The sequence below is a fragment of the Mytilus trossulus genome, chromosome 1 (genome assembly GCF_036588685.1).
Source record: "Mytilus trossulus isolate FHL-02 chromosome 1, PNRI_Mtr1.1.1.hap1, whole genome shotgun sequence".
NCBI classification, from domain to species: Eukaryota; Metazoa; Mollusca; class Bivalvia; order Mytilida; family Mytilidae; genus Mytilus; species Mytilus trossulus.
Genome location: NC_086373.1, coordinates 71857232 through 71929320, shown reverse-complemented (window position 1 = coordinate 71929320; position 72089 = coordinate 71857232). Strand labels below are relative to the sequence as shown.

The window sequence follows — 72089 nt, the reverse complement described above, 5'->3', positions numbered from 1 at the left end:
CTCCGATGCGGAGAAATAACAGATATCAAATTCGAACATTTTGAACCTTTTAATTTATGTATAGCAGACATTTCATTCACAGACAATATTGCTAACCTGCACTTGAAACAGTCCAAAACTGATCCATTCCGTAAGGGTATAAATATTCAGTTACACAAAATTAATAGTCATATTTGCCCTAATCGTGTTTTGAAAAGATATTTAGAGATCAGGAAAACGCTTTTCAAAACACTGACCCTCTTTTTGTATCGATTGACAATTTAGCTATGGAAAGCAATTTCTTTATAACAAAAATCAGACATGTTCTAGAGTTATGCGGTAATAATCCTAAAAACTTTTCAGGTTATTCATTTAGAATAGGTGCTGACACCGCAGCTGGTAAAGCTAACATAGAAGATCACATGATTAAAACGTTAGGTCGTTGGTCTTCAGATTGCTATGTGCGTTATATTCAAACTCAACTAATCTCTATAAAGCATGCACATCAGCAGCTTGCTGAATCTATTAATCATATATTATACTATATATTATAGTATAGTCAATTTCGAATTTATTGACAGTAAAACTGCATGCTTGCTTAATATGTATATTTTGTTTCTTTAATTTAGCTTATTATTGTGTTATTCGTTGACTTATTGAAGGTGGTCCCTGGGGGACTCCTTATTCTAAACATTTGGGGGTCACTCAGACTCATCTGATTTTTAATCATTATTTCGTCAGAATTTCTTGACACCTTTTCAAATATTTCACTTATCATTCATATGTTTCATTCATTTTCCAAGCATTTTTCATTTAACATCTCCAACCTCAACTCAACACCTTAACAATTGTAACCCACCGTCACGCGGGGGCTGGTCAACTACCACACATGGGCTGTCAATTGAAGCTTTGCTTTATCATTCTTTTGTCAGTTGTGTTGTTCAAGTTGAGCGTAGTGGATGGTCAGCTGGTGTTCTTTCCACGAAGGAATCGCTTCCTGACAAAGTCCTGGAGCAAATTTATTCGTCAGATAGTTGGGTGATTTCCCAAGGCCAAACAATTGGATATGTTTTATGTTTAGTACAGGAAATAAGTTTTCATTTAATCTTGTGTAATTTTCATAATAAAATATACTACATTTAAACCTTTTCGTTTAGTAGCAATGGTTCCATGAGAAAGTTATTAGTGGATCTACATATACTGACACTGCACTAAGATAATATTCACCAAACAGGAACCTTTAACACATTTGAGCTCAGATTTTTATCAGATGTTAAAGTGCAAAACAGTAAAGCTAATGAGCATATCGACACACAATAATTTCACAGTTCGATGTCTTGCGAACATTCTCATACTAACTGATTGATTGATAAAGGGGTTAAATGAATATTAAACGGTCTGCAGTGTCACAGATCATATGGTGCTATTACACGTGTAAAGCAACTGCATAACATGAGACTTAAGGTTAAAGCGATATTGAAACCAGCATCACAGTTGGATACAACATTTAATATAGTAAATTGTACATGATTTCACTTCGACTATTGAACTATAATAAGATACACAGATTATCATGTTGGGAACTCGTGTCATTTTTGGATATAAAGTTATATATATAAACATGTTCTTGGATTAATTTGCACTTCTCAAATTGAAACCACAATTTGTTTTGTCCTAGAATCATCAAATTTGGCAATAATGTATCTCTGGGGATAAATAACACAATACAAACAAAAAAGTGATGTGGCTCGCACGGTTCGGCAACTGGAGTGAAAACAGTGACAAAATCTCGTAGGATATTTTTTCTCCCATAGGATATTTAAAAATCCTACAGGATTTTATGAAATCCTATAGGATAAGGTCTTAATCCCGTAGGATATTTTGATCTATTTATCCTATAGGAAAATTTATCTCCTATGTGATTAAATCAATATCCTATGGGATTCAAAATCCTGTAGCATTTTCAAAAAAAGTAAATCCGATAGGATATTTTTTTATCCTATAGGTTTATCATGAATGACTTTCTGGGGTTTCGTGTTGCTTTGTATTTAACAAACAGATGTTTGCCGTAAAAAATGGATAACACAGTAAATATTTCTTCCGAGGGGAGACTTCATTCTATAACAAGAAATATGGCTCTGATAATGATCAGTCTTAGTTAGAAAAAAAACCACAAAACATATTGAATCACTTTTAATAACAAAAAAAATGTTGTGTTTTTTCTTAAAACAAATTGAACATAACATGTGATAACAGTATTCTATATATCTGTCTGGGATAGAGAAAGATAATTTTAAACTTGTTATTTCAAATAAGGGTATGTTAGAACTGGAAACTCATTTAGCCTTGCAAACGGACCGTCATAGAAGTTGTGCAAGTATTATTGATGCACAAAGGAAGTGATATTTTCTATACACTTTTACTCGGTTTAAATGTCTCCGTTCTGATCAGACTTGACTGCGAAAATGAAGATACCGCATGGCGAACACCATAGAGACGCTTAATCAAGGATTTTACTGCCGGTCGAGAGAAAAGCAGTGATGATTGATATTTATTACCATGTCATCATAAAGGGGGGGGGGGGGTATGAACAAATTAGTATTCCTACGTTACAGCTGAACTTTTATAATATTCTTAATATCTTAAAAGATATGAAAAGATGTCTTGACACATGGAAAAATGTTTTGAGACATGAAAAATGTTTTGAGACATGGCAAAATATCTGAGACATGGAAAAATGTCTTAAGACATTCAGTTTTGGTTCGTTATATAAATACATTTTTCTGCATGGTTAATTATATAACTACCGTTGATAATGGCCATGTCTTTAGACATATTGTCAATATATTAAGATATTAAATAAACTGCAAATGTATTGTAAAACTACCTCACTTCATTGTTAACTGTCTTTTAACTGTTGTCATTATGTTCAAAGAATGAGTAACTCGTTTATAAAAAAAATCGGATATGTAAAGCTCCAAACATTTCTAGCATATAAGACATATCTTTGCATTGCTAAAACCCATATAATCTGCGTCAGGTTTGGATATTTTAGAACTTTACTAGCGTCTCTATGGTGTTTAGGTAATACTGTTTTATTGCATAGATTTCAAGATTGTTATAATTTTATAAACAGAAGGGATGGATATGATTAATTCTACATCGTAATCATACTGATGAAGGATATATGATATCAGAAATATTTTATATTTGTTGATTTTATGAGTTTTTTTGTGATGGTGTATCCTTTTATACTTGTTATATAAGATATATATAAAATACCCAAAATCAATTTAAATTAAGAAAGAACAAGGCATATAATGTCATATATTTTAGACTAAGATCGACGTCTATTCCTTAAATGACATTTGTTTATTTTTTCTGTATGATAAACGTCTTATCTTTTTGTCAAGAGGCTTACAGAAACTATAAATGTTGTCTTAATTTTGTATCAAAATAAAAGGACAAACATCAGATAATCACATTAAGACAATCTATGACACAATATTAATATTACATGTACACAACAACTAATAGTTTGGTTAAATAACGTTCTTTTTACCAGTCTACATTGATATTTTAAGGAAAATATGTCTTTTCATTTAAACAATACATTTGGGTATACGTTGTACGACAATGAAACACCAATTTGAGGACCATGATAAAAGTAAGCCATCTAGAGTGCAATCAACAGACTTGAACAATAGAAAAAATAAAAACGTACGCCCAATAGTTGAAAAGTATTATGATTCGGTCTTATATTATTCAACAACATTTTGAGTAATGAGTTGAACCCATCCGTTAATAGAGATGTGACATCTCTGCAACAAGTCTACAATCTGGTATATCTATGACCCATGTTCTTAGCATATCCACATGTACCCATTAATATGAAAATAAAAAAAACTCATCATAGATACTAGGACTAAATTTGTATTTACACCAGACGCGCGTTTCGTCTACATAAGACTAATCAGTGACGCTCGAATCCAAAAAAGTTTAAAAGGATGAAGCTATCCCCTTCCCCTCATCTAGTGAATATAAGCTACGTTAAAATTGAGAAAGGTAAAGGGAAATATGTCAAAGCGACAACAACCCGACCATAGACCAGACAACAGCCGAAGGCCACCAATGGGTCTTCAACGTAATGTATATACAAGGATTTCGATATATGTTTTTTTACTCAAAGATTGCTTCAAAAATAATTATTATTAGATTACATAAACTGTGTGCTAAAAGTTAGAATATCAGTATTTTTTACGCTTCAATAAGAAATACATATGATTTATAATCAACATCATACATGAGCGTAACATTAAATTTAAAATAAACTGATACCTTCTGTTGTTGTCTGCTCTATGGTCGAGTTGTTGCCTCTTTGACACATTCCCCATTTCTATTCTCAATTTTATGTTACCAGTCTATGTCTGATAACTGGATTTAACAGATGTTGCCAGTTATATTTAAATTGATTTAACCATCCAGTTTTCCCCGAAATCGAAAGTGACCTACCGAATAAAACTGACCACCGTGTTTTCTTGAATAAGCAGCCCGACGAGTGCCACATGTTAAACCAGGTCTGCTTACTCTTCCAGAGCACATGAAATCACATCTGGTTTTTGTTGGGTTTCGTGTTGCTTTGTCTTTAGGTTTTTGATGTGTTTTGTATACCGTTGTTTGTCTGGTGGTCTTTTCTTGTTTGCAATAGCGATTCAAGGATATGAATATCCTTTTAAGACCTTCCGCCTCTTTTTGGACGACGAAGTCCTTTAGACTAAATTATAAAGGAAAAGTAAAGGATTATAACTGAGGAAAACATAAATTGAATTTTTCATGTGCATAGACATGTTTTCTCTCATTCCATCAAAACAGAAAATAAGCATAGCTGAGAGGGTCATAGCGCAGATTAGTTCCCCGAGAAAACATGATCAACCGCGGCGAAGCCAAAGATGACAATGCTTTTTTGAGAGGTACCAATCTGCTCTATCATCCTCTCAGCTATGTGTTATTTAATTTATTATACTGAATGCCCTATCATTATTGTCTTTTACAGATGAACTCTATTTAAAAATATTTTCTATGACGTCAAGAACATAAAATCATTACGGGTAATAGAAGTGAAGCAAGATTTTTATATTTTTTATATTGACAGTCAGTTAATAGAATATGAGCCAAAACGTAGAACGTTTAAGCATTTAAGAACTTGATGTAAATTCGATCCATTATCCTTTAAATTATTGATTTTTTGATTGGTCTAGCTATAGACGAGAGAGGGTGATATTCAAAATAATTGTCACTGGTTTAGCCATGTGATAGAGCAAATTAACACCCTTATATAAGCCAATCATTTTAACGTTAAGTATATCAATATAGAATAATCTGTTTTTCATTCAACTCCAAAACATCTTTTAATCATAGATATGTTTTTTTGCAATAGAAATAACTTTTGGAAAATATACTATACCATTTCACATCAAAGTTCAAATCGAATGTATTACCATAAATCATTGATAATCAATCAAATTACGTTATACTAGATGCAAGATCGAATGAGTTTCTGTAGTAGTCATTGTTTAACAAATGTTTAAATAGCTCTAGCTCTGATGAACTATTACCGACCATAAAAAGATTGTGTGATTTCCAATGATCATGAGTTAGTGATGATTTTACAAGGGGTAATGAACTTTAAATGGTGTTTAATACTGCTTGTATTTAAGATGTAATTCCTTCGTGTCATGCTCTATGCTCATTGTAACATGGGTAGGCATTATATTTGTCGATATTTTATACTGAGCGTTACAAATACAGTATTTTTATAGGTTGAAGTGTACGAAAATACCGTAAAAATGTTTGGCTTTTCCCGTTTCCTCCCCAAGGAGTCTGTGCATTACATTTCATATTTTATAAGTTTAAAAACTACGAGCAGGGTAAATATATGTTGTTTTATAAGAAAATATAATAAAAGTTTATGCTAGCTGCTTAAATGTATAGATTTAAAAGGATAGCGATGGAAATAACATTAGTATACACAGAAAGTTCGTGCACATGTGTCAAACATATGTTGGATGCTCATTAGAACACGGCTTACAAAGCGTAATTAGGACGTAATATTAAAAATGCAATTATTAATATTAAAGAATAATCAGTTTAAACCATCAACACACATTCAATTTAAGTCTTATCATAATTCAATGTTTGCAGGTGGCTAAACATATTTCTTGTATAATCATCATCGAACATTTCCCAAAATTTGACTTTGACGTATTGTATTGTTATAGTACTGTTGCAATACGCTTGCGGTGTTAGTAGAATGGGGATTTGGATCCAAAAACAGGTTCCTTGATCTAAGCAACTCGTCAGTTATAACATTCCATGCTCCTATTTTCTTTAACAATTTTTCCGAAAATTCATTGATGTTGGGCATATTTCCGATCATAAGCTGATACAAATGTTTCGGAATCTGAACTTGAGATGCCCAGTGTACATTTGGGCATGATTTAATCAGAAGCAAAAAAATCCGAAAAAGATTTCAGTTGATGATTGCAAGATTTTTTCGTTACATTTTTTAAATGAAGGTATGCAGAGAGTATACGTTCTCTTGGTTCTATAAAAAACTCTGCTTTGGTACATGCTTGATCAAAATAACATTTTAACAAAATTCTCATGGTTGATTTCTGCTAAAAGCGTTAATCGAACGTCTTAAAATTGTGAGCAGCAAGTCCTGTGATATTAAGTGCTTGTACATACTGAAACAAATTTTTCCAATATGTTCCACCTGATTTAGAATACCAAACGAAGATAAGTTTGTATTCTGGTACAACTATCGGTGACAATTCAAGTTTACTTTTGATTTGTAATATGTCCTCGTAGAGGAATACAGGTGTCGGATTTGAATTGTATTTAATAATGATTCGAAAACAGTCAAACGGTAAACAAATGGCAATAAATATTACACATGCAGCAAAATTAAAAAAAAACAGTAAAATTTCTCAAAGGGCATGATACTTTTACAGCGTTAATAATTATCTTATAACAGTTATTAAATTCACACAGGCTTTAGACTGTTTGATTACAACTTGAAAATATAGATACAAAGGCAACATATCAAGAACTTAAAAAATAAAACTGCTCATGCATTTCAGTATTGTAATTTAAATCGTTCATAAACTTTTACTCGTCTAACAAGTTTTACTTAACATGCTGGAATATCTAGTTTTATGGTCATGAGGACATAAACATGTGGGTTCAGTAAAGCTGTAAAATATTGAAGCAACCATAATTTATTGGAAACGTAAATTTATTTTGAGCATGAAAACCAATGTTGCGACTTTCCATACTCAGAGTGACGATTAATACGTGCAGCGTTTTTTTTTTGTTTCGAAGAAAGATTAACTGAATGAAATCATCGAAAAAGTTTAGTCTTTTTATAAATTATCATGAAATAAATTAAATGTAATTGAATTATGACAATCATACAGTGTGCTAATATCATCATGCCCATCAGTTTGGTGAATTTGATATTGTTGATGAAATGGTAACTAGGATATATAAAAAAAATGAAAGGAACAATTCCCCTTTAAATACTTCCAATAATTTAGAGATAGCATAACATCAATCATTGACTATGACTAAAGAATATTTGACTGAATCACTACTTATGTAAAGTCCTGAATTGATGTGTAAGGAGAAGTTGTTTATCTGTAAGAGTGTACTTTTATGATAATTTTATCCGACAAGTGATAAATGATCATTGGAAATACATACTTGACTGTCCAAGATTGTCGTTGAGGAATTTTATGCACAAAACCAAAATATTCTTTTTCAAGCTACGTTAAGCGAATAGAGTATATCATGTCGGGGCATTTTAAAGTTGACTATGCGGTGTGGGATTTGTTCATTGTTGAAGGCCGTACGATGACCTATAGTTCTGAATTTCTGTCTCATTTGGTCTCTTGAGGCGAGTTGTCTCATTGGCAATCATACCACATCGTCTTTTTTTTTTTATATCAAAAGATATAATATCATTAACTAAACAGTTGTATCGATTGACTTTTAACATAGCACATACACAATCAGTTGAGGTTGTCTGCTCTTCATAAGGCACTTTCAAACCAAATGTGGTTATAATCTAACAAATGGGTAAGAGAATAAGATTTAAAAAAAATCTCTATTTTCTGTTGCATGAATTACAAACTTTAAGTTGACTTCAAAAACGGTAATTTAACAATAAAGCAATGTTGTTTCAGTAGCCTCTTCTCGATGTCCTTGTCGACACAATATTTCTGTGGCTGAACACCTAAACAGACAATGGCAGGCAAAGTTTCATTTGAAAACAAAATTCCGAAATGTTTGTTGACCTCTCAAATTATTCAAATTTGAATCATCATTCTTTTGACATGATGCATCTATACGTAGACAATATTGGTGCATCGCAATATGCAAAGTAAACGAAAAAACAATGCAACTTTTTTCCCGGATAATTTTTTTTAAAGGGTTGCAATGTGGCGTCGAACAACAGGTTGACGTCTCATGCAATGAATAGATATGATAATAATAGTATGGTAATTCCATACATACTCATATTGCTTACTTGTTAATTGTGTACCGAATCCGAGCAATGGAGTGTGTAATGTTTACACATTCATGTATGATAGTACACAATAATTTGCTCTATTATGAACAATACATTATAAAATTAATATAACAAGATCACCCAACTCATTTTTTAATTTATACCCACGATAGTTAAATGTATGTGTGCCTCCGAATGCTCAATCTTATTTGTATGAATGAAATGAAACCACGAATGAACGTCGACAAACAAATTTCAATACATAGATTGGTGCCTTTACCAGTGTACTTGATACCAATTATAAAATCCACTTGAGTGGACCACCGAAGAGCCGTTTAATAAATGGGAGATTCTTACACAACTGGACAGTGTAATTCTATATCTTCAATATTTAAATGGCAACTTGTTAAACTGGCAATCTCTGGATCCCGTATCAATCAACAAAACATGATAATCAAACATTTACATACGTACAAAGGTTTACGTATATACCAAATTAAAGTATGGGCCTTGCCGCACTATGTATAGCTGTATAGTCTGATTTTAACTTATAAATGCAAATTACCATCAACCCGAAGCAATACAAAAACTTTAATTGATTTGTCTGCACCATGGTCATACGGACACAGCTTTGGAAACCTTTCTGACATAAATTAATATAGCATACGAACAATTGAGAGAATATAAGCAACCATTTTTAAGTCAATGGCATACAATTGATTGCCGTCAGATAGAACAAGAAAAACACAAACCGTAACGCAGTAATGAATACTGGGACATCAACATCATAACATTATTAAAGTGAAGTATGCAAACAAGACGCAGGACAATATTAAGGCGAAAGTCAAGTATAATCAAAATCTGTGCCGACCGCTGTGTTTATTTCCGGAACGATTTAAGAAAAATACTTTTAGTCGATGACGCGTAAGAACTTGATATTGATATATGGTACATGTATGAGTGCCAATGAACAATTTTTAAAGTACACGGTTATAAGTCAAAGTACGTTCTTCAACACGGAGCCTTGGCACACACAAAAAATCAAGTTAAAAATGTGCCAAAATAGACATGTGTTAAACGATTCAAACGTGAAAACGGTTCGTGTAACACTCATAAATTAAAACTTATAAAATTATATATATTTAAAGTTTAAAATATGAAAATTCCAAGTTTGATTTTTTTTGGGAAATTTTAAAAAATAATTAGAATCTCAGTATTCATGGTATTGTTTACAAATTTGATAGTTTAGATATTTGATTAAACTTTGAAATTACTAAGCTTAACGTGCAATTTTGAATATTTCGCTTTTTAAAAGTCTGATTTGATTACATTTTTTATTTAGATATCAAAAATATAAAAGGGGCAAAAAGAGGGATATCTGTAAAGTGCAAAACTGAATGAACGTGGAACGAATCAAAACAAAAGAAAAGAAACGAAACAAAATGAATGAACATTTACTGTTATTTAAAAGTTGATGTTTAAATGAAACCATAGGCACACAGTTGTTAGCCGTACAAAATGGGTAATACAGTAAATATTTCTTGAAAGTGGTGACTTCATTTCGAAACAAGAAATACGGCTCTGATAAAGATCCCTCTAAGACTTCTTACTATCAACAATCATGTCACCAGGTGAAATCATTGAATGTGATTTTTGAAAGATCATCAAAGTTACCATTTTATCAACTCTTTCCGTTGCTATAAATTGATACTGAGTTTATAAAAAAAAAGTGATTGAGGACAGTCTTATTTTTCAGAATAAACAGAATATTGATACGCATACCCAGACACATTTTGAAACGGGAGAATAAGAACTCCCTTATTTATTGGTGTTCCTTAAATAAAGATGGTAATGCGTTATACTCAAACTTAAATTGTAGACGGAAATATTATTTTTGAACAAACACCAATATGTTGGACTTAGTTTTACCAGTAGGTGTTTTGTATTCGACTTATATGGACTTGCACGAAAAACACTTACAGACGCTCGAAAATGTTACAACAGTTGGCAGTTGTGGACCAAGACACGCAATTAAAATCAACCAATAAAAATCAAACTTGCAGATATTTTGTCACGAAATGAAGTAAAACCTATACAGTCAATTATTATGTTTTATTAAGAGTTCACATTTAATGAATCTTTCAAGATTTCCATAGTACATGAGAGCAACATGGTTTTTATCTGGTGCTGTTTCTATCTATATATGGCACATCTATGAAGATAAAGAGGCAATTTGTTTTTCAGTCAGTCCGTCGGTCCTGATTCGATTTTGGTGAAGTTAGTTTAGATTTTAAACTTAATATACATGTTCCTTATAATGGGGTCTTTCTTAAATGAATACCAAAAATATATTTTACCCCATTTTCATGGTTAACTGTGCATGGAAAATGACAGTGCCAGTAATATAGATATATAGAGAGAGACTGCTTTGTGTGGAGCGTTTCTCTCAGTTTTGGTTTCTGTCTTGCATTTGTTTCAGTTTAATCGACGTATGACTATTGAACAGCGAAAACACTACTATTGCCTTCTTTTTGTTATTATGTTTTATTCTTTTCTTTTGTGGATAGTTATCTCATTGGCAATCATACCACATCTTCTTTTTTTATATTTTATATTGTTTTATTGATGTTTATACAGAGATTGCTGTGTGCGTAGTGTTTCTCTCGTTTTTGGGTTGTGACCCGGATTTGTTTCAGTTAAATCAATAAATGACCTTTGCATAGTGGTATAATACTACTGTCCTTATAAGTATGCTCTTTACAATTGTATTTTATTTGTACCTTTAATCATTTTGATTCGAGCGTCACTGCTAAGTCTTGGCATATAAAAACATATATTTATAAGCCTGGTACCTTTGTTAATTATTTGTCTGTTTGTGTTCCACTTCTACAAGGTTAACACATTAAAGTGTTTATTAAGTGTTTCAGGGAAAAAAATTGTATAATGTGTTAATCAATTTATTATTAACACCAGTGTTAGAGATTTACATTTTAACACCAGTGTTAGAGATTAACATTTTAACATGGTAATTAAGGGTTTCCAGAAGTGTTACAATATTATCACTTATTTTTACATTGTGTTTTTTGTCAAAGAAAATATTGTCTTTTTTCTAAAACGAAAATCAGGGAAAAGTACTAAGGCTTAATACAAACATTTGTAGTTCCACAAATATTACAAGAGAGTAATAGATCCTACTTTATGTTTCCTGGTATGTGTCTTCTAGCTTTTATATTACTCGTGATCGGATGACTTTTGGCGCGACTTGGTATTTAGAAATCCAACAATCGGTTTTTAGATTTATTTACTTCAAGGCATTCCTGGTGCTGGTGAGTCCTTGCGTGAGATTAAGATATAAAGAGATTCACAGTGTTGTTACTATTTTGTTTACCCTTGTATGTATATTTACTTTTGTTTACGGCATTGTCAAATTAATTATTTACTATGTTCTACACCTTTTTTTTGTTGATGTCTTTGCTAGATTATATTTTGTCTGCTTGCTTTTATTAGTCCATAGATTTTTGTGTGTGTAATGTATGTGTACATTGTTTTTTTTTTATCCTGGACCTCAGTTATGATCACATTGCCAACATAACTATATAACTATAAAAGCATGTCATACAAGTAGACGTTTTAGCTAGCTTGACAACCAGGTTCACCAAACCAATTATTTCTCTCCCGGGACCCACCTGCACCAGGCAAGCCTAGAAACTGCCTGATCCAATTCAGGAATATGGCATTAGTTTTTCACTTGTTCTTATTGTTACGTTGGTTGATAAAATTTGATTTTGTAAGTTTAATCGAATTTCACTTTTTGATTTAATAGTGAAGTCCGTTATTTTTGTTATTTTTATGTCTCTGGCATTTATAAATGTAAAAAAAGAACTCTGTTTAATAAAAGAAAGTTTAATAAGAGCATCAAATAAGATAAATAAGATAAATTCTACACAATTTTTCAAAAGTGAAAATTCAACATAAACTAATATGGCAAAATAACGGTGGCATTACACTTATGATGTACATACATGGTAAAAGGTGCGTGTGTAACTCAACTTTAACCTTGTATGTACTGTTATTTATTAAAATGTCATGCTATTTAAGTGAAATATTACAAATGAGAAATATTCTGAATGGATTGAGTCTCAGAAACACATTTTTGAAATAGGACTATTCCATGCATATTAGTAGATATAGAAAGCCATACTTAGTGTTTTGGAAAGATTTTTACTCACTTTTTCTCCTAATTTCTGACATTTTGTAATAAAAGACAACTTTTTCCTAATACTTTGATGAATATACAGGTTCAATGTTCAAGTCGATGGAAATTTGGTTTCGTGTTAGCAATTATTAATTCGTTTCTTTAGTTACTGATTACAACCTTTTATTATTTCTATGAATGCAACCCGTTAAAGAAATGCCGCTTTAAATACAAAAGTCGAAGTTCACGCACTGGTTATGTGTAAGCCGAGTAAGCGTTAATAAAATTATCTGTTATATTATTTAACTAACGGATTATTATATTGTATACTTCTCTCGTGATCGATACAGTCTATATATGTTGGTTCATTGTGGTTTTCTTATCTTAACCCACTTTGTAAAGTTACACTTGTTCTACATTCATGTCGGTCAACATTTAATAAGCTATTATTAAATTAATGGAACCTACAATTTGTACAGTGTTTTGTATAAAAGTTCAATCTCTGGTCAGACATCTTATAACGGGTACTCAAGTCGATCTCTTGGGGTACAATTACAGACAATAGTACGTTTAAATGGTGTCATTGATACACTCACTGACCTTTAAATAAAAGGTAAACGAATGTCTTATCACATTTCTTCTGTCGCTCTATCTAAATATTTGAGATCTTCCCAAAGGAAGTGTTTATTTTATTTTACATTTTATTTGAACCAATGTATATAATATAATCAGGAAAGGAAAGGTAACAAGCGATCATTACATGTGTAATTCGGTTGTACCGAAAAATATATATATATGTATAAACAACAATTAAAAAATACTAAACAATGAAGTGAGGTAGTTCTACTGTATATTAATTTAATATCTTAGTATATCGACTATATGTCTCAAGACATGTCTATTGTCAAAGGTGTATTTATAATCAACCATGCAAAAAACAAATGCTGTATATAATAAACAAACTTTTAAATGTTTACAGACATTTGTCCATGTCTCAAGACATGATGTCCTGTCTCAAGACATTTTGTCATGTCTAAAGACATTTTGACATGTCTCAAAACATCTTTTCATGTCTCAAGACATTAAAGTAATACTAAAAAGGATCAGCTGTAACGTTGGAATACAAATTGTGTATACCCCTCTAGGACGACATGGTAATAGATAATAATCATCACTGCTTTTCTTTCTACCTTTATTTTATGTTGATCCTATCAGCACGAATGGTTAAACTCAGTAACTTAAAAATATAATTGCAACACGTCCATTAGCACTGCACAGAGGTTTGAAATGTATGCATTATACCTTTTGGTTTAAATTTTAGGATCTCAATTTTAGGCGTATTATACATTTTGACTCCAGTGCTTTACACTTTTAAACATGGTTGATTTTGTCTACATCATGGAGACATACTTAAAATGCCGTCCAATACTATGGTGAAGTATTTTTATTTGGCGTATTATATTTGAAATTATTGGTAATTGTGTTTTCTGAATGTATTCTAAAATTGAAGATATAAATAAAAGCAGTCAAATGACGTTTCTAGTATGGTAAGAACAAATAAAAACTGTAACGAATAAACTCTATTCTTGGTCATGTATCATAATATAATTGTTTCTGATTCTGAAAAAAAGTACTAATATAAAAACAAGTGTGTTTGACAAATTGAAAAAAGTCATGTCATTTAGAAAAGATTTTTTTTGTGAAGATAAGAAGATTAGATAAGAAGGAAAATGGTATTTTGATGTAATGTTTATGACATTTTTGATGGGTTTTTTTTCTACTAAGGTTCATAGTTGATTTATATCAGCAATTTTTGTTGGAACTTTGAAACATTTAGCTGAGCAAGGTAGAAAAGCGGTATTTGCCTTGAAACCAAAAGCATCATACTTATATATGAAGGTTTCCAGAGTATTCAAACTTGTTTGACAAAGAAATAAGTATTATTTTATGGTATGGTAGTAAGACATCGGCTTTCATAATGCTTCAAATATTGCAAAAGTTCAGTTAATAATTTACACAAATATATTGGACATCAATCACTGTTACACACATGCATTGTTGTATTGGCTTGGAAGATAGCCTATGACATATTTTAGGATCTATACATTACTTTTACCAATAACTATTTTCTTATATTGACTAATGGAAAAAGGTTGATTATGAAGCCTTGGTCATTTTGATAAATCATTAGTCTTAATGCCACATATTAAGCTTTGAAGGATTAAAATTACATAAAACTCAAGATTGAAAAAAAAACCAACCACTATATAGGTGACAGTATATGATGCGGAAGGGTTAGATGATCCGATTCTACTTGTAGCACCTACTCCCTAGGCTTATTTTACTACGCATTTATCTACATAAGCAAGTCAGGAATATGATAGTTATTTCCAATTATTTGATGTATTTGAGCTTTGGAATTTACCACATGATAAAGACATTTTATTTTTATTTTAAATGTATGTCGTTTTTCTTTTTTGTTATTTTTTTAGCTCACCTGGCCCGAAGGGCCAAGTGAGCTTTTCTCATCACTTGGCGTCCGGCGTCCGTCGTCGTCCGTCGTCGTCCTGCGTCCGTCGTCGTCCGTCGTCGTCCTGCGTCCGTCGTCGTTAACTTTTACAAAAATCTTCTCCTCTGAAACTGCTGAGCCAAATTAATCCAAACTTGGCCATAATCATCATTGGGGTATCTAGTTTAAAAATTGTGTGGCGTGACCCCGCCAACCAACCAAGATGGCCGCCACGGCTAAAAATAGAACATAGGGGTAAAATGCAGTTTTTGGCTTATAACTCAAAAACCAAAGCATTTAGAGCAAATCTGACGTGGGGTAAAAATGTTTATCAGGTCAAGATCTAACTGCCCTGAAATTTTGAGATGAATCGGACAACCTGTTGTTGGGTTGCTGCCCCTGAATTGGTAATTTTAGGGAAATTTTGCTGTTTTTTGTTATTATCTTGAATATTATTATAGATAGAGATAAACTGTAAACAGCAATAATGTTCAGCAAAGTAAGATCTACAAATAAGTTAACATAACCAAAATGGTCAGTTGACCACTTTAGGAGTTATTGTCCTTTATAGTCAATTTTTAACCATTTTTCGTAAATCTTGGTAATCTTTTACAAAAATCTTCTCCTCTGAAACTACCAGGCCAAATTTAAACAAACTTGGCCGCAATCATCATTGGGGTATCTAGTTTAAAAATTGTGTGGCGTGACCCGGCCAACCAACAAAGATGGCCGCCATGGCTAAAAATAGAACATAGGGGTAAAATGCAGTTTTTTGCTTATAACTCAAAAACCAAAGCATTTAGAGCAAATCTAACAGGGAGTAAAATTGTTAATCAGGTCAAGATCTATTTGCCATGAAATTTTCAGATGGATTGGACAAACTGCTGTTATGTTGCTGCCCCAGAATTAGTCATTTTAAGGAAATTTTGCCGTTTTTTGTTATTATCTTGAATATTATTATAGATAGAGATAAACTGTAAAGGGAAACAATGTACAGCAAAGTAAGACCTAAAAATAAGTCAACATGACCTAAATGGTCAATTGATCCCATAAGGAGTTATTGCCCTTTATAGTCATTTTTTTATCAATTTTCATAAAATTTGTAAATTTTAACTAACATTTTCCACTGAAGCTCTTAGGCCAAGTTCAATATAGATAGAATGATTGTAAGCAGCAATAATGTTCAGTAAAGTAAGATATACAAACACATCACCATCACCAAAACACAATTTTGTCATGAATTCAAATGCGTCCTTTGTTTAATATTCACATAGACCAAGGTGAGCGACACAGGCTCTTTGGAGCCTCTAGTTTAATTTACATGTAAATCACAAACTCAATTTTGTTTAAGAAAACGAAACTGCATTTAACTCTTTAATATACGATCCAACTTCAGCCACATTTTACAAACTACATTGGAAAATAGAATGTACTGGAATAGAAATGGATTATTGTTTTATTCATCTTTTTTTGTTAAACCATTTACAAATCGTTTATGATATAGATCAGTTCCGAAACGGCATATTCAAGAGGTGGCGTTAATCAGATTGGGATACTGAAAAATTTACAATCTCAATCATATAAACACTGTACAGACATTAAAACCTTTATTTTCAACTCCTCACAAGTTCATACAAGTAGACGTTTTAGCTAGCTTGACAACCAGGTTCACCAAACCAATTATTTCTCTCCCGGGACCCACCTGCACCAGGCAAGCCTAGAAACTGCCTGATCCAATTCAGGAATATGGCATTAGTTTTTCACTTGTTCTTATTGTTACGTTGGTTGATAAAATTTGATTTTGTAAGTTTAATCGAATTTCACTTTTTGATTTAATAGTGAAGTCCGTTATTTTTGTTATTTTTATGTCTCTGGCATTTATAAATGTAAAAAAAGAACTCTGTTTAATAAAAGAAAGTTTAATAAGAGCATCAAATAAGATAAATAAGATAAATTCTACACAATTTTTCAAAAGTGAAAATTCAACATAAACTAATATGGCAAAATAACGGTGGCATTACACTTATGATGTACATACATGGTAAAAGGTGCGTGTGTAACTCAACTTTAACCTTGTATGTACTGTTATTTATTAAAATGTCATGCTATTTAAGTGAAATATTACAAATGAGAAATATTCTGAATGGATTGAGTCTCAGAAACACATTTTTGAAATAGGACTATTCCATGCATATTAGTAGATATAGAAAGCCATACTTAGTGTTTTGGAAAGATTTTTACTCACTTTTTCTCCTAATTTCTGACATTTTGTAATAAAAGACAACTTTTTCCTAATACTTTGATGAATATACAGGTTCAATGTTCAAGTCGATGGAAATTTGGTTTCGTGTTAGCAATTATTAATTCGTTTCTTTAGTTACTGATTACAACCTTTTATTATTTCTATGAATGCAACCCGTTAAAGAAATGCCGCTTTAAATACAAAAGTCGAAGTTCACGCACTGGTTATGTGTAAGCCGAGTAAGCGTTAATAAAATTATCTGTTATATTATTTAACTAACGGATTATTATATTGTATACTTCTCTCGTGATCGATACAGTCTATATATGTTGGTTCATTGTGGTTTTCTTATCTTAACCCACTTTGTAAAGTTACACTTGTTCTACATTCATGTCGGTCAACATTTAATAAGCTATTATTAAATTAATGGAACCTACAATTTGTACAGTGTTTTGTATAAAAGTTCAATCTCTGGTCAGACATCTTATAACGGGTACTCAAGTCGATCTCTTGGGGTACAATTACAGACAATAGTACGTTTAAATGGTGTCATTGATACACTCACTGACCTTTAAATAAAAGGTAAACGAATGTCTTATCACATTTCTTCTGTCGCTTTATCTAAATATTTGAGATCTTCCCAAAGGAAGTGTTTATTTTATTTTACATTTTATTTGAACCAATGTACATAATATAATCAGGAAAGGAAAGGTAACAAGCGATCATTACATGTGTAATTCGGTTATACCGAAAAATATATATATATGTATAAACAACAATTAAAAAATACTAAACAATGAAGTGAGGTAGTTCTACTGTATATTAATTTAATATCTTAGTATATCGACTATATGTCTCAAGACATGTCTATTGTCAAAGGTGTATTTATAATCAACCATGCAAAAAACAAATGCTGTATATAATAAACAAACTTTTAAATGTTTACAGACATTTGTCCATGTCTCAAGACATGATGTCCTGTCTCAAGACATTTTGTCATGTCTAAAGACATTTTGACATGTCTCAAAACATCTTTTCATGTCTCAAGACATTAAAGTAATACTAAAAAGGATCAGCTGTAACGTTGGAATACAAATTGTGTATACCCCTCTAGGACGACATGGTAATAGATATTAATCATCACTGCTTTTCTTTCTACCTTTATTTTATGTTGATCCTATCAGCACGAATGGTTAAACTCAGTAACTTAAAAATATAATTGCAACACGTCCATTAGCACTGCACAGAGGTTTGAAATGTATGCATTATACCTTTTGGTTTAAATTTTAGGATCTCAATTTTAGGCGTATTATACATTTTGACTCCAGTGCTTTACACTTTTAAACATGGTTGATTTTGTCTACATCATGGAGACATACTTAAAATGCCGTCCAATACTATGGTGAAGTATTTTTATTTGGCGTATTATATTTGAAATTATTGGTAATTGTGTTTTCTGAATGTATTCTAAAATTGAAGATATAAATAAAAGCAGTCAAATGACGTTTCTAGTATGGTAAGAACAAATAAAAACTGTAACGAATAAACTCTATTCTTGGTCATGTATCATAATATAATTGTTTCTGATTCTGAAAAAAAGTACTAATATAAAAACAAGTGTGTTTGACAAATTGAAAAAAGTCATGTCATTTAGAAAAGATTTTTTTTGTGAAGATAAGAAGATTAGATAAGAAGGAAAATGGTATTTTGATGGTAATGTTTATGACATTTTTGATGGGTTTTTTTCTACTAAGGTTCATAGTTGATTTATATCAGCAATTTTTGTTGGAACTTTGAAACATTTAGCTGAGCAAGGTAGAAAAGCGGTATTTGCCTTGAAACCAAAAGCATCATACTTATATATGAAGGTTTCCAGAGTATTCAAACTTGTTTGACAAAGAAATAAGTATTATTTTATGGTATGGTAGTAAGACATCGGCTTTCATAATGCTTCAAATATTGCAAAAGTTCAGTTAATAATTTACACAAATATATTGGACATCAATCACTGTTACACACATGCATTGTTGTATTGGCTTGGAAGATAGCCTATGACATATTTTAGGATCTATACATTACTTTTACCAATAACTATTTTCTTATATTGACTAATGGAAAAAGGTTGATTATGAAGCCTTGGTCATTTTGATAAATCATTAGTCTTAATGCCACATATTAAGCTTTGAAGGATTAAAATTACATAAAACTCAAGATTGAAAAAAAAACCAACCACTATATAGGTGACAGTATATGATGCGGAAGGGTTAGATGATCCGATTCTACTTGTAGCACCTACTCCCTAGGCTTATTTTACTACGCATTTATCTACATAAGCAAGTCAGGAATATGATAGTTATTTCCAATTATTTGATGTATTTGAGCTTTGGAATTTACCACATGATAAAGACATTTTATTTTTATTTTAAATGTATGTCGTTTTTCTTTTTTGTTATTTTTTTAGCTCACCTGGCCCGAAGGGCCAAGTGAGCTTTTCTCATCACTTGGCGTCCGGCGTCCGTCGTCGTCCGTCGTCGTCCTGCGTCCGTCGTCGTTAACCTTTACAAAAATCTTCTCCTCTGAAACTGCTGAGCCAAATTAATCCAAACTTGGCCATAATCATCATTGGGGTATCTAGTTTAAAAATTGTGTGGCGTGACCCCGCCAACCAACCAAGATGGCCGCCACGGCTAAAAATAGAACATAGGGGTAAAATGCAGTTTTTGGCTTATAACTCAAAAACCAAAGCATTTAGAGCAAATCTGACGTGGGGTAAAAATGTTTATCAGGTCAAGATCTAACTGCCCTGAAATTTTGAGATGAATCGGACAACCTGTTGTTGGGTTGCTGCCCCTGAATTGCTAATTTTAGGGAAATTTTGCTGTTTTTTGTTATTATCTTGAATATTATTATAGATAGAGATAAACTGTAAACAGCAATAATGTTCAGCAAAGTAAGATCTACAAATAAGTTAACATAACCAAAATGGTCAGTTGACCACTTTAGGAGTTATTGTCCTTTATAGTCAATTTTTAACCATTTTTCGTAAATCTTGGTAATCTTTTACAAAAATCTTCTCCTCTGAAACTACCAGGCCAAATTTAAACAAACTTGGCCGCAATCATCATTGGGGTATCTAGTTTAAAAATTGTGTGGCGTGACCCGGCCAACCAACAAAGATGGCCGCCATGGCTAAAAATAGAACATAGGGGTAAAATGCAGTTTTTTGCTTATAACTCAAAAACCAAAGCATTTAGAGCAAATCTAACAGGGAGTAAAATTGTTAATCAGGTCAAGATCTATTTGCCATGAAATTTTCAGATGGATTGGACAAACTGCTGTTATGTTGCTGCCCCAGAATTAGTCATTTTAAGGAAATTTTGCCGTTTTTTGTTATTATCTTGAATATTATTATAGATAGAGATAAACTGTAAAGGGAAACAATGTACAGCAAAGTAAGACCTAAAAATAAGTCAACATGACCTAAATGGTCAATTGATCCCATAAGGAGTTATTGCCCTTTATAGTCATTTTTTATCAATTTTCATAAAATTTGTAAATTTTAACTAACATTTTCCACTGAAGCTCTTAGGCCAAGTTCAATATAGATAGAATGATTGTAAGCAGCAATAATGTTCAGTAAAGTAAGATATACAAACACATCACCATCACCAAAACACAATTTTGTCATGAATTCAAATGCGTCCTTTGTTTAATATTCACATAGACCAAGGTGAGCGACACAGGCTCTTTGGAGCCTCTAGTTTAATTTACATGTAAATCACAAACTCAATTTTGTTTAAGAAAACGAAACTGCATTTAACTCTTTAATATACGATCCAACTTCAGCCACATTTTACAAACTACATTGGAAAATAGAATGTACTGGAATAGAAATGGATTATTGTTTTATTCATCTTTTTTTGTTAAACCATTTACAAATCGTTTATGATATAGATCAGTTCCGAAACGGCATATTCAAGAGGTGGCGTTAATCAGATTGGGATACTGAAAAATTTACAATCTCAATCATATAAACACTGTACAGACATTAAAACCTTTATTTTCAACTCCTCACACCACTAGTCCACATACTAAACTTAAGCTCAACTGAAAGGAACACGTCAGCTTATGTTTCTTTAAAAAAAAGAAGGGGGGCACTAGACATTTCAAATATCAAGGCAGTAATACAGCTTTCTTTGTTTAAAAATAATACCAAGTCGAGTACAAAATACACCGAAGAGGATATCACTGCCATGCTGGACTTAAGCTTTTTAATTGACAACATATTTGTTGAATTTGGAGGTTTTGTCTTCAAACAGACTATCGGAATCCCAATGTGTAACAATTGCGCTCCCATGCTAGCAGATTTTTTTTTAGAATATTCCTATGAAGTAGAATTTACCCAAAGGCTTGTACAGAAAGGAGAAAAGAAATTATAGCAGTCTTTTAATTTCACCTTTCGGTATATTGATGATGTACTGTCTTTAGATAATAATAGATTCAGTGATCACTTACATTTAATATATTCAAGTGAACTTGAAATTAAAGATACTACCGACACTAAACCAGCTTCATATTTAGACTTTTTACTCGAAATGACAACTGATGGTAGGTTCGATACCAAAAATTATGACAAACGAGATGATTTTAATATTCCTATAGTCAACTTTCCATTTCTGTGTAGCAACATCCCAGCTGCACCAGCACATACATGTGTCCCAATTGATACGTACAGTAAAGACAGGGCTATGAATCAATCAAGATAAGGTCATCACTCAAGACATTTTACGGTCGTCATCATGAGCTGATTGGCCATTGTGACAAACATGTGTCAGAAAGTACATCTGATATTCTTCTTCAGTCATTACAACCTTCCGTCATTATCGAACTAAAGAAAGAAATAACTCGACGGGTGCCGTATACGGTGCAGGAAATGCTTACTTTTCCGGAGCACCTGATTTCACTCCGGGTTTATAGTTGAGTTTCTTATTTATTATTTATGACTGTTGATGTGCATGTCTTTTTGTTTTACGAGTCTTTGTTTACTTCTTGGTTTTGATTGTTATTGTTTATACAGACCGATTTAACCACCGACAGTATTAACAATACAGTATTTTGTATAAAATATTCAAAATGAACTTATGTTTGCAAATCTTCATCAGACTGAAAATAATGTGATTTACGAATTGAATGATGACTCTAACTTGTATTTAAGTTCACGTATTACGCATTCGGATTTGTAAGTTATTAAAAACTCTATACAAAACTCCAGCTCAAAAACACTTATCCATATGACATCACTACGATTCTTACATGATGATGGTATATTATAGACACATGTATCTACTTGCTGTGAAACATCATCAATCAATATACCATATACCTTGATGCCTTTTATCAACTTAAAGAAAAAAAAACTACTCTAAATCAAGTTTGGTTTTTTTTTTCGTGGAAAGACAAGCTAAATATATGCAACAGTAAAGATTAATTATCCTAGATTAATTGACAAAAACAAGGAAATGTTTCATATGCATTAAAAAACTCTAACGTAAATTCTGTTTTCCATGGATTTTAATAAGTTATTAATAAGGGTCTTTTTCCTTTTTCGAACATTTAAAAATATAATAAATAATATACCTCAATTAAAATTGAAAAATGCATAATGTATATGCATGGGTGAACAAAAATAAAAAGTACTTATTAGAAAATACTCCTCAAGTTTAAAAATTTGTAGTTAAGAATGTTATACGAGGCTTTTTATTTGCTCATCAGTGACGCAAAAATAAAAACATTTCAAATACAACTGAGAATTTTTTTTCCTGGTGTGGATATCAATAGTTTCCGAAAAATTAAAAGTTTTGAAAAACGCTAAAACGAAGAATAACTTATAAGTATGCGGGAGTTTCCTATTGACAGCATATTTTTCGTCAAACTGTGCGCCTCTCCTGTCTGATTATCATGCAGACAAGCTATAGAACATACTATAATTTCAATACCGATAATTCTCAAATTGATTATGTAATGAGATAATCAAATTTTCTTCACAAAGACATTATGTTTCTCTGGTTACCAAGTTATATTGTAATCCATAGAAATGCGGTTATAGTACAGGACGCAAAACATGCCCTTCATCACGTTGATGATCCTTTGTCAAAATGATTTTAAATCTAATATCAATGAAAATAATTGTGATATATTGAAAAATAAATGGAGTTAAAAAAAGATGATAATAAATCATATGAAAGTAAATCTAAATTGGGAAAACGTTTTAACTATTGTATTAGCAGACACTGTCTGTGCTAATAATAGATTCAGTATTGCCCGTCTTTTTTTATTAAAACACGGGTATCTTCTACAAAATGAAGATGGGCCACAAAGGATACCTTGTAAATGCATTATATTTTAAAACAAACACGTTTCAATTATTTGCATTGACTTTGCTAATATTCATGGGAAGCATTTCAATGTCAATAAAGTGTATGAGTAATTTGATATAAATTTTTGTATCACTTATAAATGATTTCTTTTTTGATTACGTTATCTTAGTGTTATTTGCAGTAGTAGAGAATTGATAAGAAGTAGTAGATTCGTAAACGATAAGTCGCGAGTTGATTATAGTTTTCGAATCCACTTCATCTTATCAATTCTCTAGCTTAACCCATTTCTAGTAACACGACTATATGTTTCATGATCTGACAATGAATCAACTGAATTTCATGAAAATATATTCGTATTTTGTCTTTTTTATTGTCTAATTGCTGGAACTGACTAGGTCCACACGGTTCACATTTATATTTAACTTAATATAAGTTCAATTTAACTTAAATGTGTTGTTTTCTTTCCTTTTTATTACCAGATTTTGTATTTGTAAATAATTATTTCATTCAATGTTGAATCATAACAAATAATGTATATTGATTTTATTTTAGTATTTATAATTCATTCAAAAAGACATATAATTAATATATGGATTTTTTTAAATATTTTTTGGAAAATTAAAACAATTTCAATACCAACATTTAGCAACCTTCAATATTTAGATATATAGTATTCATCAACACAGAGATCAAATCGATTGCAGTTATATCTTACATTCGATTGTATATATTACACAAATGCAAAATGACTAAAATAATAAATGAAGTATAAAATTCACAATAACATCACTTCACTAGACACCAGTTGATGATACATTAGATACAATGATTGATCTTAATTGAAAAATCATATACAAATTTTGTTTAAACTGCTTCCCTTTTATTTTGTTTTGATTTTGTTAACGTTATAACATTTGGCATCCATCTTCAATCAGTTAATGAACTAGTATTAATGTGATACGCATTCTGAAACCCAAGCAGAATTACTTTGGCTTCAAATGTACAATATATAATTATGTCAATTTTGCAATGTATCATGTAAGCTATTCTTAGCTGTGATCGACTAGTCGTTGGTACCGAAAGAAAAAAAAAACATATCAACAGTGCCGAGTTCAAGCCTAGTAACCCGGATGATTTTTTTTGTAATGTTTTTCTCTACCAAAAAATTGTTTGTAATCTTAGAAGTATCTATATTTCAATTTTACTATAAAGTTGATGATTTTGTTTCTGGTTTCACCGTCAAAGAAATACTGTTACAGTCGTAGCTTTTCACATTTTAATCACATGAGAGTCAATAAAATGTTGATGTATGTATATTTGGATTATTTATAATCAATCAAAGAAAAACTAAGTGATCATACATTGTAGTTTGATATAATTATAATCATAAAACCAACCTTAACAGAGATAAGTGTAATGTGTACATGAATGTTTATTTTATCAAGGAATGATACTAATAAGTAATATTTACAATTCCTTGATCTATAGTGTTTATATATTTTATTAGATAACAAAAAGACAGAATACAGTGTATTATCATGCATTGACAGATATACGCTATAAGAGTGATATTTAGATATCAATATCAGCACTCGTGGTGTAGTGGTATCATACATGGACTTTGTTGCCGAAAATACGCGCGAGTTCGAACCTTTCATTAGTCACTCGTTTTTGAGGGGATAAAATATCGTAAGTTAAAAGTTCTGATATAAGTTATCTTAAGTTAACATGGTGGTCAGTGGATTATTGAAAAAAATCCACTGTTAGAACAATAGACTGACGTCAGAGAATTGGGTTAGGCCAATGACCACCCTACAGAGAAAATATCAGAACTTATTGACTTTCATCTGAGTTCACATGTAGAATATCTACCATCATATAAACAGGACACAACACACTATCTCAAGAAAAAGGAATTGCTGAACCCTCTCCCGCCCGAAACGATCCTTCTCTAGCTTGATGTTACCTTCCTCTATACTTACATCCCCCATGACGATGGTATTCAAGCCCGTATTGAAGTTTGGAAATATCGTAACACCTTACATCCACCTGAATGTCTCATCAATTTTCCTACTTTGGTATTAAAATGCAATAACTTCACATTCAATGGTGAATACTTCCTCCAAGTTAATGGAACAGCAATGGGAACATATACTTTTATGGGGAAATTAGAACAGAGAACTCTCAATTCTTCTCTTCATCATCCCCTCTCTTGGTTCCGATTTATCGACGATGTTGACATGAAGTGGGACAATACTGAACAAGAACTAAATTTGTTCATTCATCATGCCAACGGTGCCCATTCCTCAATAACATTCACATAACTATGAAGTATCTGACTCTAAGATCACATTTCCTAACACTACAAAGCAAGTGAGGGATGTAAACATATTTACAGATCTGTATTGCAAGCCCACAGATAAACCCCAATATCTATCTTCTTTGATGCCAGGCCGTACGAATAAACAGGATTTGCTCCACCAACGATATTGCCAAAAAAAACGACTACAAGAACTTCGCGGTCACCTTAAACATCGGGGCTACAAAAGAAAAGAATTGATAAAGTTTTTTCTCTTGCTGACAACTTCAGCCGAGATGAGCTTTTACAATATAAAGCCTAAAAGCTCAACAAGAGGTACCGTTTGTGCTGACTTACTATCCAAAATTTGATAACTTATGTTACCTCATCCGCGAAAATTGGAAAGAGATCGAAAAACATTCTAAACTATCCAAGATATTTTCCGATCCACCTGTATAGGCTTTCCGTAGGCCCAAAAGCTTTAACGACTTGCTGGGGAGAGGTGATTTGTCCTCTCAAGCAGGCTCTTTATCGGTGGGCTCTTGCAAGGGTTGAAGAAACAAACGATGTCTGACTTGCAAACATATACTAGATACCCAGACTTTTAACAGTAACTCTACTTGTACAGAATAACCATATTTTGCAATGTTTATTGCAAAACTTCAAATGGTGTATATCTCTGGCAGTGTAAATGTGGTAAACAGTATGTTGGCAAGTCAGAACAGCCATTTCACAAACGAATGAACGGTCTTTCTCATATATAAGATAATTTGTTACAGACTCCAATTTAAATTGCTTTTTTTTATGGATATAAATGTACCCAGCCACGTTCTTTAAGCTATACTTAGTCAAAACTTATAATCACATTTCAACGGCCGTTTGTTCGCGATGTTTAAATACTCAGACTCTTTTGTAGCTACTTTACTCTGACAATTTGTAATATTTATCAATTAGTATCGTTCAGTGCTGTCTGATGTTAATTTTATTGACGTTATAATTCTTGTACCATCATAACTGTCATTCCGTTAAAGTTTTAGAATTATGCTAGTTCAAATCGCACATTATAATTTGTATCTAAAGCATTTATCTGAACTCTCTGTTGTGATCAGCCAAATAACCTATATTATGTTTTACATTTTTTAGAATGGTGCAATCGTCTTAACTGATCGGGTTGACTTTTTTATTGTATAAATTTCAAGATTGTTACAGTTTAATCTAAGAAGACTTAAAGATGATTCATTTTACATCAGAATCTCACTGAGGAAGGATATCTGTTATCCGAAATATTTATAAATAATTACGTTTATAGTTACTTTTTTTTAGGCGTTAATAATCCCATCAGTACGTCTGAGTCAGTGACAACCTTACAACAGATGTATCCATCGGATCGCCATCAATGATGGTGATACATGGCTGTGTACATAATGTATATACAACTCGTCTAAACATCAGCCCAACAATGTTAGATCTGTAAATTTGCTTTTGCACTGCAGCCGTCCCGCTAGACCACACTACCACCTGGGCTCTCAAAAAAAGAGATACGATATTGCCGTGCTTGAATTTCCTATCATAATTTATTTGAAAGAGGGTTGCTACTCACGAGGAAGCTTTTAAACCAAGTGTTCAAAATGGTGCAGTTGAAATCATCCTTACGTTAATTTTACGGACGCCATCACCAGTTGGTTAATCGTTATGTAATAACCGTTTCACAAATGAAATCGGATACGTTCCTTACGTCGTAATTACAATCCCCTTCCCTTTTATGAATGTGACCTACCGAATTGAACGATTTACCGGATTTGTAATCACATAAGCAACACGACGGGTACCACATGCAGGATCTGCTTACCCTTCCAGAGCAACTGAGAATACTCCTAGTTTTTGGTGTGGTTCGCGTTGTTTATTCTTAGTTTTCTATATATTGAGTGATGTGCACTATTGTTTGTCTGGTTGTGTTTTCCATTTTTAGCCATGGTGTCAGTTTGTTTTCGGTTTATGTGTTTGACTGTCCTTTTGGTATCTTTCGTCCCTCTTTTAAAATGGTCCTTAATAAATTCAAAAGTTTAAGTGACGAAGTCTGTTTGACAAACAATTCACAGCTCATGCAATATATTGATACGACAATACTTGCATTGCACCAACAACACATATTCATATGCCTAATGTTGAGCTTGCCGTTGTGCGAAAAACAAAATGTATTAATCATTTCACCCAGAACCAGACTTGGGGTCAATCACATTTGAATGTAATTAATTAAATTACACATTACATTGCAAAAATGACCAATTACACTAATAACACATTATATACAATGTACGTCACCATCTAAAAATGAATAATAAAAGATAGGAAATGAAAAATATCTTATTTTATGATCATGTCTGGTATTGAGCTTCCCTTTACAGATATATATATGTTAAGATCAGGTAAGGGCAGTGTTCTTTGTTTGTATTACATTCATTTTTAATCAGTTAAGCAGGAGAAATGGTTTTAGTGTCATAACTGAATTCGTCATGATTGAGAGCAAATATAGCATCCAAATATCTATATATGTTTTTCAGTGTTGTTTTGAATGGTTTATGCTTATTTCAGTCATAACGTGTAACTCATCACAATACAGAAACAGTTCCATAATGATTAGTGCACAGTAAGTCCCCTTTGAAATTCCGATAACCTGACGATAACCGGAATCTTCATAGCAAAAAGTGAAATCACAAAAAAACTGAACTCAGAGGAAAATAAAATCGGAAAGTCCCTAATCACATGGCAAAATCAAATACAAAAACACATCAAAAACAAAAGGACGACAAATGCTTGGTCTTTATGCCATTATGTGCTTATTTGTTACATATTTGTTTGTTATATAGTGATTAAGATAATAAAACCAATGTTGACTGTTGTATTTTTGACATTTTTACTTATTATGTTTGTTTGTTTTGTTCACCAATCGTTAACACTATAATGGAGTTTGATGCGACTGTCATACAGGGAGAGGTTCAGCTAGCTATTAAATCAGGTTCAATCAATATATTGTACCATATCAGGAATATGACAGTTGTTATCCTTTCGTTTGAAGTGTTTGAGCTTTTGATTTTGCCATTTGAATTTTTCTCAGAGTTCATGTTTTTTTTTATTTTCATTTTTAAAAAGCCTATTTTAAGATAAAAGAGGGACGAAAGATACCAGAGGGACAGCCAAACTCATCAATCAAAAATAAACTGACAACGCCATGGCTAAAAATGAAACAAGACAAACCGACAAACAATATTATACATGATACAACATAGAAAACTAAAGAATAAGCAACACGAACCACACAAAACATTAGCGGTGTTCTCGGGTGCTCCGGAAGGGTAAGCTCTATTTTAAGATATATTTGACATAAAATACATGTATATTGACCCATTTAGTTACAGCTGTCGCTTAAAATATATTCAAGATGGAAAGATATGAACAACTTATGAACAGTTCTAGTTTTGTTTAAATTCCACATGCTAGATTTTTTTAAAGAGACAGAGACAGAGCACTTTCATGATAATAATTTTATTTAGGAAACTAACCGAGGCACAAAATGACGTATGAGTGCACATGTTTATCTTACCGAACTTTGGTCAGTGTCTTTTGTTTTTTCAAAACTGATTTATCATGAAAACTTTCATCATTTCTATGGCTTAGCCATTCCATAATAATTTTCAAATATGTTTTAAATTTTGCACAACATTGCATGGGATAATCGTGCCAGTTGTTGATGTTATTCTGTCATACCTTGATGAGGTTGTTACACCTGTTGATGAGTTCAAACCACGTACTTGTTGGAAAATCAAGTTCTATTTTTAAAGTCGATTTCCATGCGTTATTTTCCTCATATAACTGTGGTTATCTATTTATATACAACTATCGAGTAAAAGTTCAAGTTAAATTTTGAAGTGCTGTTTGAGTTAAACTTAGAGTAAGTCTTCGATTTCGAGTTAGAATTCTAGTCAAAATTATAATCGACTTAGATTTAGCATTGAGTCTTTTATTTTTTACCTATAACTAACATTTCTACAGTCAACGTTACACTTATTTGAAAAAAAAAGTGTTTAAACAGTCAGCAAAATTGGATTTGGGATACCAACCTTATGTCCGAAATAATGTTATCTTTGAGTGAGTTTTTCTCAGCTTTTGCCCTTTTCCCCACAAAGCCTTAAACAACAACTAAAACGGAAAATCACACAAAAATTCTGAACTCAGAGGAAAATCAATTCGAAAAGTCTCTTATCACATGGCAAAATCAAATGACAAAATACATCAAAAACGAATGGACAAGAACTGTCATATTCCTGACTTGGTACAGGCATTTAGAAATGTAGAAACTTGGTTTGATAGCGCTTAACATCTCCCTTTGTTGACAGTCTCATCAAAGTCTGTTATATTTATAATGATGCGTGAATTAAACATACATCATAAATAAAATAGTCAAAATATGGGTACAGCAGTTATCATCGTGTAGCAATTTTAAAAGGAACAATTCAACAGAACACACAAACATCTATCTAAAAACACATTCATTGCTTCGCGTGTCTGACGTCAGAAAACGTCAATTTGAAATTGAACTCAATAAAAACTATACTCATTTGAAGCACATTAAAAAAAACGAAAAATGAAAAACGTAGAACAAAAGGGTCTCGTGGTTTTACCACATCAAGTAATTTGATAACAATATCATAGAATGAAAGGACAACATCAAATACTGGAACGAACCCACCAAGTGTGATATCGGAAGATTTTGAAATATCAGTATGTAAACTTAATGTCATAAAATCAATTAAGAATAAAGTAATCGCCATTAGTGAATAAAAAACTACATCATATAATGAAACATCAGCATAACGTTTACCCACTGCCATATCGAATACTGTTTCAAAAAATGACTTTATGTCACAATCGAATTAAATTATGGTGAAACCACATCGAGTAAGGAAAAAACATGTTATGTAAGGACAAAACCAAACTGAATCATATCAAACATCATTAAAAGAGGGACGAAAGATACCTAAGGGACAGTCAAACTCGTAAATCTAAAACAAACTGACAACGCCATGGCTAAAAATGAAAAAGACAAACAGAAAAACAATAGGACACATGACACAACATAGAAAACTAAAGAATAAACAACACGAACCCCACCAAAAACTAGGGGTGATCTCAGGTGCTCCGGAAGGGTAAGCAGATCCTGCTCCACATGCGGCACCCGTCGTGTTGCTTATGTGATTACAAATCCGGTAAATAGTCTAATTCGGTAGGTCAAATTCATGAAAGGGAAGGGGATTGTAGTTACGACGTAAGGAACATATCCGATATCATTTGTGAAACGGTTATTCCATAACGGTCAACCAACTCGTGATGGCGTCCGTAAAATTTACGAAGGGATGATTTCAACTTCACCATTTGGAACTCTTCGTTTAATAGCTTCCTTGTGAGCAGTAACCCTCTATCAAGAAAATCATGATAGGAAATGCAAGCACGGGAATATCGTATCAATTGGGAGATATATACCCCGTATGCAGGTGCTGCTGGAATGTTGCTACTTAGAATAGAAAGTTCACAATTGGAAAGCTGAAATCATCTCTTTTGTCGTAAAGTTTTGTCTTCAACCGACCCTCATTGTCAATTTCTAGATGTAAGTCAAGATATGAAGCCGACTTAACTGTATCTGTAGTATCCTTTATCTCCAATTCGATGGGATAGATGCGATCCACATAGTCACCAAATTTTGAATTGTTTAGTGAAAGAACGTCATCTATATAGCGGAAAGTTGAGTTAAAGGATATTGCTAACTTCTTATCTTTCTTCCTAAGAAGTTCCTGCATGAGGTCAGCCTCATAATAATAAAGAAACAAGTCAGCAAGTAGAGGAGGCACAGTTTGTTCCCATTGGGATGCCGACAGTCTGTTGAAAAACACGTCCTCCGAACGTAACAAATATGTTGTCAATCAAGAAATCAAGCATCTTGATAATATCGGTTTCAGAGAATTTTTTGTTTGAATCAGAATGATTCTTTACAAAGTATGATTTATCCCTCCCTAAGACAAGATACTTGTACCTACGTTGGCCATTCTTTTTTATGAAGCAAAGTAATACCAACTCTTTTAATTTGTCTTTTAGTTTGGAATGTGGAATACTTGTTTAAAGAGTAGAAAAGTCAAATGTTTTAATACTGTTACAAGATGAAAGAGAGTTAGATTGTATGTACTCTAAAAGATCTTTGGAATTTTTAAGTATCCACATCTGATTCACGCCACCTCTAGAATAGGCAGTTTCACAATAACTTTGAAGCCCGTCTTTGATTGCTGATAAAATGGATGTTAATAATATAGAAAGGGGTTTCGTGGAGCACTTGGAAGACCCAGCAATATACCGTTGTTTGTAAGGACACTTATGTAGTTTAGGTATCCAATACAGTGATGGAAGATCCAGTTCTTCATCTTTGGTTGAAATACCAAAGGAACAAAGAACAGACCTATGATTATCCAGGATTTCCTCTTTGGTAAGTGTCGTGAGGGTATATGTTGGGTTTCCAAGTGAATTGTCTATACCTAATTCGTTTATCAAACAAGTTAAGTGATGTCACAACCATATTATATACAGACATAATATCAATATTTAATAATTAAACCATCCAATACCTTAAGTTAGTTCACTATGGGATGTTTTTTTCGAATTAACCAGTAAAAACACACATCATTTATGATGTATGCTCACAGACAATAAAACATGTTAATAAATAACGTATCCCTATATTTTGTACTCACCATTTGCTGATGTTTGCTTTTATCTTTTGATAAATCTCTACACTTATGGTAAACCTAAACAAATAAACACTCATGATCAATGTTGTTCTAGTTAACAATACATTATTTGCAAATCGTTGAAAATATTCATTATAAAATAAAAAGGAAATCACACACGTGCAATAAAACAATAATACAGTCATCTCTTGTTTTAATATATTGATAACAGTGTAGAATAAATCAATCAAACTCCACGTCGATTGAAAATGCATGACTTTTTAGAATGGATTTCTACCAATTCAAATTTTTATCAAAATGGGCACTGAATGCAAATTTTCATTTTCGGTCACTATTTTTCCTATTATATTCCTTTACTTCTAATCGCTGTTTAGTCGACGTGTTCTCACAAGTTAAACAAATCAGAAAGAAAACTCGAGATGAACGCATATCAAGTAAAAACAAATGCAATAAACCTTTATACAAGATGTATAACATATTCAATGAAAGTTTCGGTGAACTATAGCTGTAGTCATTAATTTTTTAGATATAGAAAATTTTAGATTATTTTTTCGTTTCAAAATATGTTGACAAACTTCATAATTTATAAGAAAAAAGCCCCAAAAACATTTGATCATATGATTGTAAATAAGAGAAACAATCAATTAATATTATCAGAATTAATCATCTGGCCATTAACTGTACTAAAAAAACAACAACATGAATAAACATTAAAGAAAATATGAAAAACATATTGAGGTTAATGACAATATAAACGTCGTTCTTTAAACAATTTTTAGCTATATTTTGTACATGTAATAAAATTTACGGGGTACCTTTGTACATGTTATAACTTTTATACTGCAACTAGTTTTTTTTATTTCCTTAATATAGTAACACAGCTATATTTAGTATAATGTCAATTTCATCATGAAAAACTTTCTCCACAATCAAAGGTCCATTTAAGAATGAAAATAAGTTTGCTATTTGTGTAACGATTTAAAAAGCTTTTAAGGTATTAATTTAAGATGCATTATAAAACCGAAATCAGGTCAATGTCATAAAAATATAAACTTTTTTGTACTCGGCGCAAAACTGGGGAAAGGTTCGGTAGAACATCGCCCTTCCCCAGTTTATTAGCCTAATATAAAAAAAAGTATATATTTTTATGACTTTGACCTGATATTGTTTTTATAATGCATCTTAAATATATATATTGTTAAAATTATTGACACTGACAAAGGCTTTTTCTTAAGCCGAAATATTTTTCAACACGATTTAATAATAACATCTTCCTATAATACCATCTCTTATTAGTACCGTTGTGCAACTTTTTAGACATATATTTTTTTCTTAATCTGAATAGTATCGTCTATTCTAGACGATCCGGTACATAGTAAATTTGCTAGTTGGTCCTTTTATAGACTTGTTTGTTATAATATTGTTCGTTTCTCTTTGTGTTGCATTTTAACGTTGAGTCGTTAGTGTTTTCTCTTATTTTTGAGATATTGAGATAAGACGTGGCACGGTACTTGTCTATCCCAAATTCATGTATTTGGTTTTCATGTTACATTTGTTATTCTCGTGGTGTTTTGTCTGATGATTGGTCTGTTTCTATGTGTGTTGCGTTTCGGTGTTGTGTCGTTGTTCTCCTCTTATATTTAATGCGTTTCGCTCGGCTTTGGTTTGTTACCCCGATTTTGTTTTTTGTCCATGGATTTATGAGTTTTGAACAGCGGTATACTACTGTTGCCTTTATTTGTCTAGCATTTTTATTATGTTCGGTAGAACATATTCTCTTGATTCGCAATACCTGGCTGAATGGGATACCACGAAAGCAGTGTTTAGGATGGCAGCCTTTGTGAGTATAGAATTGATATTTTTCCGTTTGTTTTGTATGAAGGTCCATTATAACGGACATGCATATCAAAAATATCTAATTTTATAATCTAATAACTATGTACAACCGCTACATTGGGTTGCCAAAAAAAATGGGTCTTACCGGTTCTACTTGTTTGTCAGTTTGCATGGGATTAGATACGCGTTCTGGAATACACTCTTATATCTTGAAGGAAAAACACATCAACACAAAAGAGCTTTTAACTTGATCGGACAAAATATATAAAGAAAAAATCTGCAAAGGCGATAAGTATAGTTATGCGTTTACTTTTCTACATTGGTTAGATGTATAGGGGGAGGGTTGAGATCTCACAAACATGTTTAACCCCGCCGCATTTTTGCGCCTGTCCCAAGTCAGGAGCCTCTGGCCTTTGTTAGTCTTGTATCATTTTAATTTTAGTTTCTTGTGTACAATTCGGAAATTAGTATGGCGTTCATTATCACTGAAATAGTATATATTTGTTTAGGGGCCAGTTGAAGGACGCCTCCGGGTGCGGGAATTTCTCGCTACATTGAAGACCTGTTGGTGACCTTCTGCTGTTGTTTTTTTATTGGTCGGGTTGTTGTCTCTTTGACACATTCCCCATTTCCATTCTCAATTTTATACAAATAAACTAAATAAGAACTGTGACAGCATTTGCAGTCTCAACATACCATGTCTAGATAAACACAACTTGTTCTGTCCTTGTTATTCCCAATAATACACGACCATTCAGGTCTCGACCAGTATATTCTAAAACCTGCTTCAAATATCATTCTCAATTGTTGAAGTGCTGTCAAATAGTCAATTCCGGATACTGGATCTCCGTAACTGATCCGAATAGAGAACTGGTGTATTACATTTAGTACTCCACTCATCATAATCTGATCAACTACACTTTCAGTTAGTGATTCAACATCAATAACGAGTATGTTCTGGTCATTCTACCGATATCAAAATAAAAAAAAATATGTTAGATGAAGATAAGAGCAGCTGATAAACATGTCATTTATTTTGATAGTTTAATTGCACATTTTACAAACCAAATAAAAAGATAGAATCATGTTGAGTGCATCGCTGTCAGTACAGACCAACAAATTTACATTTTGTTTTTACTCATGCTATGCATAAGTAAGATGACTTTGGAAAACCAAAGATATTAACATTAGTTATCAACTGCTTAAGGGTTCGTTTCTTTACAATCGCCTGTCTTGATTGACGTGTTACAACATGGACTAACGTTTAACACATGCAGACTGTCTACACTATTTTGTTTTTGATCTTACATATATGTTTGTCTAATCAGCAATCATACGATCTCCTCTTTATAGAACTGTACATTTAGAAGACATCATGCACAAGCGTAAGTAGAAGTATGAGATTTATAAAGACAAAACAAAATAGGATATGAGTTAGACAAATGTCTTATATGCGTTAGACAAAAAACAGTAAAAAAAGAAAACACAAGTTGAAGTTTCATCAAAATGTATTTTTCATTTACATTACATCAATAAACTGTACCCTGAGGACCAACCCAAACTCAAAAAACTGTTCTGAATTAGTGCATTTCTTTTATTAAGTCATTAAGTATTTACCTCAAGAAGAATGATACCAAGAGTGAATGACAGTCAACAAGATAATTCGTCGATCTAATTATTGCAGAAATAAATAATGATATGACTTGATTTATTATATTATTTTGATTGTAAACAAATACTCGCTATGTTGGTGAAGATATATCTGCAGATTAAGAAAGTATACTTTGAGTTTTGTTTTAAGTTCAGTTCTCAAAATATAAAAATGGTGTTGATTTAATCTTATGTTCGTGTTACACATAACTACTATACCAATTCGTGTTTCACTGCATCGATCCATGTACCAAGTTTAATAGACTGACCTCCAAGGTTATTTTTATTCTTTTGATATACATATATATCTGTTCCATTTATTCTTAAATGACAAATAATACATCGTGGTTTAATTATCATTTTGTTGTTTTATATGATCTACACGAAGAATTATATGATGCATTATCGGTCCTGTATTTTGATTTGCTTAATATTTGTGACTTTACTTTTTTTTAAAGTTCATAATTTCAAATAAACAAAGTCAAGAAAACAACTAAAAAGGTGTAAGACCGATTGCCGTCCCCCATTCATCAAAAACAAAACCAACAACATCAAAACTAAACAGTTGAGAATGGAAATTGGGAATGTTTCAAAGAGACAACAACCCGACCATAGAACAGACAACAACAGAAAGTCACAAATAGGTCTTTAATGCAGCGAGAACTTTCCACACCCAGAAGCGTCCTTCCGTTGGCCACTAAACATATATATATATTCAAGTTCAGTGATAATGAACTCCATACTTAACTCCAAATTATACACAACTAAGAAGGTGTACGACCGATTACCGTGCCCCCATTCACAAAAAAATCAAACAAAACTAAAACCTTGTACAAGTCGTGTTCTATAGCTAAGGATGTACTTTCTAAATATTTAGGTTTCTTTAACATACATTTCAAACGTTGTTTTATTTTATTTATTGATTTTTATATACCTTTCATTTTTCAATTTTGACTTTTGAATGTTTAAGTGTTTTATTAGAAGATTAAAAAATAGACAAAACAGAACCCTCATTTTCAATTATACGCCTTGCATTATCAAAATGAAAAGTAAAATCACAAAAATACTGAACTCAGAGGAAAATCCAATCGGAAAGTCCATAATCACATGGCAAAATCAAATGACAAAAAACACATCAAAAACGAATGGACAAGAACTGTCATATTCCTGACTTGATACAGGCATTTTCAAATGAAGAAAATGGTGGAATTAAACCTGGTTTTATAGCGCTAAACCTCTCCCTTTGATGACCGTCTCATCAAATTCCGTTATATTTACAATGATGCGTGAACTAAACAGACATAATAAATAAAATAGTCAAAATACGGGTACAGCAGTCATCATCGTGTAAAAATTTAAAAGGAACAATTTAACAGAACACAAAAACATCTATCTACAAACACATTCATTGATTCGCGTGTCTGACGTCAGAAAATGTTACACGTCACATATATTTGTCGTTCAATGTACATACAAACAATTTTAAAATTTCACATGGACAATGTTAGCATACAGGGTTAAACAATCAAAAGTTTGTAAGAATTAATTTCAGAAATAACCGAGATTAAAAATAGTCCAAAATTTATATAGAATTTATAAGATTTCACAAATAGTTCATTCCACTACGCTATTGAATAGTTTTGACGTTTGTGGTTCAACATATTTTGTAATTCACAATAGAAATATATCATAATAACATATAATAGAACAATATCATACTGACGGGATATATTAAATTACAAAGTCACGTTATAAAAACCAAAGAAACACAAAAAGTCACATATATAAAACACCAGCAAAAAATGAAAGATAATACAAAGCAATGACGGGTGTTTAAGTACCGAGACACGTTAAATGGATATCACATAAAACAATCCAACAGTAAAAGTAATATCAACATTTTTCTCACATCTTATAAATTGCATGTATATTATAATATATATATTCGTGATGTCAACAATCTAATGTAAGCATATACAATTCGGATTGAGACGTACATACATATGTAACACTCAGAAACGTGTCCTTCCCCCCAAACGTGTCCGATGTCCCCAAACGTGTCCACATTGACGTCACTGAACTGCAAACCATGTCTAGTTAAAAACATCGCCAAACCGTGTGTTTTGTATAAACGCCCAAACGTGTCAATTTCTCAACAAACCACTAAACGTGTCCAATCCCAAAAACGTGTCCATGTCAAGCTTTATTTGGTTATTGCTATTCCATTAAAGTATACTAATTTTACAATTTCATTAAAAATATAGATACGGTACTTTTTTTAAACCGGCCGAAAAAACGGGTAAAAGTGGGGGCGTCCTTTCGGCTATGTCGTATGTAAAGTGTAAGCAAACATGTTTAGTAACGTTAAACTGTACAGTAAACGGATGAAAGTGTCCCTTTCTTTGCACATTAAAATTTGTATATTCTCTCTAAATATTGTAAAACACCGGCAACTGGACAATCAACAGTCTAAAGTAAATTTATACAGAACAAATGTAAAAATACAACTTGTAACCTATGTTCCCTCTCAATATGCATGAAATACTTCCAACTGGAAATACGCAAGTTAATTTATACAGCAAATGTTAAACTATTTCGCTCTAAATATGCATAGAGTTTTTCAACTGGACAATACGCTATCAACAGTCTAGAAAGTGAATTTATACAGAACAAATTAAATTTACAATTACGGTAACCCCTTATAACCGGCATTGATCACATAACATTCATATCAATAAAAAGAATCTATAAAACAAATGCATGAAATATTTGGCACTGGACGTTTTGTCTCTTAATCGTGTGTCTTTAGTAATGCTGGAAACCTAAAATCTATAAAAAAAAAAACCCGGATAACCAGTTTATGATTTGATGAGTTTTTGAAATACACACACATTCAGATGGAGAACTATTAATAAAAGTTAAAAAAAAAAATGCTGCAATATTCGGAGTAATATAAAAATAAAACATCATCGGAGTTTATAAGTACAAAATAATTTATAAAGTCACCGATTAGTTCAGCTCTATAATTATGTGCAGGTTCGCTCTCAATTAGTTTGAGATACTTGCAACTGAACAATAAGCAATTTCAGTCAAAAATTAATTAACAATTACAGATTAGGTTTTGAATTATGATATTCATTAAAAACCTACATTAAATGAACTAATAAAAGCTAATAAATGAAAATTTTGTCACCTGTGTCCCCATCATAAAATTGCCGTAAACGTTACCTGCGATTTTATTTAGGAGATACATGTATTAACGCTAAAAGACACGAGACGTTCTGGTGTTAAATATTGGACACGTTTTGGCGAATAACATTTATCGGACACGTTTGGGGGTTATGAACTCGGACACGTTTGGGGAATATTGTACATTTCAGACACGTTTAGGGAGAAAAGACACGTTTGGGGGGAAGGACACGTTTGGGAGTGTTACACATATATTGTGTAAGGTGAGATATATGTTTGTTTTAAAAAGAGTATACATCCGAAATTTTTCATTAACTATTTGTCTTGTATCTTGTATTATTTATCTAATTGTTTAAGAAATGGAAACCGAAAATGTTTAAATTCTACTACTATGAGAAGGAGTCTGATTGTGCGTATGTAATAATTGGTCATACAGCAACTAAACACAATTAGAACTTCCCTTCAATAAAAGAAAAGTGCCTAAAAAATGGAAAATATGGATAGTAATCAAGACATTGCAATGCCGTTCCTGATGTCGTTCGAAGCAATAAACAACCTAGTTGTTGATAGTATATACTATATACATTTTCAAAGGATCATATTTAGGCTTATGAACTATTATTTTTTTTTTATTTATATATGATTGATATTCAAATTTAATTTACAAAGGCAAACAAATAAGGTGGATTAAGTGTTTGTGTCTTTTAAATTTTATTGTATTAAATAATCTCAACACATCAACAATGGACATGTTGTAAATCCAGATTGATAATACGATAATATGCCTATCTGTGTCATTTTACATGAAAGGTACGTTATTTCATGACAAAAAGTCAGTTTGACAGTATATAAATGATCTTATTACGACTTGAATTTTGTAATAATAAAATTCGTTTTGAGAAATTAACATATCATGTATTTTTTTTATCACACAATCATCTACTATTGAAAAAAAGAAGGTTCTTCTCCGATTGCCTCGTAGAAATCTGCTACAACTGATATATATTCACTATTGAAAACGTTTCATATTTAAACATTTAACGGTGATGTTTATGAATTGTCATTTTTTTCTTTTATTAAAGTAGACTATAGTTTTACTTGATATGTGATGATATGTTCTAATGGTCTTTCATCCCCAATGCAATTCAACTTCAAACATTAACTTTTCAAAATAATTATTTGTAAATTTCAGTATTTTTGTTATATTTAAGAATGACAACATTTTGAGAGATCTTCGAATACCAAAATAGTGTATCAAATTACCTTGGTTTGTGTCTGATAACATTAGTCTTAAAATGCAGATCTATACTTTGCAAATTCTCATAATCATTCACTATGCTACAATAAAACAAGATAATTTATTACATATTTTCAATACTATAAAAAGAAATAAAGTGTTAAAGTCACAATACCCACGTTCTATCGAGAACCCAAATTGTACACATACAGCACAAAAAAAAAAGATTGGAAAATCTTACAATATTTCTTTCATATAAAGACTGACCAATTCGTGTTTTCATGATTTAACATTTAACACATCTTTCAACATAGTTATTTTTTAAAGATATAAAAATACAATTCACAGTTTGTCAACAGATATAGTGTTTACTCCAAAAGTGAAATCTACGCGAACTTCGCAATACGACGGCGACAAAATGTCATCGTTTAAAGATTAGCTTTTTGGGTACATGTATGTAACACACACCAATTTCATAAAACAATGCATTTTTGTCAAATTGTTTTATATATTGGAAGAAATAAAATAAAACATGTTTTTCTTTTACTGTTGTGAATGTGAGCATGTATGCAATTTTGGATCTCCTCATTACGGAATCATATACATGGATCGTTTGGAGGATGATTCAAACCATTTTTTGATGGTTCAATATGGATTCAAAATTGAAAAGATGGAAATCTTTAGTAATTAGGCATACACCTACAAAATAAACGTACAATGAAAACATTTGACTGAATCCTTAATATAGACAGAAGAAATAAACTCTAAAAATAGGTGCAAATTTGGGTGCCTTCGAGTTTAACAATAATCAGTTATAAGATTGTGTGTTCCGTTGGTTGCCTTTGCATGTATGTCATTGTGTGATGAAAAATAAGCACAACTCGTGTAAATGTTTCATTTAGTTCGACATATATAACTGTATAACATATGTTTGAACTGCTCGAAAATAAAACGAACAAATGTTTACTTTATCTTCTCCGTCGTAACAAATTAGTGTTGTCACAGTTTTCTTAACTATATTTATTTTTCTAATTGTCTTTTTTGTGATCTTCATATTTCAAAATAAGTATTTGAATGTACGATGTATACGCTTATCATGCTTATATTTTAATAGTGTGCGTGACAAATTTGCAATCTCAGAATAGGCAAAATTGACTTTGTTGTTTCACAAAAATTGTTTTGGCCAAGAAATAGATAATAAAAAAAAAAATCAATATATCACAACATGTCAGTATTGTCACTCTTATCGTTACAATACGAATAAATACCAATACGGATTTGATTATTATAGTGACATGCATGTATACCTGTCAATACAGTGCTTGTATACCCGGCGAATTGGACCTATAAGTCAATCAAAAATATGAATCTTGAAATCATTTCGCTGTTTTCGTGGAAAAAAGTAAGTAGTTATATTAAATGTTCACAATGTGGGGTAGTTTTGCAGTATATAGTCTTCAATAAGATATCAATATGGTTTTGTATCTTAAGCTGAGCTCAGAGTGCAACTTCAATAAAACTATGATATTCCAGTTAAAATATAAGTTATGAGTGTGTGTTGTGATAACAAAATATTGTTTTTGCAATGTTAATGTACACTGTGATACCTCCGTTTAAATACCTTTACTTTTATTCAAATGTTACATAACAACATCTTTTTGAATGCTGAATATGAGATAAACACTATATGCATTAAAAAAACTTATGTAGTTATTAAAAAAGAAATAATAGCTTAAATAGAGACATTGACAAAACTAACATCAACATTCATCCATAGCAGAGAATGAAGAGGGCTTGTAAATGTTTAAACCTAACACAAATCATATTTACTCGCAATATGCAGTTTTACTGTATTGGTTTTCCCTCTTCTACTCTCTGGTGATTTACAAAGGAAATCATAGTGTCTTATTCTATAATTGTCAATAGTAAAATAACAACAAATAGTAAGTTCTAAAATAAACCAAGTACTTCAACATAAAAAAAAATTATATCTAATGATGAAATTTGAAAATAACAAAATTACTAGAATTGATTCATGTGTTTATAGTTGGTTGTTGTCTGTCCTATTTGTATGATACATGCTTTTCATAGATTAGGTCGTTAGTGTTTCGCCCTCGAATTGTTACAGATGTTTAATATATGTTTTTATCATTTGAACTATGGTAAATACTGACTTCATTGGTAGTCGTAGAACATTTCCTTCTATATATGTTAGAATTTTTGAAAAAAAAGATTAAATGAATTTGAACTATACAAAGGATATACGTTTCTTTGTGTCACGAAGGTAGTCCATATTTGTTTTCCTATCAAATATGTTACTTATTGATGTTTGACTTAAACTAAGTTGTGCGTGTGTGCTGTGATGACAAAATACCATTTTGAAAATATTTATGTACAAGAGAAATTGACAAAACTAACATCAACATTTGAACATAGTAGAGATCATAGAGGCCTTTTAGTTATACGAATAAACATATTCCAAAACAATCATTTAGTAACAGCTGTGAATATATTTATTCTCCCTTTTAAACTTTCTGGTGATGTACTAAGAAACTCCTCTTTTTCTTGAATGATAGTCAATATTAAAATTACAACAAATTGTAAGTTCTAAAAATAAATCGCATAGCAGAAATTATATCAATTCATAAATAAGAAGAAAATAATACATTTGTCAAAATAAATTCGTCTTTTTGTGGTTGGTGGTAATCTGTGATATCTATTCTTGTAAAGGACACCAACTGTCTTGCTGGGCATGACATCAGATACGATTAGATTAGAAATGTGCGTGTTTTAAACACGTCGGATGGAAGAGCAATATCTTAATTAGGGTTGAGCATACTCATCAGGGGGGCACTAGCTATCAGTTTTAATAAAACAATGTTTTGTTCAATTTTTAATAAGTGAATTAACTATTCGATTTTTGTAGGCACTTTGTTTTCATATTGTCATATAGGTTTATAAGCATCGCTAAAGATTTATAAACTTGCAAATAAAAAATTTGAGCTCATTTTAACCATACAACTAGAAATGGGTTACGCATGGATCAGACAAGTTTATTATTTAAGGGCATACGATACAGTAGAGATCCCTCGTTGATTTTATCTTAAAATTTTGACAGAAGGTCAATTTCAATGTGTACTTTTCAAATATGAAAAGAAAAAAGTACCTTCATGACTTACTTTTTGAGATAATTTGGTTTGAAATTTGCATATTTGGAAGAAAATCCCTGAAATTTCATAAATTGTGACTTTTAAAGAAAGTAACGCTACTTTTGAACGAAAAGTCATAACTTCACCGGAGTTTTTGTAAAATATTCCCTTGATACTTGGCATCAACATGCTGAAATAAGTTTAAGGTTGAATTAAATCATCATGTTCCGAATTTAGAGTGCTATACCCGAAATAAAGAAATTGACCATATTTTTGCGTCTTTTCGGAAGTGCAGAAAAAATTTGATCGTTGATTTTTTCCTGAAATTTTGGCGGAGTATTCTTGAAACAGTACTTGATTGATTGCAAAAGAAAAAAAATGGGGTCCATGTGCTTGTTTTTTCAATAAAAGCCATAAACCTTAATTTTTTACGACGTCTCTCAATATGGCGCTAAATTACGTTAAATTAAGTTTTAATCGCAACAACGTCGTGTAATCATTCCCGCCGTACACGAGTTCGCTATCAAGTATATGCAGGTGTTTTTCAAAGCGTTGATACTTATCATAAAAAATATGATGGTTAATCATAAAATTGAAAAACATTTGTGCTAAGTATTTACGAAACGAAATTTGGACAGGATCCTTTTCATAATAAAAAAAAAAAAACTAGAAAAAAGGATTCTAGATAGCAGATTGCTTTGTCAGATGTACGACAAAAAAGAAAATCAGATAGAAGTATAGAGGTGCATCTCCGTCCAACATTAGTTCTAAATTGCTTCATGTACTGTAAGAGGATAGACAACATTATTGACATGAAAACATCTAAACCAACTATAAATTAAGAGAGGCGATACTATAAACTGACAACAGTATTACCTTTAACAATGACAAAACCGATACCGTATCGTCAATAGGACTTTAAAAGGTCCCAACGTATTTTGATTTTTTTTTATATTAATTCAAAAGATGATCATCTTTCAAATTTAAATTATAAGCAGTACTTCTTGTTTTATAATAAGAGCTGGTTTAATTTGTACAATTTAACTCATGCCGTTATTGCCTCAATTGACCAACAATGAGGTTGTAATATAATTGTTCATAGGAAGTACAGCAGCCGGTATAAGAGAATCACATTGTATGATGTCTTTATCAATAGATACTTGTAAGGTACATAACCTTTTTTTACGGCATTTACGTATGAATATAGGCGTACTTGTTTGTCTAGAAGTAAAGCTATATTGAAAGTGGGTCTAATTGGGGTCGAAGCGTGAGAGGGATTGCCGATTTTTTGTAAGCGTGACACGTGAAAGTCAAATTATTGTGTCGTGAAAACGGGAAATGAGATATATCAGGACCAGGGAAATCACAAAAGAATGAGAACTTCTTACATACATAGTGCGGTATACTGGAATCTGACAAAACAATAAGAGGGATCCGGGATCGGAACCCCCCCAATGAAACCCCTTGAAAACACTTTGTTCGTCTGTCCGATCGTCTAACTATACGACGAGTTTTAACGTGTTTACACTTTCTGACCTGTCTGTCTGCAATTAGTGTACATTTGCCGATACTTCTATTTTTATCTCTCAATACATTGAAGTACAATAGGGACATGCAAATAGAAAGACATGGTATGATTACCTATGAGGCAAATCTTAACCAGAGACCAAATGGCTAAACGACTATAGGACATCGGACGGCCTTCAACGATGAGTAAACCCCATGCCGCATAGTAAGCTATGAAAGGCCCCCTACATGACAAATGCAAAACAACTCAAACAGGAAGCTTACGGTCTGATTTAAGTACTAAACAACGAACAAAATACAAATATGATTAACAATACCAAACGACACCATTTAATTACAAGCACTTTTAACAGCATGTGAACGGCCGTTTTCTTCTTTGGTCTATTACATCCAGTTTCATATTCAAAAAGAATAACTGACGTGTGACAATTCTGTATCTATTTGTTATATTTTGCTAATTGTGTTATTGGTAAAATATTTTCCAGCATGTTACAGTTTAAGCAACGAATAGTGAGATAGGCCCAAATTCCTTGCAATTTTTCTTTCTCTACGCTGAGCAGATTCCTCTGGGCCGAAATGTTTTGGCAGTTATTCAGGGCCAGACTTAACAGCTCCACAATTCTTCTTCCGTCTTTCCATGTTATACTGTCAGTACTCTCTTCTGTGTCTATTAACATTTCTTCAATTTCGTCATTCAAAATTGTATTTGATTTATTTTTGTACATCTCAAGTATTTCCTTTAATCTCACTGCTTTTCGGCAGATTTCTCCGTCGTTTAGAAACGGCATGGCCACTTTTTTAGCAGGTACTTTTTTGAAATTTGCACAATCGAAATTAATGACGTCAGTGAATATTCCGCGAGAAATGCCTTCTTTTAAATCGAAGTCGCGAAATGTTAACGTTTTTATTAAAACATCGAGAAAATTACAACGTTCTGGTTACCAACGTCGCGAAAACAACACGAACAGTTTTGAAAACGTTATTATCTGCCCCTGCTACTGTATCGTATTCCCTTAAAAGGAAATTAATATCAATATCGAAAGTGAAACATATGTAAATTATTTGATTGCTTGATAAGATCCACAACAACTCATTCGTTTGCAAAAAATACGCTGATTAACATATAGTACGGGTGTCATTTTGGTATATCGAGAATATATATTCGAAAGAGAATACCTAACGATGGTCAAGTATTTCAATTGGATCGTAAAAGCTCAAGCAAAGGATCGTGAATGAAATCTTATCGAGTAGAAATTTGCAAGGCCATTTGTTCATCAAACTAATTTAAGGAATCAAACGGTAAATTCACCCACCAAAAAAGAAAATGTCTGTCAATATGGTTCAACATTATGATCAATATTTCATAAAAAAAAAGTTTTAAAGTACATCATTTTTACATAAAAAGCATTTGTTCCTTGACATTTAAATGTCTTTGAATATGTAAACAAACAAGATTTGATTCACCATAAATAGAATGACTAAACAATTTTTCATTGTGAAACGTCATTCCATTTTAATGATTAAATGGTTCGTAAAGTAAATGTGTGTAAGCATTATCAACAATTTTTAAACTTTATATATTGACAAAGGAATGACGTTTTTAGATCGCGACGGAGACATACCGCTTTTTGGAAAATCTTGCAAAAGGATCATGAAAGATCTGATGCTACGAAAACTTTGAAACCATTACTTAATTATATGATAATTTAGTATAACAGTTACTGGCTTTTGCATGACTCATCCTGGTTCTCTATTATTAATTAAAAGGGCTGTTATCGATAAATGCCATTTGAATGTATTATCGAAGTATGCATAATACCACACCAACTACGTACCTTAAAGCAATAACACTCTATTTGTTTATTTTTTCATTATTTAAATTCAAGATTGAGAATAAAACGTAATTGGCTAAATTACAGTTTTCAAAAGTTGGGCTTCATCAACAATAAAGGTACGGTAAAATCGCTGCTAAGTTTGGTACAATGCCGGAAATTATTTTTAACAGACTTATCAACAAAATTTGTTATCTGGTTAACTTTTAGTTTAAGTCAGCACAGTCACGAAATCGACAATAAATTAACCAATATCGCCATACTACAATGTATGAACGCACGATTGATACTCTATATAACCTATAAACAAAAGTAATACACCTTACAAAAAATGTGTTTCCATGCATATATGTTAATTCATTTGTCGATAGTTTACGCTCCTGAAGGTCAACTTATATTTATTAAAAGGGTACCAAAAAAAGATGAAAAAAAAATGAAAGCTGTAATGATTGTTCTTATAGATGAGTTACACGAATCAACTAGTTGCAAGTATATCAATTGGTAAAGTAAATATTGTTTTCTCATTCTTAAGTCTAGTCTGGCATTTGCGTGGATTAAACAAAAATATGAATAAATTTCCAATTTTTAATCCATTAACTAAAAAACTAATTGAAGAATTTTCCAGAAAAAAAAAGAATTCTGTATCGTTAACCTAGAAACATATACTTTATTCTTTATAATATGTCTTCTTTATCCGAATAATGTTTTACTGATTTTGTCAATTATTCAGAAAAACTTTAAATGGAAGTATATTCATCGTTACCTGACTTCTGTATTTTTTCAAAGATGACAGGTAAACTGCTATAGGTAATAAGTGAAAATATCCTGTCAATTCTATACAGGAGCATCACAGTCTAAAGTCCAATGTGTTTGAATCGTATATGTCCTTTGTTACATGTGAGTATTTTCTTTCGTGATCAAGACAATGCGTTCCCCGATCTTTCACGATCAATTTTGATGAAAAATCTTCAAAGTTCAATGTTTCACCAAAAAAAATGAACGGTTTTAGGGAAAAACTGCTTCTATATTACTGTTTCGTCTGACACATCAAAGATTCAGTTTCAAATTATCATAAATATAAGAATGTGACGATTATAGGTACAAACCCTTTTATGTATGTAATGCATCCTATAGACTAGTGTTGCACCTTTTGTGTTATCTCATATTTTCTTTATTTTATTGAACAGTAGTATTCATAAATCGAACCATGTTTAGCCCTTTTGTTGTATTGTTTCATATTATTACATAGCGTTATTGAGGAACTTGAATCGTTTTACAGATTTTTTTCGCATGTTTCGCGTTTAGAAAATACAGCAGATTTTGTTCATATATTTCGAAGTAAAATAACAATTAACTTAATTCACGATCGGCTCTCAATGCTTGACTATCCTTAATTATTTCACTATCATTTTTCTCGAAATGCCGAATTACAGACGTCTTTCAAACCTATGATATAATAACAAATAGACCAATATAAATCCAATTGCACGCCTTTGCTAGCTATTCATTTCCATATTAATGTTGATATCGAGTTATATGACCGTTGGCAGTTTTCTGAGGTCACATCAATAGTTTATTTGACTAGAATAAAGTACAAACGAAATGTTAAAACATATTGCATACATGCATTGACAATTTTTTATTTTAGATTTTTTAAAACATTTTTTGGTATTTTTTGGTATATTAAAAAATAAAAAAAATAAAGTGAATTTGAGGTCAACATGAATATGACAATTTATGCTCCTTTAATTTCGAAAAGTAGTAATGCCTTTATACCTCAGTACATATTTAACTGTCTTGTTGTTTGGTTTATAACATCCATCCGTACAGATATTCCACCCGTCCTTTACAGATCCATGGCGACTTCGTTTGGCACAAAAATATTGTAGTGTTGTAGTTATTCTTCAACGAAATAAAATTAAAGAGTATACTTGCAACATTCAACAAAGATACATTGGATATTGCACAATAACATATATATTTTTTTTCTAATAGTAAGTGTGTATTAAGTTTGGTATAAGAAGATTGTCAAATACTTTTTTGTGCTTTGTGTGCAGTGGTTGTTAATTTACGATACATGTATTCATAATGCTATAATCATTTAGTACTTTTGCTATGAATGTAACACATACATAATAACAGCACTGATCTCTTTGTAACACTTCCTAAACATGTTAAAGCGCATTTAACATTAATCTGCGAATCGATAATGACAAGTCTTTACTACAATCTAACCAAGGAGACATTTTCAGGGATAAAATTAAATACGATCGAGGTTTCAAACAGTGTGATCTTTCCTTGTTGCCCTCATAATACTCAGTAGACACTCATGAAGGGCAAGCTAAATGATTTCAACTTAATCATTAGAAATCATTGATTCAATATCGTATTATACGCAACAACCCTATGTCAATGAAATTTGTCTAGCATATGCGTTGAAAACAACATTATAGTGTTTTTTTAAGTTTTCATTATGTTCCACAATTACGCCATACTTCCTAACTAATGATTTAATAACCAACAAAATGCCTTATTGTCATTTATTTTGTGACATTAATAATTGCAACTCTCAATGTTCATTTATAGATCGGAAAGATAGAAAAAAATGACTTCATGTAGGTTGCAGTCAAAATTCGTTTACATACTGAAACCTATTTACATTTTGACAAACAATCTGTGTTTTTACTGATGCAAATGTTTACTATTTCTATCAAGTATTATTATCAGGCAATTATAAATTGAGAAGGTCCCTGTGTTTGATGTGTGTTAAGTATTTATGTATACTCTTTTTTTTTTTTTTTTATCTATGTCATAATTTATTTGGCCTTTAAAACTTTTTGTTATACGAGCGTCAGTAATGAGTAACACCGCAACATATGAAGCTTTGAAGCTATTCTTGTCATTGTTAAACATCATTAAAAAAGTTATATCCCTAGATAGTTCATAAATTAGGCCGTTAGTTTTCTCGTTTGAATTGTTTTGCATTGTCATTTCGGGGTCTTTTATAGCTGACTATGTGGTATGGGCTTTGCTCATTGTTGAAGGCAATACAGTGATTTTTAGTTGTTAATTGTGTCATTTTGATCTCTTGTGGAGAGTTGTCTCTTTTTGGCAATCATACAATGTATCCCGTCTTCTTTTTTTATATTTGGTGTTAATGACGTACGTTTTATTTATTACGTAATTGTTGACTCGACGCGTCTGATCAAGTCGAAGAGTTCACTTTGTTTTGTAGCCTAGCTGAAGATAAAAAAATAATATGGACACGGGAGATAAACATATTTATGTTATTACATGCGAATGACAATGTAACTTTTTCAAAAGAATCGAAGATTAACACAACATACTAGATATATTCTGTGATTATTGTGAGAAATGGTACCTCAATAAGAAACAAAAGTTCTTATATTCTACAAAGGAATACAGACCAAAAATGTTATATTTTCTTTTAAATAGAATAGAAAATTAAAAAGTCTAACTCTGTATAATATAAATGCTTCGGTTTATATTATTTGTTAGAAGTGGTTCATTTCTAAAGACCCGAACATATACTTGTGAATAAGCTACAAAAGCAATGCATAGCATTTAAAAAAAAAATTAGACAAATCAGTTTGACTATATATGTATAAAGAATGTCAGTTAGACATGTTTGATAGAATAGTTTTATCTTTTCTTCTCTATGGTTGGAAAATTTTGGGGGAGGAAGTTTATATATTTGATAGAACGTGTACATCCGGAATTTGATACGCTTGATCTACATTTAAAATAGAGTACACCTAGCTGTATTGTTTATGCATTATTGGGTAGATAGCCTGTATTTTTTAATGTCAAAGTCTGTATGGTTAGTTTCCTATGTAGATTACTGTGTCGTAAAGAAAGTAAAATGTCATGTCTTTTATATAAACTATTGTTTATTAATTTTCACAACTATGGTTTTTCTTGACTGGAAATGGATATTATTTGTAAAAAATGTTTTTAATACCTGTGGAATGTCAAATATTTGGTTGAACTAATTGTTAGATACATGTGTAACTAAAAGTAATGAAGTAAAACTTAAAGGCCAGCTGTTGCAGAATTGCCTAAGCGAAATTAACACTTCTCCTTAATGCCTTGTATACAATTTTAAAAAAAATACAGATATTAAATTGGAAAGCTATTTTTGCAAATTGTCAATATACTAAACTTTTTTATTGTGTAAATTTAGGTGTGGAAGTCACCGATAATCTATCGATACGGGAAGGTGGAATAACATATCCAGAAATGATAGGTTGTGTCATCTTTGCGAATCAAGCGACATAGATGATGAATATCAGTATGTTATGTCATGTAATGCTTTTAATCAAGAACGAAAGAGGTTGTTACCATACAATGACGTCACCTATCGTTTGTTACTAACTAGTAAACGTCAAACTGCAAAGCTATCGTTTATTTATTCATAGTCAGATTATAAGACATCGTCCGTGACAATTGGAGTTACCAAAGCTGAGATCGATAAGAACGGGCAATCGTAGTGCCGTTACCAGACTTTAACGAAAATTGGCCGACGCAAAAGAAAGTTCTCAATTCGAATGAAATGAGCTGTTAGCCACATACGAAAATTTACAACAAAAGAAGAAGTTACTCGGCATACTGAATGAACAAATTGTGAATGCATCGAAAACAGAGAATAAATAGACGGAAATGGTAGACATATATGAGTATACCACAAATGTTGTTACTAAACTGAAACATTTTAAGATATTCAGAGAGAAAACATCACAATCTATTTACAATCAAGCATCACATTCATCTTATCAAGTTTTAAATGTAGACAGTCCACCGTTAATCCCTACTAGTTGACCAGAAACTGTACAAAAAGTAATGTCGCCTCGTCATTAATTGCCACAGTCAAATGAAGCCGATTTGCCACATCAAATCTTTCGTCAAGCTATGTTGTCCCGTCTGCTATATCTAGAAATATGTCCATTTGCCAAAATTAACATAACTTTCATTTAATGGCAATATATTAGAATGGCCAAGCTCTTGGGATTCTTTCGAATCGGCATTTCATTACAATCCAACGTTGACATATGATAAAAAGTTTAATTATTTGAAAGCCAAATTACAAAATGAAGTCGCTCAGACAATTGCCGTATTTTCGCTAACTAACACTAACTATGCCGAAGCCGTAAATGTTCTGATAGAGAGATTTAGACAGACTCACAAAATAACACAAGCACACCTACAAGCACCGCTGATATTAAGCCACCCCGGAATGACCTCATAAGCCTAGGAATATTTTACGACAAAATTGAGAGTTTATTTTGGGGACTTGAATCGCTTGGACAGACACAGGACTCGTACGGTAATTAGCCCCGATTATAATCAGTAAAGCAAATCAGCATTTCAAAAGCTAAGCCGTGCATTTTCTGCAAAGATATGCATTCGCCTGCCAACTGCCAGATAAAAGGCGAGTTAGATAAACGCCTCGCTTTTGTTAAACGTAACAATATATATGTTTCAACTGCCGCAGTACACATCACATAAAGGAATGCAAATGAAGTTGAACACACCGCAAACCCCGACCAGAGAGGTGAAACCCGTTTCACTGACACGAATGATTCTAATCACAGTTGTACAAACGAAAGTACGCCATCTACATCAACTATAGTAAAACTTGTGAAGGATACGGAGATAAAAGAATACTCAATAATATTACACTCGTCAGCACAATTTTACTGAAAAGTATTGTTTAAAAATGCCGTGGCCCCCGTTTGGTCAGATCTTCATTGTACTAATACGAATAATTTGTAAGATGAAAGCGCTCAAAGGAAATTCCTGCGCGTGAATTAAACCTGCAGAGAGAAAGAGTCGAAAATATTCAACTTTCGTTATTCGGCGAAACCAACACTAATGATAGGCGACTTAATAAAGCTACAGTTTATGTTGAAAATAAACTCATCATAGATACCAGGACTAAATTTAGTATATACGCCAGACGCGCGTTTCGTCTACAAAAGACTCATCAGTGACGCTCGAATCCAAAAAAGTTAAAAACATTCAAAATAAAGTACGAAGTTGAAGAGCATTGAGAAACAAAATTTCTAAAAGTTTTGCCAAATACAGCTAAGGTAATCTATGCCTGAGGTAGAAAAGCCTTAGTATTTCAAAAAATTCAAAAATTTGTAAACAGTAAATTTATAAATTTCAATGACAATTCATGTCAGAAAAAAAGTGCTGACTACTGGGCTTGTGATACCCTCGTGGAAATAAATCTCCACCAGCAGTGGCATCGACCCTGAAACAGGACATAAAATCCCAATACAGGTTGTAATCGTTCCTACGATAGCTACGCCATTACAGCACCACATTCGTTATATTGATAGGATCAGTAATTTTTGGATGGATTGAAGCTCGCTCATCCAGTTACTCAATAGGATACATTAAACATTTCACTTTTCGTTTGGAAATAGTTAAAGATGAAGTTGTACGCGGAAACGGACCCATCCCAGTCAAATCGAAAGTATGGTACTTACTTTCTAGACCGTTACAATCAGAAAAAACACAGTTATCAACCGCGTCAAGTATTTTCAATGTACTTATTTCACATAAAACAGAGGCACACGACTTAGAAGATGTTTTGAAGTTGGCAACTCGAGAAATAGAATATCCAGATGTACAAGAAAAGAGAACTCTTAAGATCTTTAATTAAGATTCGCGAAAACAAAGATTACGCAAAGTGACCATTGGAACACGACATCGGTTAAAGAGAGCATTACATTTTTTTATGAACTTTCAAAATAAAGTGATCAAGCATATTTAATAAAAAAAAATTTGTTTCGCGATGAATATGAACTGTAAAACGCTTTTGCATTTTGAACTATGTTATTTCAACTGTGAAAGAACTGTGATTATTTTCTTAATTTGAGAGACTTTAATCTTAATTTAATGTAATGTATATATTGCTTTTCAACTTTCTTTCTACGTAAAGTAATTTTCAGAGGCCCCGAGAATGTCGAAAAGACCGTGGGACTGGCAACGTCTCGGAAGTAACATTGTATCCGAGGTCGAACTCTTTTGTTTGTAACTATTAAAAGTGAAACTGCGAAGCTGTTGTTTTTTTTTTCATAGTCAGATTATAGAAATCGTCCCCATAAATACATCTAATTTATATTGACCTGAACACTTAATTATGGGTTTTTCTAGTATCATTTTGTCTAGGGCGTTCTATCCTACATTTAAAATACATTACCCTTATTATAATAAAAAAAAAGGGTATACATATCAGTTATATTTTAGGAGATGTCATGTAGTACCAATGAGCAACTACCCACAAAATATCAAAGAATAAGGATGTTAAGAACCATTGAGCAATATATAATAATCAACAATGACAACTGTCCTGAAAAATAGGAAATGAATGCGAATTAATTATGAACGTCGGAGACAACTGTATAAATTATATACGAGTGCTCAGGTGACAGAAATATAAGCAATTATGGATCACTGCACGCCCTTCGATATTAAATAAAAAACATATTAAATGAACACTAATATACCAGTGTATTAATCTTAATCAATATTACACTAAACTTATTCATCAAATATATTCACTTGGATCTAATTTACCCCATGTGTCTTCTATACATATTCATGATTCAGTATAATCAACAAGGAGATTTTATGACACATATCATACCTGTATATGCATATACTTCTCTACAAGAAATCGACAAAACACGTATGTCTTGCAAAAACCTGTGTTTCAGAATGTCGATTGATTAACATAGTTCAAAAGATTACTTTTGGACACTGGCGTTTTCTTTGTGTCTCACAGGTTCATCTCACAATGTCGAAATCATGTTAAACTTTATGCATATTTCTATACACAAAAGCACCAACTCAGTCTTACTTCAAACCTTATATTATCTATTATATATTCACCACACCCGTATACTGAAGCAAACTAATGAAACATAAATTCGATAATACCGTAAAAGGGGATCACAAATTTTGTTGGTACAATACCAGTTGATTGATACAAATATCAATATAAACATTTCATTCATTGAAAACTTAGACACTATTACAAACATTCGTCAACACTGATTTTGTATTATGTGATACTGACATTTTTTAATATTGATGTCACTGAATAAATACAGAATACCCTTTCTTCCATTTCAGTCGTGCAATATTTTAGAAGATATATGTAGTTACAACTGCCATGTAACAAATCACTACTTCCCATCGGTAAATAAGTTGAAATGTTCAGTAACTTTATACATTAATATCTATCAATAGAATTAGACAGGCTAATAATAATTGATTGCTATTGTGAAGTGTAAGTTAGTATTACCTTTGATAAAGACAATCACTAACATTGTTGGGTAGTGCTGCTAACTCAACGTCGGGTGGAATGAAAAACGTATCATCTGTATTTCTGTATTTTTTAATCTGAAATCAATAAATTAGTAAAGCAGTTAACACATTGCAAAACACACTGTGATCGAATATGTGCTTGCTAGGAAAACCCTGCTTCTAAAACACTAAGTCTCGCACTATTTTAGTTGACGTGATTCCAACATGTCTTTAACGTTGAATTTAGTGTCTAAATTGATTTTATGAGATTTAAAAATGCAGAATAAACTAGTGTTGATTGTGTGTATGTAACATATTTGACTTTCCAAACGTTTTTCAAGTGTGACTCACATAATTAAATTGCATGCATGATGAACGTTCCTCTTGCTAGAAAGCTTAACAAAATCGTGAGCAAATATTACCTTTCTTCCTACCAATTAATACAGTTTTGAATGAAATTGAGAACGGGAATGGGGAATATGTCAAAGACAAAACAAACCGACCAAAGAGTAAAAACAGCTGAAGTCCACCAATGTGTTTTCAACATTTCCAGAGGCAGACTTTTGATAGTGCATGTGTTCTCTTGTAGGATGACTATTTGTATTGGGTATTTTACGAGTGTTTACGTCGTTTTCATATCATTTGTCTGTAGTCTATGTAGTCGACAGATGTTATTCTTTTTGTGATATATCGATCTAATTGTCTAAAAATAATGTAACGCATCTTACAGCTCTTGTGCAATCAACGTCTTCTTTGAATTCAAAATCTCCGTTGGCTTTGTTCTTCTTTATGTGTTTCAATTCTCTTTGGGATGAGTCCTGAATAATACAAAAATCATTGTTCTCATATAGTTTAATGATCACTGAAATCAAGCTATCATGTATAGACAATATCAGTTTTATGAAAGTTAGTGCATTCTCTATTCTATTGTTAACAAATATATGTTAAATAAATATACAACACAGAGGACAATTTACAAATGTAGAATTTGCAAGCTGACCTCAAACACCAAATACGTAAAATATAACGTTTTTTGGTACGTGTGAAATTTTAGAACATACTTCCTCTTTTTCAAAATTCGTAATTCATAATGCAAAATCAAAGATTAAGATAGGTTCTGAGCAGTAACATATTCCTGCAACATTTCATTTGGTACAGTGCTCAATATCTTTGTGTGTTAATTTTTTTCACCAGCTCTACCGAGATATTAATCGATGCTAAGATATTCCAATATGTCGTTAAAATTACAAATACTAATGTTTTATATCCCTTTAACTCGATAGGTCTTTTTTTCACTTTGCATTCGTCATCCGTCGGCGTCCGTTTACTTTTACAAAAAAAATCTCCTCTGAAACTACTGGACCCACAATCATCATTACATGCAGGTATGTCAAGTTTTAAAATGTATACCCGTCTACCAACCGACATGGCCACCATGGCTAAAGAAAGCTTAAGAACATAATGGGTGTATATTCTTTTGCAATTTGTTATAAAATAGAGAAAATCTTAAGTGGGCAAAAATATTTAGAATGTTGAACTCTACAAACTGTAAGACGAACTATCATAGGAGTTGTATCCCTTGAATAACAAAGAAACATTAACATGCAAACGTTTGCAGCAAGACAAGTACAGTAAAACCTGTATAAACCGGCCGGCTACGGGACTATGAAAAAGGGCCGGTTTATTCAGGTTTCCGTTTTGACCGGAAGTTAATGACTTGTGACGTCAGACATTTTGAATGTAAAAGTTTTCTCTGATTGTAAATCATATCTGATAAATTAAAATACTTTTTCTCCGTTTTTCATTGTTTGTATTTGCATCCTAATGCTCGCGTTGTTTAGATTGTAAGACGAAATTTTCGATTTACTCCCGTGATCAAATAAATAATAAATTTGAAATGGTGGAATGGCCGATTAAAAAGCGAGAATATTATCAAACGTAATTTCAGGACTTTCGAATCGTTGTCGTACAGTTTACACTATCCATTTATTGTTGTCATCCGGGTATTTTTCATTATCAACATGACCAAGGTCATTTGTTTAGGGGTTCACAACAGGGAATCCAGGATTTCGAAATCTTGATGTGAATTTCTTACTCCGCGATTTTAATTTGTTTATCCAAGTTAAAACGTAAGTTCCATCGAGATATATTCGATGCGTCTTTTCGTTTAATTGACACGTTTATAATTTTTTTTATAAATAATACAGCTCACTACTGTACGATTGTAGGATTACATTTTACACCTGACTAATTGTTTATTAAATATGTTTTGATTGCATATCGATCATTGAAATTAATTAGAAAAACCGGTTTTGACAGGTAATAATTAATGTAATTAAGAGTATTGGGACTTCATAATTAGACCGGAATTCGGAATACACAGGGTCCGGTTTACAAAGGGTATTTTAAAAAAGACTTTGAATGGGAAAATACGGGACTTTCATTTTCGGCTGGAATGGACAGGAAACCAGTTTATTCAGGGTCCGGTTTAATCAGGTTTGACTTTATTACAAATAAGTAAACAGAGTCAAAATCGTAAGTTGACAACTTATTAGAGTTAATGCCCTTTGATGAGGACTTTTACCATTAGTTTGCATTTTTTATCAAATATCTTAAATTTGTGATAGATAATAAGAAACTTAAATCAGTAAAAATTATTTCCTAGACAAGATCTACAATTTAGATAAAATGCAGGAAATCGGCTTACAACTCCTGATTTAAGGTATTGTCCGTTTATGACATTTTTTACCAATCTTAAAAGAATATCATTATAGATAGATAAGAATTGAAATTAGCAAAAAGGATCAGCAAAAGAAGATTACAGTAAAGAGAAATGATGTAAATCGTCAGACGACTCCGTAGTTATTACCCTTAATTTACGATTTTTACCTTGTTTTATCGTGTTTTTTATATGAGAAACATTGCAATTATTATAGATAAAAAGACACTTCAAACCACAAACAAATCAGCAAGGTTAGACCTACTCACAAGTCAAATTATACCGATGAAGCTATTAATATCACAAAAATACTGAAATACGATGACAAATAAAAAAGCAACGTTCCTAATCAAATGGCAAAATCGCAGGTTAAAACAAATCAAACGAATGGATAACAACTATCATATTCCTGACTTGGTACAGGCATTTTCGTAAATAGAAATTGAGAGATTCAATCTGGTTGTATAGCTAGCTAAACCTCTCTCTGGTATGACAGTCGAATCAAATTCCATTATATTAACACCGATGCTTGAACAAAACAAATAGACACACAGGTAAAATTGTAAAAAAAAATCAGGGTACAGCATCCAACATTGTATTATCATCTTCATCACTATAAAAAGAAACAAAAGTAACAAAGAAGCGCAAACAGACGTTCATCAAATTTAACACCTTCATTTATAATAGACTGTAGTTGAGTGATTGTCCTTAAATTGGGATTTGTTTACCTCCTTTTATGTTATAAGCAAAATGTAAAGAAGATAAAAAGAAACTAAACAGAATAAATGACTAGCAATACAAAATCACCAAAACATAGTTTTGTCATGATTTATTTGTTAGAGCCCCTTATTAGCATCTTCTGCCTGTTGATGTTAACTTTCATAAAACCGACATGGTAAGGTAATCATAAAACAATGGATACATGTTTCAAATGGCAGAATATCAATCTAAGAGATTCAGTTAATGTTTTCAGATAAACGTCGATCATATTTATTCAAGACTGAATTAGCAATATAAGAAAGCTTACTCAACATGTTTCTCGTAATATTAGTGCTCCTCTTCCCAAAGCAACGTTATATTGATAAAGGTTTGTATTGTACTTTTCAAAAAATTTGTAAATTTTTGCAGATATATTTTATTGAAAAAAATTCCTGTACTAAGTGACCCTAATGTTGTTTACAAAATAAAAGCAACCAAAAATTAATGCCATGTACAGTGCTTTCATGTGATAAGACTATCAAATCTAGAAACATTGAACATGTTTTACCAGTCAACATGTCAGAGGTTCAAAGATGTTTCCTGTTATGTACATTTATAAACACAGATAAAAGTAAAGGATTGTGTTAAAAAACACATAAAAAGGCAAGCCTGCTTTCAATTTTCAGCACTTGAAGATCGAAATTTCACCTTTAAAACTCTGGTTTATGGTAGGGTCCGCGTCACTTGGTCTCTGGTTTTCTGGAGTTTGGATGTTTTTTTTAATTGACCTTTTCTGTGGTGTGATTCTGCTTATCGTCGGTCTTGATTTCGGACATCGTTTCTCGAAACGCGCGTCTGGCGTATAAATAAAATTTAGTCCTGGTTTCGTTGATGAGTTTATCTACAACCACTGGGTCGATGCCACTGCTGGTGGAGATTTATTTCCCCGAGGGTATCACAAGCCCACTTTTTGTGCTGACATGAATTATCATTGATATTGTTATATTTATAAATTAACTGTTTACACAATTTTGATTTTTTTGAAATAGTAAGGCTTTTCTACCTCAGGCATATATTACCTTAGCTGTATTTGGCAACACGTTTAGGAATTTTGGATCTCAATGATCTTCAACTTCATACTTTATTTGGCATTTTTAACTTTTTTGGATTCGAGCGTCACTGATGAGTCTTTTGTAGACGAAACGCGCGTCTGGCGTATATATAAAATTTAGTCCTGGTATCTTTGATGAGTTTATTCTTCTGTTTTTGAGGTGACTAAAATGATAGACTTTTAAACTGTGGTTGAATAAGCCATTAAATGCGTTTTTAACTTACTTGTTTATAATATTGAAATAGGTTCCATTTAGTATTACCATCCCCACTTGAGGGAATAAAATTCGTATATACTATATAAGTAAACGCCCCAACGAACAAACATGGTAACACAAACTTGATATTGGTCTGCATGTCCCTGAAATGTAAACACGATGTAATGCTTGTTAGGTTTTGCTTTGGTTATTCGTTTCTCTTTTACTGTTTATATCTTTGTTATCTTAGGGAATTTTCGCAGTTTGTTTGTTTCTATTCGTGTTATATTAAGCCATTCGACATTGGCGGCATATCGTTATTTTTAAAGTTTTTGAGATGATACTGTGAATAAGACATTTGAATACATACCAAGATACCACTACTGAAGAGGTAGAATAATCTCCCATTGTATTATTTATTTTCTGATTTAATTGAAATATATTTTACAAACTCTAATACAATTTCCGTTAGCGGTTAATGCTGCTGTAAATTTTCATGAAGTCATTTTATTTTGTTATCTTTATGTATTAAATCCTTCATTATCTTGATTATTTTTCATTTGAAATATAATCAAGATAATTGGGCACTCATATTTTTAAGCTTTTTGTTCGAGGTTAAAAATTAATATACTACATAAAACAGGACTCAGCATGAAAAAGAAGATGTGATATGATTGTCAATGAGACAACTCTTCACAAGAGACCAAATAACACAGAAATTTACAACCATAGGTCACCGTACATGTACGACCTGCAACAATGTACAAAGCCCATGCATCATATTTAACTATAAATGACAACGAAATGACAAATGAAAATCAATTCAAACGCGAAAATTCAGGGCCTGATTAATGTACAAAAAATGACAAAAACAAATAGGTGACACTACAAAAAACGACAATCACTCTATTACAGACTCCTGACTAAGCATCTTTAAATTACTTGAGTGTAACATTTGTCTTCTAGAGGTATTATTTAAAAGTACACATGCTGTCTGGATTAGTTGGGATATACTTGATAATATGTCTAATGATATACCTTATCAAAACAGCAATTGCTAAAATAATTTGTTTAAGAATGATAAATTTATAGATAAATCGAAAGTCAAATAAAACACTCACTACTTCAGTACATATTCAGAAGATTCATTTTCATGTATTCTTGAATCAGTTATTCTTATTTATTCATCCTCAGATTTGCTGACACATTAAATGTTTGAACCGCAAATTCGTTGTAGTTTATTAACCAATGTCATGATAACCAAAACAGACATCGAATAGGTTTACTGAAACAACAACGAAAAATAAATGTGCATTCTCTGCTCTGTTGAGTTTGTAAAGTGTTGTACTGTGATTATAAAATATATAATAGAATCAAGTTTCTTAATTTTATCAAATACTGTCGTGTTTCGCATGACGTACGAAAACCGAGAAGACTCACAAGTATTTCAGAATTCCGCATTCAGAATTTGGAAAGCATTTTTTTTTAAATGATTTGGACTTAGTTTTTATTGTAATGATCACTATTTGTTGTCATTGTGATATAAAAATTAAATGCCTGTCTTCATGTTCACTACTACACCTTAACAAATAGTTTATATTAATTTTTTGTTCATAAGCTATTGAGGAGGATTTGCTGTTCGTCTAATCTTACCAACATACACACCTACGCCGTTTGTATTACGTTTTTTTCCATTGGCTCCCTCAAAACATGGACGCCCCCGAATATATAAACCAGTTCTTCACTATTGGTCAATAAATCACTTTATCGGCCTCGTGTCCTTTTTTTAACTCATAAAATAAAATCCCATAGTTCTGGATCGAACGATTTAGAATTTATCAAAATGATACAGATCGTTGGACCGTGTCCTGATCACACCATATATATATAGGATAACGCGAAGAGACAAGTTATGAATATAATATTTTTTAATTTGTTAGTCATGTAAATATATCTCATCGTCTGAAGCTGTGATCACACCTTACCGGATACCTCGAAGGGACGTGGAACGAATGAAACGTTTTCCGTTGACCTAAGTGTTATCCGTTTAGAGTACTTTGGTGTAATGACCAAATAACACAGACGCGTAATGAATGCCTACCAGTACACACAGGAAAAGTACAAAAACAGACATCCAACAGACGCCTACTGGACAAAACGGATGAACAAGATAAGCGGAAAATTGAACTAGGCAATATAGATAGGCGAATAGATATGTACATCATATACACGTGACCTTAAAATAATTTTAAAATTACCGTTCACATTTGTAATATTAAAGTTCATTCTGTTCTGAAAACGAACTGCTTGATAATTAAAACGTGTTCTAACTGTATGTTCAATCATGAATAATATAAGTCTGGACACTGCAGAAATCTGACATTTCTAATGCAAAATGTTCAATTGGCATTTATTCGTTTTAAATGGGGTACGTACAATGTATCCGATTTTCTCGTTCTGCTTCGGTTAATGTCCGTTTCACATTTGTTAATCATCCGTTTTATCTGTTATACGTCCGTTTCACATTTGGTCATCATACATTTTATCTGGTATACGTCTGGAAGAAGTCTGTTGGCAAATTTGTCTATTGAACCTCTAAAAGATGTAGTACGGACAAGTAAAGGATACACAATAGAATAAGAACGGACGAGTTCCGAAAAATGGATATTAACGCGGACGTTCAACGGACATTTAATCCGATGGACCTCCGTTCCAAGTTTTGAACATGTTCAAAATGTTCAACAGGTTAGAATGCACGTCGACGGACAAAACAGACGCTTCACGGACATTTAACGGATATGGACCGACATCTTCCGGCTAAGAAAAGATGTGTGACAGATATGAACGCATTTAAAAAAAAGTCTATCCGTTCGGTGTTTGTATGCGCTATCCGGTAAGGTGTAATCGGGGCCTAAATAAACAAATCTGTTTGTGTATGTTCATATTCGTTAAACTCCGTTCCTCATCCGTACCCTTCAACTATCTGCTGAATCCAGGAGAAGCCCGTTCGGTCAGGTGAACAATTTTGAGCATGTTTAAAACTGTGAACGGTCGTATAACGAATAGATTGTCCGTTGACTGTCCGATAGATATCAATGTTGTACGGTACTCATCCGTTCCACCTCTGTAACTTGTTCGTTGATGTCCGATTAACTGAATTCACGAACGGACATATCCAGATATAGACGAACTACGGATAAAACGACAAAAGGTAACGGACGAATACTAGTAACGGACGCTTTCCGTTAGTAACATGCATAAGAGTTATTTAGATTTGCATGCATTTGATAGATGTTATGGTGAATTTTTGAATTAGACGAATGAAGTCCAACCCATCTTTAAAATAAAGTTGCATTTTTGGAAAATGAATAAAGCGCATGTACTTCAAAAATGTGTTGGGTCAATGTGTATGTTTTATATTATTATTTTTTTTAGTTTTGCACTGTGCATACTTCTTTTCTTCCGTTTTATTTCGTACTTGTCCGTTTCCATATTCGTTGTACTCGGTACTAGTCCGTTACATGTCCGTTCTATCCCGTACTAGGCCGTTACATGTCTGTTCTATCCGTTACTAATTCTAGTCCGTTACATGTCCGTTCTATCCAGTACTAGTCCATGAAATGTCTGTTCTATCCGGTACTATTCTGTTATATGTCAATTCATTCCGGTACTTGTCAGCTACATGTCCGTTCTTTAAGGTACTAGTCCGTTTTATACGGTACATAGATATAACAAGATGTGGTATGAGATCTGCCAATGAGACAACTTTCCACCCAAACCACAATTCAAAAAGGTGAATCATTATAGGTCAAAGCACGGTCTTCAACACGGAGACTTGGATCACACCGAATAGCAAGCTAAAAAGGGCCCCAAAAATGGCTAGTGTTAAATCAAACAAACGGGAATAACATGTCCGGTCTGTCCGGAACTTGTCCGGAACATGTCCCTTCTATATCAACATTGATCTTTATGGGTGGAAAGAACTTCAATCATTCAGAGAACAATTGGTTTTTAAATAATGTTTTCCTTCTGCCTAATTTTGTTTTTGTAATAAATATTTGTTTTGCAATGTGTCCCTTAAATATTCGGAATATGATATTACACAGTGTATGCGCCTTTGAAATTTACCTTGTGTAACCAAATAAATTTCTTTGTATGAGTTATCTCCCCGAACACTGTTTTTCTTGTGACTGCATACCCTCCGTAACCGAAAAGAAAGCGACACATTTATTTTATATAATTGCTAGTTATATCCTTGGCATGATTTGTCGTGTCTCGACTGAAGCGATATGAACACTTCAAATGAGAGTTAATTCCCCTTATGCATTTGATATGAGCGATATGCATTTCTATCTTGTAAACTATAAGTGATAAATACATAGGATCTTCTGATTTAAGGTTCTTGATCCAAAAATAAGAAAATTAGGTCAAAGTCAGAAGTCAGGGTCACATTTTGAATTTTGATTTTGGCTTAATTTGAATTCTTTTCAAAAACTGTATGAAATATATTTTTACTAAATTGTAGGTTGCAACATGTCGTAAAACATGAATTTGATTTGAATCCCTTGGTTTATGACCTTGAAATTTAACTCAAGGTCATAAGTTGAATTGACGTTCTAGATTTTGACCTTTGTTTATACCTCATATGAATACATGCATTACGTTACAAGACACTCGACCACGGAAAGTAAACCGGAAGTGACCTAATATAAACTAGACGAAGCTATTTTTTGTACTTCTTTAAAGTAAAATTATATTGAACAATATATTTCATGAATCAGTATCAAATAAACTATAAAATAAAACCGGAAGTGACAAATTTCAAACCGGATGTAACAATGTATCTCCCTTATTTAGAAAAAAAATGATTAGAAACCATATGTTTTGGGTTTCAGTGTACAATAAGCTATCATTTCACGCTGGATATTATATTTAAAACTGAATTTTCATAGTTATATGTCAAAATTGATCTTTACGGGTGGAAAGACAGAGAACAATTGTTTTTAACTATTATAATAATTTACTTGGCCAAATTTGTATGGTTTGGCCTTATAAGATGTATACATGCAATAATTGGGTTTGACTTACTTATAGTTTTCACAAAATTATGATAAGAAATCAGTGGAATAATCAGGGATACTGATGGAATGGATAGAACTTTCTATCTGACTTGCATGATAATTCCAGACTGACATTTCTGGAATTGGTGACACTTTTAGCCATAGCGTTGTCAGTTAATTTTCGACATTCGAGTTTAAGCGTCCATTTTTGTATCTTTTGTCTCTTTTTTATTGAAGTTACCAACATCATACTAGATTGTAAACGTATTGAACATATAGATATTCCGTTGGATACCGTTAAAGATAAAAGAAGAATTCCAGATACAGAATGTACTAAAGGAGTGGACATTCAGATATTTTCACAATTAATCTTTTCCTCCATCCATTGATACAGATAATTATTAAACCAATTTTGAACTTAAAACATCATAATGAATGGAACCCAACAGTAGAGAATTGGCTGCAAGCATTATGTCTGAACAATAATGAATTTACAAGAAATATCAGAACTTGAACCACAACTCATAACAATACTCAACGTATTTAAGTTTCAAACTTTTCAGATGATACTGAGCTCAAAATTAACATTAAGGACACACATTCATTTATCAGAGAATTGACGACTTCGAATTATAAAGTAAATAAAGTCGATAATATATCAATTTCCTATTGACCCATTCGCATTTCGCACATTAATATATGCAATCATTAATAGTGGTGTGCTCCTGACACAAACATTGATCAATAGTTTAGACTTTTATTAGTACATGATACCCGTTATAACTACATGATACCCGTCACAAATTGCTTGGACGATACGATATGTATGCGCTTTAACTCACAAGCGAATGTTTGTGCAATCTTGAATCTTTCAAAAATGGAGTTGCTGTCCGATTTTGACATTTTGACTAAGTGTAAAATGACATGACGTTTGATGCATACTTAGCGAGAAACGTCTGTTGCATATTTTGAGTTAATGAGATTCCTTATAAGTATTTTTCTAATTGATGTATATTTATTTTTTAGAAATTGTAAACTTATGTTGTTTCTAATTAAATGAAGTTAACATCTTTCAGAGTTAATTAGGGTAGCTGATCTGTCAAAAATTATAATTTGTCTGTAAGGGTTTTGACAATAACATCTGTAAATCTGCCGCCTGGAACCTTATGATGTATTAGGGGCAATATGCGCAATTGTTTCTCCATAGGCGGTAAAGATAATCTGTAGCTCAGCCCATATCGTAATTAGTTATCAAAGGTACCAGGATTATAATTTAGTATGCCAGACGCGCGTTTCGTCTACATAAGACTCATCAGTGACGCTCATATCGAAATAGTTATAAACCAAACAAATACAAAGTTGAAGAGCATTGAGGATCCAAAATTCCAAAAAGTTGTGCCAAATACGGCAAAGGTAGTCTATGCCTGGGATAAGAAAATCCTTAGTTTTTCGAACAATTCAAAGTTTTGAAAACAGGAAATTTATAAAAATGACCACATAATTGATATTCATGTCAACCCCGAAGTGCTGACTACTGGGCTGGTGATACCCTCGGGGACGAAACGTCCACCAGCAGAGGCATCGACCCAGTGGTGTAAATAGTTATCAAAGGTACCAGGATTATAATTTAGTATGCCAGACGCGCGTTTCGTCTACATAAGACTCATCAGTGACGCTCATATCGAAATAGTTATAAACCAAACAAATACAAAGTTGAAGAGCATTGAGGATCCAAAATTCCAAAAGGTTGTGCCAAATACGGCTAAGGTAATCTATGCCTGGGATATAAGAAAATCCTTATTTTTTCGAAAAATTCAAAGTTTTGTAAACAGGAAATTTATAAAAATGACCACATAAAATGATATTCATGCCAACACCGAAGTGCTGACTACTGGACTGGTGATACCCTCGGGGACGAAACGTCCACCAGCAGAGGCATCGTAAATTTGTTTATGTATGATGGCTTGTTTCGAAGCTGAGACACTCTTGGAAGTTTTTTCACGTTGCTTTTCCCTTGTGGTTTCACAATCTTAATTGTAACCTTTTTAATTAGGAACAATCAATAGTAGCTTTATAGTTGAATAGGTGAAAAGATTTGACCCTCCCCCTTTTTCTCGGAGAAAAAAATTTTGTGATTTGTTAATATGCATTAAAATGTAAAAAACATGTGCTATTCTTTAATAAATTTGTATGTTTAGTTGCCTATATTAGTGACCAGCTGCTAATTATTGGTCAAATAATGGTTTATTTATTTTCTTTTGTTACATCTTCTGAATTCGGACTCGGATTTCTCTTGAACAGAATTTTAATTTGCTATTGTTATGCGTTTACTTTTCCACATTGGCTAGATATATAGGGGGAGGGTTGAGATCTCATAAACATATTTCGGGGTGGAGTCTTGCCATTGCTTTGTTCGGACTTGTTTGTTTCATTTTTGGCCTTGAGTGTTTGTCGCTAATATTCTATCAACTGTGCATTTACATTCAGGTATCGCAGATCAAATTTATTCGTTCATAGTGTGTTAATTTACGTTTTTTGATTGAATTAAATTATTCAATTGATATTTTATCGTGTGGTTTTCTATGTTGTGATGTTATGCTATTGTTTCAGAAAAAGGGAGAAGGTTTGGTACCATTAAAACGTTTAATCCCGCTGCAAATGTTTGCACCTGTCCTAAGTCAGGAATCTGATGCACAGTAGTTGTCGTTTGTTCATGTAATTTTTACGTGTTTCTCGTTTCTCTTTTTATATATAGATTAGACCGTTGGTTTTCCCGTTTGAATGGTTTTACACTAGTAATTTTGGGGCCCTTTATAGCTTTTTGTTCTGTGTGAGCCAATGCTCCGTGTTAAAGGCCTAACATGGTTTACTTTTATAAATTGTTATTTGGATGGAGAGTTGTCTCATTGGCACTCACACCACATCTTCCTATATCTATTAATCCCGCCGCAATTTTGCGCCTTTCCCAAGTCAGTAGCCTCTGGCCTTTGTTTGGATTGAATGATTTTTCATTTTAGTTTCTTGTGTGTAATTCGGACGTGTGATGTCCATTATCACTGTACTAGTATACATATATTTAAGGGGCCAGCTGAAGGACGCCTACGGGTGCGGGAGTTTCTCGCGACATTGAAAATCCATTGGTGGCCTTCGGCTGTTGTCTGCTCTATTGTCGGGTTGTTGTGGCTTTCACACCTTCCCCATTTCCATTCTCAATTTTATTAAAACACATGTGTCAAATTATACTCATACACAGTTGTATTTTCCCTTGATTATCAGCTATTCCTGAACACGTGTGTAGTTATTTGAACAGTAATGACACACAAATGTCTATAGTGAGTAATATTCACTTACAATTTAACAATAATTATGTTTCCATAATAAGTTCATTGAAGTTGATGCCTTTTTTAAGTCACTTTCGTAAACATAGTTTCTAGTGTGCCTGAAAGAAATGCACCAGCTCCGTTCCAGTAATACATTTCAAAAGCGAAAATTGATTCTGATCTGTATAAATAAAAGAGGGACGAGAGATACCAAAGGGGCAGTCAAACTCGTAAATCTAAAACAAACTGACAACGCCATGGCTAAAAATGAAAAAGACAAACAGAAAAACAATAGTACACATGACACAACATAGCAAACTAAAGAATAAACAACACGAACCCCACCAAAAACTAGGGGTGATCTCAGGTGCTATCTTTATCTAGAACCAGCAGTGCTAACTTGGTGTTTATAAAAGACAACTAACATTCATTTCCACACTTTTCTCTGGTGTACAAGATGCAATCATGGAAAAATCAGTCTGATAACTTCTCAGATCCATCTCTCAAATTGGGGCAATATGCGCAAATATTTCTCCATAGGCGGTATGGTAAAGTTTTTTTTCTACAGCTCAGCCCATATCGTAAACTTGTATATTTACGATGGCTTGTTTAGAAGCTGATACATTTTCACATATGTGGTAAAATATTCGGAGTACGAAGTGTTGTCACGGAATAGAAGTTCCTTCATAATATAAGTTCCAAATGGAAACAACATTCTGGAATATTATTTCCACTGGAAAATATATTACAGTAAATGTTCCTAACGGAATAAATGGTATAGAATATGTGTTCCATCAGGAACAGATATTATGACATTGTTTATAACGAAGTTTCCATTGGAACTTCTGTTAGGTGGAACAAATATACGCTGACAGTGTGATTCATTTTCTCGTAAATTAGCATACCCCGAAAACCCTTTCGTTATGCGGCTCTTCAACACAAATGGCTAAGCTCAGTCACTTGTTAAAAATTGGAACATGTCAAACATTACTACACAGAGAGATTTTTTGTTTACACACAACTTTTGTGTTCCTCAATTGGAGGAGCATTAGGAATAGTGTCCCAGTTTACTATAATTAACGACGTTTAAATGAATTCAAAAAGAATATGACATGTCTCATGTTGTGAACAAAATACTTATTATCATATTGAGATCTGTGATATTGACGTTGAAATTTATATAGGTTCATCACGAGTTATGTGACATTTTTTTAAATGATAACAACAGAATAACTTTAGTAACATTACATATTGCAACCGTAATGATATTTCTGTTTAAAATATAAATATCTGGTATTGAAGTAAAACAAATATATTGTTTTCAAACATACTTTGAATGTCCGGAGACCGAAGAGTATAGCCATTAGACAGAAACGTGATGTCTTAATACATTTGGTGAACGCATTAGTAAGATTCTGGTTATTTAAAATATTTGTTTTCGATTGGTTGAGTTTAAAACAAATGATCTTTTTAAAACTGATTCATGTGATTTAGTCGCGAGTTATTGTCACATAAAACAACTCATGTATTAACAAAGCATTGGTTAATTCTTTAGGTTTGTATAATTTGATGCCTTATATTTTTGTCAAATCTATTTACTGTTCAAAACGAGTTGGGTGCGGTTTGGAGGACACTAAACCAACATTTGACAAAGTTGAAGAATATTCTATAGTTTCATTATACATATTTGTTCACCACTGATCAATATCCTGATTTTCTTCTTTATTAACAATATATTGCATATCCTACCACGTCTCTTATTTTGATTTTTGAATGCTTATAATTTATGTTATATAGTATTAAGTCTGTGAGAACAGAACTCCCAATGCATGTTATACTATTTGTAGAAAAGAAATGGAAATAAAGAAATATTTATTAAAATAAGAAGAAATGGTACGATTACCAATTAATCATATCTACACTAAAAACTAAATGAAATGAAATTTAACAAATGTAAGTCACCGTACGGCATTCAACATTGAGGGAAAAAAACGAAAACTAACGGCCTGAATGTATGTGAAAACATTTGCACTTTTTTTGCCGACGACAATGGCTGAAATAGAAAATAAAAACACATATATATGATCAATTTTATTAAAAATAAAATCATACAAATCAGATACTTGACTGTTACTCCAAAATTTGCCCTATGGTCTTTATATATTCAGCTTAAATTTTTTTAAACTTTATAAGTCAAACGCTTAACATTTCATACCGTGGATTCATTCTTGAAGACTTGTGACTTCACTTCATGCAACTTATAAAACCAATAATTGAACAATAGTGTGTGAACACATTCATAACATACTTTTATTTCATAAAATCTTATGTTTGTATGGTTTCATCCTCTAGTTTTTTTGTAATGTGTGTCCAAAATAAGGGAAACCCCTGTTCTGAGAGTTCCTCCAATGTCCGGTGATTTCGCGCATGCCTTCCAAAAATAGCTTATTGTAAATAAAGGAAAGATTTTATACTACGAAATATAGCTGAGTTTGAAAAAAATACACTGCCAAGGATGCAGAGCAAAAAATATTTCAATCTGATATGAGTTTGAACTAAATAAAACAAATTTTATCTGATTATGTATTTTTTTTATGGAAATTGGCCAAATATGGCAAATCACTGGATTGCAGCTATTATTATCTCTTGAACTTATCAATTTTATTATCTTTTATCCCTTCGGAAGGCTCTAACAATGAACGATTTTGAATGGTCATTTTTATAAATTTCCTGTTAACAAAACTTTTAATTTTCGAAAAACTAAGGATTTTTTTATCCCAGGTATAGATTACCCTAGCCGTATTTGGCACAACTTTTTGGAATTTTGGATCCTCAATGCTCTTCAACTTTGTACTTGTTTGGCTTTATAAATATTTTGATTGGAGCGTCACTGATGAGTCTTATGTAGACGAAACGCGCGTCTGGCGTACTAAATTATAATCCGGGTACATTTGATAACTATTGTTTATGTTACTATGTTGATATGACAAAATCAGCTAATGTGCGATATTACGGGCCTCACGGACACCGGGGACTCCACTGTATTTCAAATATTTATTAACGGTTAATAATGGAAAACTAACCAGACAACACTTATTTTTTTTTATCTAGAAATATAAATAAAGTAGAAGGCAATACAATTTTGATTTCAATGTGAAATTAAGGTGGTACCCAACACTTTAACTAAAATTAATTTGGATCGTTTAATTTTCTTGAAATTTTGACAAAGTATTTACTTTGACCCTTTAACAAAAATATAA

At 32.2% G+C, this 72089-nt stretch overlaps 1 protein-coding gene and 1 long non-coding RNA gene across 2 annotated transcripts in view; one reads left to right on the top strand and one right to left on the bottom strand.

The window, feature by feature from the left end:
* Positions 1–24526: 24526 nt before the first annotated feature.
* LOC134709908 (uncharacterized) lies at positions 24527–61763 on the bottom strand. The gene is made up of 10 exons (XM_063570037.1): positions 61571–61763; positions 60478–60613; positions 56453–56542; positions 55723–55820; positions 49161–49286; positions 40903–40977; positions 36670–36772; positions 35497–35766; positions 32968–33021; positions 24527–24840 (listed from the first exon to the last, which is right to left on the bottom strand). The coding sequence occupies exons 2-10, from the start codon at positions 60607–60609 to the stop codon at positions 24802–24804; spliced, it is 987 nt and encodes a 328-aa protein (XP_063426107.1). The 5' UTR covers positions 60610–60613; positions 61571–61763; the 3' UTR covers positions 24527–24801.
* Positions 61764–70322: 8559 nt separating this feature from the next.
* LOC134709900 (uncharacterized) overlaps positions 70323–72089 on the top strand; it is a 6868-nt gene continuing 5101 nt past the window's right edge. Inside the window, exon 1 of the long non-coding RNA XR_010106073.1 lies at positions 70323–70384. This is a non-coding gene — a long non-coding RNA (uncharacterized LOC134709900). The remainder of the gene's footprint in view (positions 70385–72089) is intronic.

Coding starts and splice junctions, on each gene's coding strand:
- LOC134709908 (XM_063570037.1), bottom strand. CDS start 60,609: ATGCAGACCAATATCAAGTTTGTGTTACCATGTTTGTTCGTTGGGGCG. Junction 40,978..49,160: donor ACAGTTAAATATGTACTGAG/GTATAAAGGCAT, acceptor GTTTTATTGTAG/CATAGTGAATGATTATGAGA. Junction 36,773..40,902: donor GTTATCAGACACAAACCAAG/GTAATTTGATAC, acceptor TTGTCATTTAAG/AATAAATGGAACAGATATAT.